Source organism: Saccoglossus kowalevskii, chromosome 14, assembly GCF_978046115.1.
Source record: "Saccoglossus kowalevskii chromosome 14, keSacKowa6.1, whole genome shotgun sequence".
Taxonomy (NCBI): Eukaryota; Metazoa; Hemichordata; class Enteropneusta; family Harrimaniidae; genus Saccoglossus; species Saccoglossus kowalevskii.
Genome location: NC_140654.1, coordinates 18,886,327 through 18,958,415, shown reverse-complemented (window position 1 = coordinate 18,958,415; position 72,089 = coordinate 18,886,327). Strand labels below are relative to the sequence as shown.

The following is a 72,089-nucleotide window of genomic DNA, read 5'->3' as shown; positions in this document are numbered from 1 at the left end:
TTATTTACGGTAGTCACAACTTTACTCATTAGCATTGCGCGCCGACAATAACAGACTAATGGGAATGTAAATCAGAATTTAATTTTTGCCGACTCGAGGTCCTATATGCAGCGTTGTTGCATATTTACGGTGCGTAATTACACCATACAAAAAAACCATTTGGTGTATATTATAGTCGAGTCACGTGATTTATTGCCTACCGTTAAACCGCCTGTACAAACCACTTACAAACTGTCCGCAAAGAGTGTTATTGTTATTGGCCACGAACATGAGTCGAGACCTTGAATACGTCATGTTTGAATTTCGCACTATTTCGTGGAAAAGCCGTTAGGATCTGAGGAGGGTGGCACAAGCGATGAGAAATGAGGTGGGTGACAGAAACAGTGGGATCTGAGGTGGGTTACAGAACTGGTGGGATCTGAGGCAGATGGCAGAAACAGTAGGATCTGAAGTGGGTGACAGAAACAGTGGGATCTGAGGTGGGTTACAGAACCGGTAGGATCTGAAGTGGGTGACAGAAACAGTGGGATCTGAGGCGGATGGCAGAAACAGTGGAATCTAGGCGATGGCAGAAACAGTGGGATCTGAGGCATGTCACAGAACCGGTGGGATCTGGGGCAGATGGCAGAAACAGTGGGATCTGAAGAGGGTGACAGAATCAGTGGGATCTGAGGTGGGTGACGGAATCAGTGGGATCTGAGGTGGATGGCAGAGACAGTGGGATCTGAGTTGGTTACATAATCGGTGGGATCTGAGGCAAATGGCAGAAACAGTGGGATCTGAGGTGGATGGCAGAAACAGTGGTATCTGAGGTGGGTAACAGAACCGGTGGAATCTGAGGCAGATGGCAGAAACAGTGGAATCTGAGGTGGGTGACAAAATCAGTGGGATCTGAGGTGGATGGCAGAAGCAGTGGGATATGAGGTGGGTTACAGAACCGGCGGAATCTGAGGCAGATGGCAGAAACAATGGGATCTGAGGTGGGTGACAGAATCAGTGGGATCTGAGGTGGATGACGGAATCAGTGGGATCTGAGGTTGATGGCAGAAACAGTGGGATCTGAGGTGGGTTACAGAACCGGTGGGATCTGAGGTACAGCAGATGGCAGAAACAGTGGGATCTGAAGTGGGTGACAGAATCAGTGGGATCTGAGGCAGATGGCAGAAACAGTGGGATCTGAGGCGGATGGCAGAAACAGTGGAATCTAGGCGATGGTAGAACCGGTGGAATCTGAGGCGATTATAGAACCGATGTGAGCTGAGTCGGGTGGCAGAACCATCGGGACATGAGTCTGGTGGCAGAACCCGTGGGATCTGAGGTTGGTGACAAACCGGTGGGATCTGAGGTTGGTGACAAACCGGTGGGATCTTAGCCGAATGGCAGAACCGATGGGATCTGAGGCGGCTGGCAGAACCGGTGGGATATGAGGCGGGTGGCAGAATCGATGGGTTCTAGGGCGAAGGTAGAACAAGTGGGTTCAGAGGCGGATGGCAGAACCAGTGATATCTATGCAATGGTAGAACCAATATGAGCTGAGTCGGATTGCAGAACCGGTGGGATCTGAGGCGAATGGCAGAACCAATGGGATCTGAGGCGATGGTAGAACCAATGGGATCTGAAGCGATGGCAGAACCAATGGGATCTGAAGCAGATGACAGAACCAGTGGAATCTAAGCGATGGTAGAACCGATGGAAGCTGAGTCGGATGGCAGAACCGGTGGGATCTGAGGCAAAGGTAGAACCGGTGGGATCTGAGGTGATGGCAGAACCAGTGGGATCTGAAGCAGATGACAGAACCAGTGGAATCTAAGCGATGGTAGAACCGATGGAAGCTGAGTCGGATGGCTGAACCGGTGGGATCTGAAGCAGATGGCGTACGTGTATGATACGTCTAATCGAGTAGTATACTTACAACAATTGACACTTATAGCGGCGTGGTCACTGTAGATCTGACATTATATATTATTTTATTTTCCGCCACAAGTCAAATTCAAACACAATTACAGCAACGTCATTTATATTCCTGGCTACTCAAGTTTTAATATAGTGTTTTACTTCGTAATAGTGAGTAAGTGCAAAGAATTATTAAAATATCACTTCGCAACGCTTACGGGTTATTTTATTGTCATGCCATTTTAGCTGTCAATTCAACGAGACTGGGTATATTTAATCTCGAAGTCGTGTATAATTCTATCGTGTGTATTTATCGAATCCGCCGCAATGCCATAATCAGAGTATTTCCGTAAGCTGAATCCCTGATACCGAACTCGTGCCAGAGCATTTCACATAAACGAAGAGTTCCGTCACTGTTGGCTCGTCGTTTAAATAAGTGTGACGTTTCAATAGGGTACGGTGCGACAATAGATGCGCGCGCACGTCGTGTACATTACGTGTATAATTGAAACGTATCAAAGTTCAAGGTAGTTCAAGTTGTTCAAAGGTGCGCAATATTTGGAGCATAATTATCACGCGCCAATCAAGATTAATACAAGAAAAAAGAAACACCGGTCAATGTCAGCGTTGGTAACGGGTTGGTTGCTACGCACTACGTTTAACCCTGGGGCATGGACCTCGTTATGGTAATCTTACTCATAAAATAGTACATGATGCCTGGTCGATATCACTATGTCTAGGATCTCATTAATATCTCACGCACGCAAATGGAATGCAACGTTGGGGGAGCCATTAAAGATTACATTGAATCGTATCAAATCGGAAATATGTATACATTTCAATTGTACGTGATCTGTGTTTTATGCTGGAAGATTACTTGACGATCAAAAATGTTTTATTGTAGATTAAAGAATTGTGCAAACATTGTGTAATGTGAAAAGTATTAAAAGTCGCCTGTAAGTCGCGGAGATATTCGGGACAATCGAACCCCTAGTCCCGTAAAAGAGGCAATGGGACATTTTAGGACTTCGGTAGTTCTTATGCACAATATGATTATGATAATGGACTGATTATGTGTCAACACGAAATATTGACAATATTCTTTAGTTTATAAAAAAAGGCGAATCTTCAGAAAAATCTCAAATTTTGTATGTTTTTTTTTTCAAATCACTATACTAGTATCTAGTTCATGACATTGTTGATGTTAATAAACACGTTATATACATGTATTTGTTTACGCACACTGATGATGCATTTGCTATACTACACCGGCCTGTATGGTGAAACAACATTCAATTGTTGAATAAATACAACACCAATTTGTATATTTTTAAGTTTTGTTGAAGAATAATTAATCGTTTATTCCGGTATTAAGTATCGCATGAATACAAATAATTACCATTGAATGCGTATTCTTTTGAGTTGGATGAATAATTACAAAATGAATTACAAAAAAAAAATGTAATCAACACATTAGCTATTGTTAATAATAAGTGTGTGTTTCGTTTTGTTCATGATGAGTTGATTTTTTCTGTTATTATTATTTAAGTTACCCAGATGGTTTTTCCACTTTTTTCTGCAGGGCGGGAAGGTAAACTGAAGACTTTAATTTCATTTGCGTGACATAGTAAGTTTTTCAACAATATTTCCACCGGGGATCACCTTTTCCAAACATTTTAATTGTTGTGTTTCCTTCCTCACCCCCCATCAGAAATAATGACAGTCCCTTAACTAAGTATACAGTTTCACCTCATTTTGCGTCATTCGATTCAGGTCGACATCCGGGTATTATTAATACGGGGATGACTGATTTTTATATTCATGATTAATAAGAACAATATTACATTTTACATTATAACCAGGGTGTATAGTAGGGGATTATGTCTATACCACATGGAGCATGGAGGAAGTAGCATAGATGCTTTTATAGCGATTGACACAAATTTTAAAATAAATGTTAGTTCAATTTTCCATTGTTTTGTTATATGTGATTTCCCAACGGACAATAAATCAGCTTATTGCGTCAGTTCCAATTAATGTATTCTGTTCAATAATAACTTATTCTATCGTCTTCGACTCTGTTTGAGTGATTATGTAAAAAATACGACACAAAACCATAAATAATAAAGGGACGAATGAACATTTGCATGTCACGTGATACATACTATAAAACATATCTTATAACGTTCATGATGAAGGGAATTCAAAATTTGTATCGAATCACGTGATATGACGTCACGTTATACAGTACGACGTTCCTTCAAATAACTATATGGAAGACTGCCGTAAATGGAAACCATTCATCAGCTGAACACGAAGAGTGTTCTACTCACCTTGAAATAAAAGACATGTTTTTGTACTGCGTTGATAGAAGGAATCGCGTAGTTCGGACTATTCGTTAACCTTGTAGTAGTGACGTATCAGTGGACGGATCAAATTATTGTAGTCAACATCATGATTAGAATTCAAGGGAATACCGACGTTGCCGGAAAATACAATGAGTGGATTATGATAAAACTGTGTATCCCAATATTAGACGCAATAGTCTTTTATTTAATCCATTTACCATGTCGTGGTTTATCTCCCGCCACGACAAAATATTTTCAGCGACTGGGTTTCTCGTTCTCCGTATTTGTTAAATTTCTATATACTATTCGAGAGCATTCTGGATTGATTCTAGTATCGGGTCGCAATTAAAACAAAGGCACGTTCGAATCCAACGTTTTCGTTTATCTGTATGTTTTCATATATTTGACGTGTATTCGGCAAAGAGAACAAAGCGGCGGCCCGGAGTACTCAGTACGCGTGGTAATGGCGGATGTCATTGATTTGAATCTCAATCAAAATGGTGTGAAATTGCCTTTCTTAGAAAATGTTTTCGAATTGTTTTCGTTTGTTCGGGCGTTAAACGATACAAGAATTGAAGAGTTTAATGTGCTCTGCACACGACGTCACCAATCAAACTACCCATCGCATTATTGTGACCATTACTGGCTTAAAATTACCAGCGTGGATACACAAACAGATAAACACTATCGGCACTGGGCTGTACATAATCCATCCCAGAATGTACAGTATTTGACATAAGCCTGTGGTTATATATTTACTGTAGATCGTCATATATTGTGCCTTCCCGATTTCAGCTTTCTTAGCGTCTACATTCACCCGACCGTTTTTATTCCATTCGAGAAAGGTAAATATTTAAATACATGTGCGAGAAATATTACTTTTATATTAGAAACCATTATGAAAACCGCTGATTAGCTACTATCACCTAATTACGCTCATTATGCCTGCCAAGGTCATTGCCACTCATTTCAACTGTATTATTATCTTTAACGCGACTACAGGCGATTCTCTGTATACATAATGTCAATTCTAAATCAGTGAATACACTGAACTAGATATTTTTCAAGCCGTTATCGCAGACGGTGCGCTTGACTGGAAGGATGGTATTTTAAGATAAAAACAATTTAACTCACCGCTCCAAAGGGTAGGCGTTGTATTATCGTAATTTCCACGGGCGCTTTAAACAATACCCACAACGGTTTTCTTCAGTCGCTTACCACCCCCACGTCGTCTTAGTAGACATTGTTTGAATCATGACATCTGCGCATTTCTACTGCGACTCTACATCCTTCTTGTCAGTTTCTGCATATTAATATGTTCAGCTCTCCATGGCAACGTAGAAACCATATCGCTAGTTTGAGGGCGATAATACCTCAATCTTACGTTGACGCAGTACCTACAGAACGATTGAATGTGACAGAAAATACAGCAATAGGCGACCGAGATAGGCGACCGCTGCAAATTCGCGGAGACATCCACGATGGAAGAGGTGATTCGCGTTCGTGTCAGTATGCAATATATACTTCCCACAATGCACTCAGTTTCTAAGTTTAAGCGATCACTAGCGAAAGCGAGTTTCGTCACGTAAATAAGTAAATATCTCTCACCCATGTCTATGTAATCTCCGAGGCGATAACCGCACACATCATAAAACTAGATTAATACATCAATCTTATCATCGTTGTGTGGGGATTCCGAGATCAGGTTTTCATAATCAGACACTAAATCTTTCTGTAAGGATGTAAAAAAATGAGCTGAACTGAACACACTTATGAACTACGTACACATAATCCGAGCTGAAAAATGGTTATTGTTGTGTTAGTTTGCCGAAAACTACAATGCTTACTAGAAACATAGCTTTGAGTGATCTGCGGTTTTATTAAAGAGGCAAAGTGAATTTATTTTAATTATTTTTAGCATGTTTAAATAATTTTGTTCGATAATATATTTTGACAATTTTGATAATAGGATATAATTTATTGTAAAATAAAAGAATTTCTTGGTAACAAAACGTTATTCGCTAGACAAATAATGAAAACTCTAATTATCTGCACGTACTGGTAAAACCACGCCGAGTAATCGCGGTAAATCTGCTCAACCATTGTCAATAGACCCGTAAAACAAAACGTCGTGCACTGTAGACGTCCTTGGAAATCTATTTATTCGTGCCTGAGATTCGCCCGGAATTATAGATTTTTTTAAAATTAATTTTTGGCGCATTTTATCAAATAAAATGACCGCCAGTCAACAATCTTGATTTGGACCGTGATAGCTAATAGCATGTGTGAAATTCGAACATGATCGGTTCAACCATGTCTGAGATTTTGGTATGGGCACATTGCATGTGCACAGACGGACGCACGGACTAACCGACACCCCATTTTCGAAAACGGAGACAACAAGAAAACAACTTTCATTTTGATGTATTTAGCTAATGTTAAAGTGGGTTGGCCATCATTTTATGTTGTTCAGAGCATCATAATATTTGGTTGCTCGGGGAAACATGTTTGGTTGCAAGTACTGTCAGTAGTGGAAACATCTAATATGTAAGATAAATGCATATTTACGAATGGATTTTTCATCCATTTTTCCGCCAAAATATATTTTGTATATATAGGTAAAAATCTAAAAGGCAATGACAATTATTACTGGGTATACAATAAACGCATTACTGTAAATTATATCTATGATAGTGAAGTTTACGAAATTCGTTCATTACAGCCTGAGCAACGTACATAGATATAGGGATTAGACTAATGTTCGATATATTTTTATTTTAGTTGAAAATAAAATATTGTTATTGTGTTAAAATAAGTCATCTTGGTGGACCCGCATAGGGATAATGGAAAACTTAATAGTAGCACGAATGATAAATACACAAGTTTAATGTGGCGACACATATACGTGTATAATTGTATATATATTTAAATATGAATACGAATACTGAGTATACCTGAACATGATAAGGGGTACACTATACAAGGGACCAAGAAGCCACGTGAATGTTTTCATTTTGAAACTGTCGTCGAGTGGATTCCAGTTTCACTGAATGAGTATCCAATGAAAAATGGCATTCGCTTTCTAAGTGCAATTGACAATTCAAAAATACGCCATGATGATTTGACCGTCACTTGACTTATGACGGCTTTCTGCGTAGTATTCACGTACGGCCTTGTTCGTACAGTGGTTCCAGAAAAACAGTTTCAAAAAATTCACGTAAAACAGTTATAGATATGAAAACTTTTGCTGACCAATCAGAACGATCGATCAGAGACCATGTATCCAACGAGTCCCAATGTCATCGTAATCTGTGGGAAGTCATTAATCAGAATCATTGCTTTCCTATCTCCATTTTCAAACTATCATCACCAGATTGACACGAGTCTTGTCCGTCATGTTTCTACCTGAAATGTCTACAATATAGATTGCGATGTTATATACTAAAGCAGGAGAGTCGTCACCTGCGCTTGCGTCAGATGGCCATAGCGTGTCATTGTTTACAAACAAGCGTCTACCCATGAGCCTTTGCGTTTTTAGCGTGTGTCGCTTGCATTGGGGCTCAATTCCCGGGCGTTCGCAGGTGACGATCCTCCCGCTTTAATTAAGCAAGTCGGAAATATTTCAGAGCCAACTAAGAGAGGGAAGAGACGAGGGGTTGGGGAGCCACCACGCACGATTAGCGAAGGTTGTTGTAGATAAGAACATGCAACCATTGCTATAGTGAAGGGAAAGGACACGTGATATGACTGAAAGATCAGATGACCATGTATGGTCATGTGACCTCATTATTATGCATAACTGTAATATCTCATGCACTGTTGCAGACAGGGACTTGAAACCAGTGCTATAATGAAGGCAATTGACAAGATATGTGACTGACGCTGCTATTCAGCTATTTTGCACGACTTTTCACATTTATGTCATACCCTCGACCATTGCCAGGTAGGTTACACACACATGCGCAAATAGAATTACATCGCGTCTGTCGGTAATTCGGGAATTAAACACAACCAAGGCCACTATTTCAATTATCTATTAGTCAAGAAAGTTTTCTACACGTAACCACAGTCCTGGGTTCCCTTAGTTGTGACAGATGTGTTTAAATAACCTTCCTACAACATCATAGGCTCACTAATAGTATTCTGCTGATGCCTCCGTCATTATTAGCCGGAGCTCACAGCTATATCCAGGCCATATTCAACAGATCTCCTAACTACTTACCTGCTTAAGGCTAAATGTTATTACATTGTACAGAGACACTAGCTACCCATGCATAGGGATGGCTCGGAGAGTCTACATAATTTTTTCTATTACTCACCTGACAACTGGGAAATAGCCAACACCTGGTCTCCCTATACTTTGTCCCCAGCTGTCAATATCATGGGTGGGAATGATCTGTCATGGATAGCGGAGTTTCACTAGGTTTCACCGGTAATGTTGCAGCCTTTAATTTTAATGTATTTTCATCCTAAGTCTCTCCTAGGAAAATAATGTTGATTTGGCGTTTTGGATGTCTGATAACCATTATAATTATATATATGTGGTTGACAATGTTTGGCAGATTGCTAATAGAATAGGCAATTTTTTGCTATTACTTGTAGATGAGCCCTGTTTTTGAAGGTTACATTTTATGATGGTACCTTACCAGTCACATCCTGCAAAATAGCATCTGTTATTTCGACATTTTCAACTTTTTGCAACGATATATGCACGCATCCTTCATTTGAATGAACCGTCATATACGCCATGTTTGAGCCATCTCTGTGAGGCATCATATCTATTTGAAATATTCACAGTGATTGGAAGACTGCCAACTTCTAACTGATGATATGGACACAATATAACTACGGGTAAAGAAGAAGACAACAGGCGTGTTAATTTTGTCAAGTGGTAATTTATTAATTATGTACGGTGGAAAACAAGTGTACATATTACACACATATTTTAAGATCAAAATAGATGTATCCAACTTAAAGACGCCATGTCTTAGAGTGATTAAACATAAAGCCGTTTAATTTATAGTCTGGGCTTTACTGTGTCTTGTATAAACAATCTCTAATTTAATCTAATGTGATTTGAATTCTGTATTAACTACATTTGATTTAATATATCATAATGGATTGAAAAGAGAATTCTTTGGCAAAAACGCATAATACGCACCTGTGGCATGAGCTTTCCGAATACATTTCTGAATAAATCACTTTATTTTGACATCTAACACTATGGGTTTGGATAAAATGTAAAAAAATTAAAACATTTTTGATATCGGAACAAGAACACAAGAACAATAACAAATAATAATCTCAAAATGTATTGATGATTCGATTACAAAATTGTGTTGAAATACTAGTACCTTCCATTTTGGGAGATCACATGAATGTTTCAAGTAGGTTTTACAATCTACACACCTTTATCAAGCATTATAAGAGTTACGTAATTTGTTTACCTTAATATGCAAATTAGGCATGGAATGATTTTAACTATTGTGTTTTCATTACAAGCAACCTAGAATACCAATGATACTTGGATGTGGATCTTCCAGTTATTGGCCAAATTGATCGCTTAGTAACAATAACTTTCCTAGCCAATATTATCAATCCTTACACTTTAGGCCAGACTTTTTTTATTCCTTGTTTCTCGAGTTTTCATAAGTAAATTTTTTTGAGGAGGGCCGAAAAAAATAAAATTAATTCTTTTTTTCCATTAGATTTGTGTGATTCTCAATGAATTATAAGTGAGATCATTGATCGGAGAGAAGAAATGAAATAAATTGTTATTCCATGTATAACCTTGTTGGCAATGTCGCCAATTGTGGCACAATTTTCAGCATTAATGACGGATTTCTCGGTTTTTGACGTCAGAGTTACATGGCGTGTCACCACAAACCACGCCGCCGTCAACCAGCGCGCATAAAGTATAGATCTGCGCGAGACCTCGGTACTTTGATCATGATACTCCCATGAAAATGCAACTTAGATTTGTTAGGCGACGGGCGGTAAAAAAATGAAGATAACAATATTTTTTTTAGCAATTATTTATTTCAATTTTGGCTGGAATTCGAATGTAATGTTACTTATTTTATTTACATTGCTACAGTAATACATGTACTAACAAACAGGGGGAAATTAGTAGTCCCCGAAATCCCAATGTTCGTATTTATTTATTTATTTATTTATTTATTTATTTATTTATTTATTTATTTATTTATTTATTTATTTATTTATTTATTTATTTATTTATTTATTTATTTATTTATTTATTTATTTATTTATTTATTTATTTAGCACTTCTTCTCTCATAAAAACAATGATTTTTTTTAAATATTCGCTGAACATTTTTTTTTTCAAAATTCTGATTGTTTATTTAGTAGTCCCTTTGAGATCCAATAAAATTCATACTATAACAAATGAATGACAAAAAAAACAGAGTATCTGGAAGGAATATGTAATATACACACAGTCTGAGTAAGCATGTGTAAAATTGTGTTTAATAACAAAGCCTTGTTGTAAACTGAACCACGTGTAAATAATTCAATAATACCAGAGTTCTTTTTGACACCGATACGTCACTATACACTGGATATATTGAATAATTTACCACGCACACCCGTGTTACTAAATGTATGAGGTCATGACGGTAATTCCATTCGAAAACTTCTCGCTGTTAATGCTAGAAAATATACCCTCTTTTTTCTTATTTCTTATTGCACTCAAAATTGAAATAGTATCCTCTGATCTATACTTTTTTTTCTAAATTGGCGTAAAATTTTACAAGATGGAACAAGTTAAGAAATAAATGTATGTTAGTTATTGGTGACATTTTAACGGTTTTTTTGTTTTATTTTATCAATAAGGGGACCATGGTATGTAATCACATTTCTTTTATTTCTTACCGTTCTCTAGGATTTTGTTAAAGATAGAAGACGAATACAAATATGGGTTTATTTGAAACGTCGTGTTAATGACCATGTTTTACCCTAAACTATAAATGTTGCTATTGCAGCTCACAGAACAGTATTTGGTCGATGAAAAAGAAACACTAATACGCATGTGCACTGTGAGAACGATTTCACACTCTGATGGTTACTACCCGCATTTACATATTTCATCTTGTTGTACAGCCTTGCTCTCGGCAACCACTATCGAGATTATGCCAGTGAATTTTTACTCATAAATATTATTCGAAACATCAACTAAGTGAAACCAGTATTCGAGGTCTTTGCAGGCACCCGGCAACAACCAACAATTGACCTGAAATATGTCAAGCTAATAAAATGGAAATAAGCATTTATCCTGAAGTCATGACGAAGTTTATTTAAATTATTAAATAACATGACAACGAAAGACTTAACCTGGATTTGAGCATAGGTATATTTTATTCAGTTGACATGTTGTTGCAATGTTACGTTTATTATTTAACTAACAGTGAATGTCTATTCTTAATCACACACGAATTCATTAACCACTCGCAGTAGAAACATTTGTTTAAGGTTTGCAAAATTGAATTTTCCGACCAATCAAAACGTTGATTTGTCGTCCATAGCTTGTACGAAGTTTATTATGCGGTCAAAATGTTCGCATTTCTGGTGTTGAGCCCACCCGAAACTATAACATAATAATCAAATGCTGCATTCCCAAACCGCAAATATTATAACACCTGTTTGCTTTCATTTGGCGCAGCGCTGAATATGTGAGCAACCAGCAGCATTAAAATCCACATGTTCTCATACATTTTGCAGCTTCAAATAAATTGGATAAAATCACCAAATACAGAGAATGGCGTATTTTCAATCCGATTGGTGGCACCAACATATCATTTACATATGTTCCATTTAAAGTTTAACATTTTGACGATTTACTTTACAAACTTTAAACTAAATAAATAAAGTCTGACTACGAGAACTCGTCAGGGACATAAAGTCCGAATCCAGATTGCTAAATTAAATTGTTTTGTACAATCATCACTTCACATCACAGTATTGTAACAGACTTGAACAACAAATCTGAAACCCATGTCTACGTTATTTGTATTTTTGTGGTGTTTTGATGAGTAAGGCGATTGTCGAATGATTTGAATGCACACTAATTACGTCATCAGTGAAGATGGATGTACGTGACCAAATAATCGAAGAGGGGGTTCAAACCACAAGCAATAGCTTTTTAGATTATAAATATCGGAATATTCATTTCCTGATAGGTTATTCGAACCCCGTTCTACGCCCTCTATTCTGCACAATACATTGAGCCACGTGGCGGGCAATATAAACATTGCGTCATTAATCACATAGCGTAGGAAGTACTGTAGAATACTTTATTTTCGCTTGGAATTTATTTTCGCTACTTTTGCTGTAGGGATGCTTCAGTGAAAATAAAATCCAGCGAGTATACTTTTTTTCCTATATTTCACATTCAACCCATCAAAAATCAGTGAAAGTAAATTCCATACAAAACACCTAAACAGTCTTTTCAGCGAAAATTAATTCCAGCTAAAATAAAGTCTTCTACAATATTATTTGTAAGATAGATTTGCAAACATAATGTGTGTGTATGATACAATATTGCATATTTAAATCTTGGACGCAAAATATTATTTCATAAAGTTACAGCAACTTTATCATTAAAAATCGACAAGTTAACGCAACACTCACTTCTGTGCGAAGGAAAACAATATTTTGATGAAGCTTGAAGCGGGGGAGTCGTCACCTGCGCATGCGTCAGATAGCCAGATAGTGTCTACTCATGAGCCTTTGCGTTTTTAGCGTGTGTTGTTATCGTCACTTGGAAATCAATTCCCGCACGTGCGCAGGTGAAGACCCTCCCGCTTTAAATATATTCCCTGGCTCTTGTGGGACTTTGGTAGTAAGGTTCAGGAAACAGTAGTGTTTTTGTTTTCAGTCAGAATTTTACACAGGTAATACACACAAGACCAGAAGCAAACAAATTTATTGTTGCTACGAGACAGCAACAACTCATAGCTTCATCTCCAAGACAATCAGCAGTTGGGCAAAGAACGTGATTTCTCAAGCGCACAAGTTACGCCCGAGTTACATTACGTGTGGGGATTTGCTTACTCAGTCAAGTCGGTTGATGACGCTCTAGCTGCAGGATTTTGGTGGAGGCCCGATATCTTCATTGGACATTATTTATTATTATACTTATTTCTTGATGTTAATGGTTTAAATAAAATCTCATTTGAAGTGTTAAAAAACTGTTCTAATTGTTAGTCAACACACTATAAATATAATTCATATTCACAATGTTTCTGTGATATTTCGCTTCCTGTGGTGTTCATCCCTCTGACTTTTCTGCCCAAGAAGTGGGTCCCCTTACTTTTCAGATATCTGTTACAGTGTTACAGTCGAAGTTGAAGGATTCATCTGTATTCCCCATCTTATGTTAGGTAAGACTCACCACCACTTGAAGGCTGAACTAACCCCTGTGTGTTCCCTGTTGGGATCAGATTACAACCTAAGTCGGACACTCAACCTAAGTTGGGCACTGCTTAGAGCACCTGGTCCAACTTAGATGAAGTCATTCTAATAAAAAGCTCATCAGAGCTCTGAGTTGCACAGTTGATCTGGAGCGTAACCAGATCTCTAATATTTATGCATGTGCCAAATGTGTCATGTGTCAAGTGCCAAATCCATCCTCTAAAATCTGAGTGGAGATTAAGAATTATTATATATTTGCATTTAATATAAATCTATAGCTGTTCTCCATATTAACAAATTGTCAAGTAATGGGCCGTCATTTCTTTCAGCCTACTGTGCACCCACTTTTGCTGTACTCCGTTTAGGGGAAACGGCAAATTGAACTGATATCTTTCATCATGAAGCATGGGTATCGAAGGATTTCAGATTGAATCTGTGCATGCATATATGAGCGCCTGAGATCAAGCAATGCCAGATATTCCCCTTGGTGTGCACAGCGACAAACAGGAGCCAGATTTGCCATCCTGAAATTGGTATGTATTGGTATGCATACCCCGCCATCTTTTTTTGTCCAATAATAATGAAGCGGGAAGGGGGGGGGGATGAGAAAGAAAGAAGAAGAATACCACTGTGACTGCACCCTTTGTATACAAGCCTGTCACTTCATGTAGTATCACACAAATCTTTCTGCAAGGTCACTGACACCAGTGATATCTATGATCACGTGACTCATCACCAATATAACTGAATTCTGAACTTGGCTGCAGCACGCAGTAGTTAACGTATGTTCTACTGGCGGCCTGGCATCGGACCGAGGCCAACTAAGCATCTCTAAATCACCAATACCATCCCGATGACTCTTACAGTCTCTTGGTAGAATCCCTTCTCTGTCGCCTGACCCAACATCTAGCTAAAAGTCTGAGGAAAATCCAAGTAGAGCGGCTCGCACAAGTTCGACGACCCCCTCCTCTCTATCAGTATCAATAGTGCCAGGACCAAATTTAAATTCTGATTTGTGATGTTGCGTAGAAGGATTAGCACTCATTTGAGTTGTCGCTACTATTGGGGTTTGATTCAAATTTTGATATCTTGAACACTGGGTTTCTTTCGTAAATGTTTGAAATATAGGGCAAAAAGACATGCATGTTACGGGGCTTTAACATCATCACTCAATTCAATTTGTAATGAACGGAAATGAAATCAAGATGGCGACTCAAGCCAGTTACTGTTATCGGAATTTCAAGACAAACCTTTTCTAGTGAAAGACGTAATCTAAAAACAATACCTGTCAACCGCCGACAGAGTAGAGGTAACCTGATTCTCGGAGGACATCTTTTAAACAATTCAAGTTTGTATGCAGGTAGTTTACTCGTTTGAAAAAAATGAACCAGGGGTAACAGGGCCCCCAGCTAGCCGATTTTATTGTTGCGAAACATTAAATAATTAACAAATTCATCTGTGTTTTATTCCTGTTTTACTACCTCCGGTATCTGGGTATATATCTCCATATATAACCCCATGCTTGGTCGTTTGGTTTCATGTAGGTAAGTTATCATAATAATATCACAATGCCCATACAGAACGCATGATCCAATTTGAAATTAAATCCCTCAAACTACAAGGGAATAGCGTTTTCCAGTTGCTATAGCAAACTATTTACAAGTACCCTAAATACAAGAGTAACCACTGTCATTGAAAATATATGACATTGTGTCACACCAAGAATTTGGTTTCAGAAAAAGGTTGTCGCACAACTGACCTATTCATATTGAAAACAATTATTTATGCCTGTTTTGTAGACCTGAAAAAGGCTTTTGATAGCGTTTGAGATGACAGTCTATTCTGGAAACTTAACATTATTAAAAGTATGTATAGTAATATAAAATAAAAATGAAAGATTCACTAACCAATTAATTTAATTCAACACTGGGTGTTAAGCAAGGGTGTAATCTGAGTCCTTGACATTTTTATTAATGACATATCTAATACCCTGGACTATGAATCATGTAATCCACCTAATTTAAATAACACACCAATCCGCTGTCTAATGTTTCAGATGATATTGTTATTTTTTTCTAAATCTAAAAGAGGTCTTCAGAAAGCCCTTGATAATGTCTCAAAATACACACAGAAATGGAAACTCGCTGTGAACACAGAAAAAAACAAAATTGTGGTTTTTAATAGAAATAATAAACTCTATGATAGTGAATTATTTATTTTTGAATGAAATGAGATTAAAATCGCGAGAAATTATAATTATTTAGGTATTATTCTCAGCCCTAATAGAAAATTTAAAGCTGCTATGAAACATCTGAAATACAAAGGAATGAAAGCATTATTCTCTTTGAAAGCCAAATTAGGTCATAATGAAAGTCTCAGTCCCTCACTATTGTTATTATTGTTTAATAAACTAATAAGACCAATTCTTATATATGGATGTGAAGTCTAGACTGAAGAAAGTTCATTCAACTCTACTATAGGAGATATACATCTCAACTTCTGTCGCTTCGTCCGAGACGTTTAAAAAACGCTCCGAAATTGGGAATTTATAGTGAGTTAGTTATCCTATCAATTCATTTATTTATTAAAAAAACATTTGATAAAATATTCAAACCTAAGAATGTAGCAAGTAAGTGGTACAATGAACTTGACTCAGTACTGAAATCAACAAATACAAAGCTATAAGATATTGACAATAATGAACTAAAATCATCAAAAATGTCACGGATATATGATAAAATAGAAAATGTATTTAATATAAAGCATTGGATTACCTCAATTAATGATGATAACATACAAAACAAACTGAGGACATACAACAAATTTAAAACAAATTTTATCTTGGGAAACTGAAAAGTCTTCTAACTAAATTAAGAGCAATCACAGTCTAGAAATTGAAACAGAATCAAAAGTAGTGATAGAATCTGTAAATTGTGTAAGAAAAATTATATTAAAGATGAAGATCACTTCCTTATAATATGCCCAGTATATAATAAAGAGAGGATCATTTTACACAAAGAAGCTGAAAAAATTATCGCTGACTTTACAAGTCTGACACCTGAAAATAAATTAATGTCGAATAATAACTTAACAATTCCTTTGGCACAACATCTAACTAACTCTTAGCCATTGTAATTTGATTATTTTTTTTTGCAACCTTTAACCTTCTCTACCCGGTTGTTATGAGTTAATAAATAAATTAAATTAAAAACAACATAAGCAGATTAGCATTAGCCAGTGTTTTATATGCATATTAGTAACGCCCTACAGTTTTGGTTCATGCATATGTAGATTAGTTATTCGCACCTTTTAGTGTCGTGTATATCTCTAAAGTTTTTGGAATGAATGCATTTGGTATTGGGAATTAGTATATATAACCTTTATTCTGAGGATTTAGTTGGAAAGAAAAGCTATGCAAATGAAGACACATCAAATGCATTCGTCTTCATGTGAGTATACCATAGCTCTGAAAAGAGCTTCTCGTGTTTATGCAAATGAATACCATTCCACTGGCAATAATCGCGACAATTTTGTCTCATATGTCAAAAGTAATAATTCGCACCTTTGTTAGTGTCAGGCATTTCTGGACTTGGCCAGATGTCAATATTTGGTATTTTGGAAGTAAATAAGAGTTCCTTCTCAACTGTAAGCAGTCAGTACCTATACTGTCCTAGTTTATGAAGGACTCGGTTGCATAATAATAATATAGGTCCCGACAATGCGCTGAATAGTCTTTTGTTTTTATGCAAATGTACCATTCCACCACTGACAGCAACTTGAATGAGACGAAGATGGAAGCGTTTGTATTTATTCCGCGTTTAACTCGGATTGTCGTGGTAAAAGTCGCCAATCACACCTCATAGCCGTACTGCCCAAGGCCTCGTGGCGTTTACGATGCTTCCCGTAAGTGTGGATGTTACGCCAGAAACTATTTTCAGCCATAAGAATCTAAGTCATATGACATATGCCCAAGAGCTGTTACACCTGAAACAGCGCTGCTACTCGGGTGATTAACTTTACAAAAATCATATTTGTGTCATGAATTAGTTTTCGCGTATCTGTTGTCCGACTTATTTAGCTGATTACTAGTGAATGGCTATGTTATATCTGTCATCATTTAGGCTCATGCGAGGTCCTGGACGGAACTTGACTGAGTGATTGATTTGGAACTAATTACGATATAACCGTTGCCATCCGGACTACTATTTCTGACAGTTGGGTATTCGCAGTTAGTAATATAGTGAACGATTAATCAAAAGATATGACGTGTTCAGTACTTAGTGTGATTGGCTATGTGCAAATTTAATGTGTGGAGGTTACGCCCTATGTCTTTAAACTGCTTTGTAATTGGTCAGGTTTTGATAAGTAATAAACAGTCTAAGTCCTTGGTCACAGAGAGAGAGAGCGAGCTCCAGGAGGCGAGAGAGTCTTGGGGAGTGCTGGGGAGAGACCCCGACGAGGCAGTTCGCCTTGAGGCGTTCTCGATGTGGCTTAAGATTAGTTATTGAAGCTTAAGTGACTTTCCCGGTCCGGTACCTCAAGCAGACGAGATATAGAGACAGACAAGAATTTCCCCTGAAACGTGTTGGAGAACCCCGAACCCGACAGAAGAGAATTTCCCCCTTGATATTTGTATGAAATACCAGTTGTATCGCACTCAGACAGAAGTTTTGTGCAACAAATAAGAATTACCGTAAATACAACATTAAATATGTAAGCAGAGAACCAAATATACCTTCTAAACAGCAAGCATGCTTAGAAACGACATGTAATTTACATAAATTTGAAATAGGGACCATTTAAAATTACTTCAGAATTTCAAATAAACATTTTAAACGAGAAACCTCGTGTCTAATACAGATCTGCAATGTGACCAAGGGTTTAAACTACCATTAAGTTAGAAGCCTATTCATAATTTCTGACAAAATTGGTCATAAATCGCATAACAATGTTCATTTGTTTATTATGTATATTCATGAAGCTAATGTCCCATGGTATAATTAAATAGCATTATCTTGAAAAAAAAGAAAAATTGCATTTTTTGACAATTTTTAAAACCCAGACAAAAAGTACTCCGTCATTAACAATATATGATTTTTTTCAGCATACGTCTCCCGGCTAGATTTTGAGATCTTGCATAATATCTCTGCTGTGGTAAAAGTGTTATAATAGTGTCAAAATGGTGACTTTCCACTAAAATACAGCCATCAATTTCTTGAAAAAAAGGCTGGTGACCCCAACTTTTTTTTAGGTCAATATCCTTATATTGCCTTGGAGTACAATTTATGGCAAAATGAATAATGTTAGAATTTCATGTAAATTAACAATGTACTTTACATGCGTTGTATACGCGCTGTGAGTCCCACATCGAACAGGACGTGGCGCGACGACCACCGCCATTTTAAGCAGAGAAACACATTTAATTGTAACGATAACCGAGTTGCTGTCTGTGACTTATCCCAGATCACCTATGCAACAAGTTTAATTTCAATCTGAGAAATGCTTTTTGATGTATCAACAAATTGTCGAATTTAATAAATTGTCATCTCTTAACTTAATCGCATCAGCGATTTACCGCAGAGCTTCAAATTACTACGTTCTATTTTATGTTATTCAAGATATCAGTGGAATAAATGGGAAGTGGCTAATTTATGTAAATTGGGTAATTTATATGCATAATTTCAAGCATAAATTAAGCATCATTAAAATCTGTAAGGTTTTTTTTATTATTATATTTGTGGGAAAGCTAATTATAGACTAATTTATTTTAACTAGATAATAAGTATAGGTGCACAGCAAGACCGGATCTGAGTAGCATGTATAAATTATGTTGCGTTAACACACCGAATACTATTTTTCAATATCAAACATTTCTTTGCATATCTACAATGAATTTAATATGCTGGCATAATTAATGAGGTAACATGACCATATATGGTCATCTGATATGTTAGTTATGTTTCTTGTCCTATGAACAGTGGTTGAATATCCCTATACGAGATCTCGCAGTTAAACACATTGAAACCACCAAACACCAAAAGACCATCAGATGTCAGTAATATTTCTTGTTCAATGCCTCATTTATTGTATTAGCTGCACATGCACAAAAATACCTGCACCGCAACAAATTGGGTACATTTTACCAGATTTGAATATTTCATATGTCTTATTTTTATAAAATTCATTTTATGAGAAGACCATAACAGGAGATGTTCCAAATAACAAAAACTATATTTCAGTCATAGAAGTCTAAGTTATACGACACATGATCTAGCGCTACCGCTCACAATTTGTAAACGGCAAGAACACTACCTCATAATAAAGCCGATTATTGTTGTAAAATCAACGGAAATGCTCTATTCCCCATGTCGTGGTGTACGCAAACGCTAGGGACAGTGAATAAGGAGGCAACATTTATTGACAGTAAACGATCGAACTTTGTAAACATAAATTGCCTTTCATCCACACTATACCAAAGGTTGTGTGCTTTAATTGTTCCTCAATAACATATCACAGTTAACATGCCATATATATTCAAATATAGTTACCTTATTTATTTACACCACATGCTTCAGTCGACATTGTACCACTCTTGGTCACGGGACACGTTGTTTTGGCCGCATGTTTATTCTGTGACTCAAAACTTAGTTTTTCGATTTGTATTCATCAGTTTCTTATCTGAAGATAAGTTACCGCAACATATTAATTTGAACATTTGTTAGTGTTATGCATTTCTGGACTTGCAGCATGGCCAGGTGTCAATATTTGGTATGGAGGTACATTGTAAATAAAAGGTCTCTCTCAACTGTTAGCAGTACTTATAAAGTCCTAGTCTATGAGGGACTCATAATGATATAGATGTCAACTGTTCAAGAATACTTTCGTTGTCACGTGACGTGCACGACAATGCGCCGAATTGTCATTTGTTTTGTACCATTCCACTGACAGCGATGAGGCGAAGACTGAAGTTTATATTCATTTCGCGTTTTTGTCGTGGTCAGAGTCGCCAATCACACCTCATAGCCGTACTGCCCAAGGCCTCTCGACTTTTACAAGATGCTTCCCATAAGTGTGGATGTTACGCCTGAAACTATTTTCAGCCGTAAGAATCTAAGTCATCATACGACATATGCCCCAGAGCATAAATTGAGAGTTGGGTATACAACACTTCGTCTCCTCTGCTGTTCACACCATTAATAAATCATTGGACCATATTTTTAATGCTGTACATTACCTTAATAAAATTCACACCTGTTATGTAGATGACCTGGCATTATTTAGCTAGACATAAATTATTAAATAAACTGTTTCCCTCATGAAAACATGGGCACAGGAAATTTTGCATCACTCCTGAAAATAACTTTCATATCTCAAGTATCCGGAGGCCATGATGCCTTCCAGTTTTCTAATCAAACATTCAAAGTCATCACTCTTCCAGTCGGAAAATACAGTTAACTTGTAATGCAGACCTTAATTGTTCTAGTCTGATGTCAATAAAACAGGGAGCACACATGGTGTTGCATCTTGTATTAGAACAGCAGTTATTTTTTTTCTGTCTATAGTAGCATTGCAAGCAGAATTGCAGCACTGCAGTTTTAAAAGCTGGTATAGCCAAAACATCAAGCACCATTTTTTGATTGTAATTTTTAGTATCTTCGGGGGGACATTGACACCCCTTGGCGTGAAAACAAAGGCCAAAAACTCGCAGAAAACTGTACTTTGGAATGGTTGTCGAGACTCCCCTGAACAGTGCAACAATATTACCCCTACGCGTGTAACATGTATAAATTTGGTTGTTCGGGATTACTTCAAAGTTGAATTTGTGTTGTGTTCTCGAATTTACACCATCTCGACCCGCGCTCCACAACAGCGCGCACAGAGCCCATAGAAATGCATGTACAGTGGTGAGGATACAAATTATCACATTTTTTCATTAACAATACTTGCACTACATCAAATCAGGTACAATTTATCAGATTTGAAAATTTCATTTTCGGAGAGCAGTGTTAATGGGCAACAATAAACAAGGTAATAATGAGGCAGTTATAACAGTGATCAGGGAAAATTTCTTAACAAGGGTTGGAAAAGAAATAGTTGTAAAGGGGCAAGGTGAATATAAATAGCCAAGGTCCCGTGTTCATAAGGACTTTGCTGTGAAAAGTATGGCTTATATAGCATTGCCTCAATCTTAATGGTGACATGCAAACTAGCTGTGTATTGACAAGTAAAAACTAAGAATCGCAATTTCCCACGCTTTTATTGCCATGAGGAATAATACAGAAACAAACAAGTTTGAAAAGCTTTGAGCTTCTGTTAGTTTCTTAACAAGTCATTTCAGTTTGACTATACAATCTTTCTTCCCAACATTTTGCAGAAGCAAGCACTAATCGGCAGCAGCGGCGGCATTATCACACCAAAACCCTTCGGCATTTGGTGCTTCACATATACCACACCCACCACTGCAAAAGTAGCAGACATTCAAGTGCAGATATTGGTCACTCACTGCAGCACCAAATATACCCAATACTAATATGTACGACTAATAGATTTTGCTAACAATTGACAAGCATTATATACTAAGAACCATTCTACAGTAAAACCACAAGAAAGATGCCTTTTCTTTTCTTGGTTGGAATTTAATATTAACAAAAAAAAAATATTCAGGCTGACAAGTACAGTACCACTTTTTCTCCAGACAGTATAAAAACAAGAAAATAATATTAAAGAATACAACAGCAGCCAACATATCTGAAGGAGAAATGGAATTGTGTTGTTTCCTTTTAAACCCTAAATCTGGCAAATTTTTATAAAACATGCATTAATAAACTTCTTAGGAGAACATAGAAATACTACAACTCAAAAATTCATTTCTGTATCAAATAATAATCGGAAATGTTATTTTATATTTAAGCGTTGGGTAAAAGAGTTGAGATTCTTTGCAGTGTGGGGGTAATAGAAAGCTCTATATACTCTACAAACAACTAACACATAGCGAATTGACATCTTTCAACACGTATGGAGCAAATGTTAATTCACCAGACTGGGTCCTAAACACATGGCTATAGCTTGAAAGCAGCACCACAGCAATGACCCAATTATGGTCAGAGATGTTACCCAATTTTGGTCAATACAGTCATTATTTGGTAGTGCCAGCCAGTCTACATGACAACTACAATACATATAGACCAAGGTCAACGCCCAACCACACACGTTGGCCACTGCAGAGACAGAGCACACCTGCATCTCAGCCACTGTTTAGATGGTGCGTGCGTGCATGCATTCATACTCATCACTGTCTGTTAGTGTTTCACATTGACAAATATGATTGAAACAATTAGAAAAGCCTAGGATATCCTCCAGTTTTGCCATAAATCACTATAAATTTTGACAATTGCTGTAAACTCCATTCCAACATAATAGGTCACCCATTTTCCACAAAATTTGGCTGATACTCCATTTAAATTTTATAATTTTAAACTACATAGCATTGAAATGCAATTTGTTCACTAATATAGCATTATTGTTTTTTAAAAAAATCCTCACTTTTCTAGTATTCTGAAGGATAAAAGCCAGATTAGTTACAGACTATGCACTAGAAATACAAGTCATTTGATTCATTACACTCGTTACAGAACAAAAAAAGAATAAGACCAAGCCATAACAGGAAACCACTTACGAGACTAAATAGAATGAGTAAACTCTACAGACCCATTGGGGGGTATACACAGGATACAGGAGATCTTCGCTCTTGCTGATTTTTTTTTTTCACTTTTTTTTTTTCAAAGGTTTATTTTTTCTTAATTTGAAAGATTTGTGTAATTTTCTTGTTTTCCAATAGGGATTAAACACTGATAGTTCCCGATGTAATGTTGAAATGAAAGATACTGGATACTAATCGCAAGTCTCTATCTAGTTACCACCATCTTCACCACCTTCATCCCCTTCTCCTGAATCAGACGTCCATAACTGCAAGTAAATATAGTTGAGTACAAGTTGAGTCACAAGCCACCATACAAAACATTGGTTCAAAAAAATTAAGCAATAACATCAAGGGTTTGGGTTGTGCACTCTGCATACAGACACAAGACAAGTTTTAAGTTCTGCCCTTGCGTTGTAAATTTGTGTGCTCTGGTGGTAAAACTTCAAATTTAGTCTTCGTAGGGTGGTAAACGTTTGGTAAGCTCATCGAAAACGGGGAAACCAAATAAATTGCATTAGCTAGAAATCAACCCCTATTGTTGCACAGAAATTGATGGCACTGTAACTTAAAACTTGTCTTTTGATATAGCTGACAGATATTTTGCCTGTGATTGTATGAATTTTTATTTACACAAACAATTTCTACATGGCCCTGCAATGGAATCTTCAACATTGTTCTCAAAAAGATGAATTTTTGGCTGTAAGAATAGAAGACTGCAACAGTATTGTCACATAAATTTATCACAAGACGTACTATCGAGCTGTAAACTAATATGATTACTTACAGTCAAATTATCTCTGAGCAACTGCATGATAAGGGTGCTGTCTTTGTATGATTCTTCGTTCAACGTGTCCAATTGAGCAATTGCTTCATCAAACGCCTAGGAAGAGTACAAATAGATGAACAGAAATAGGGTGTTAATTCACCTCTAACTGCCAATTCTTTTTTTACATTGCACCATGTGTTATACTTCATTGATAAAATGGGTCTACAGAAATGGGCTCCAAACTGATCCACCTCAACTTGACAAAGACCTTTGAACCCATTGAAAAACAAAAATAAATCTGCATACATTTTCTCCTAAAATTGAAGTGTAGGCAATTGGAAATTCTTTCTGATTTAAAATAAATACATACAATTGTGTCAACATTTTAGCAGCAAAACAAAGGCATTGAAGGGTTAACTTAACAATACTATACACATTTTCCAAAATGTGCACTTGTCAGAGTACTGAATTGAAACAGTTTTAATATACCTAAAATAATTTTGTATGAATTAGCATGTGTTGAATGTACATAGAGAAAAATTATACATCTTGATAAGTAATGCTTGCCATGTAAAAATTGCACTCTAAACTGATCCCAGCACACAGTAGCAAGAATTGACACTTATTTGCACTCAACCTGCATCTCAGTAAACATTAATAAAATAATAAATGCTCAATTCTCAAGTCAATGCACGGTCAGAAAATCAAAATTTGTTCAATACTAATTTTATTAAGAACACAAATTGGTTACACTTACCTGCTTCGCAAGTTTACATGCTTGATCAGGTTCATTTTTAATTTCATAATAAAATACTGAGAAATTTAGTGCCAAACCTAGACGAATTGGATGTGTCGGCTCCATATCGTTTTGACTAATGTCAAACGCATCTTTATAGGCTGTTTGAGAATTGTCTACAATCTCTGTAATGAAAAGGACACAATAAATATTAGATACAATGTATTCTGACTAAACTAAGTCTACCAGTTATCTTGATTATAAGTAAGAATTTTACTGTTCATTTGAATACAAATCTGATATAATTAGGAAACAAACTGATGCCCAAATGCAAATCATTACAATGTCTTCTTCACATCAGATATTTTTAGTTTGAACAGAGTTTGCTAAGCACTTTGAGATAATGCTCTTCACAACAAATTTGTTAGGTCAAATACAGCCTCTGGTTGGGCATTTTGTATATAAACAGAAGAATACATCTAGACCATATGTATAGCAAGTTAATTGTTTTTGGAAAAAATCAGTCAATGAACTTCTGATAAAACGAGACTGATGAACGAATGGAATCCAATGGTCAATTATATAGATGAACATTTGCCAGTCATATTCTGATTCCCCCCAGTGTAACACATTCCGCAACAGTTTTTGTTCTGATTGGAGCTGAAAACAAAAATCGAAAAATCAAATAAAGCACAATTCTGATTTTAGAAGCCAAATAATTACAAAAATCATCTTGCAAAGAAGAGATTTTTTTGGAAGAGATTACTTAGTATTCATAATACTTTAACCCTATTACAAGGGAGATCATTTAAAATCATGATTTTCTCATCACAATTTCACCTGGTTGATCTTTGCTTGTACCGCATTGGTTTTCAATCTGGCTCTCAAATTCCGTTATTATTATAGGCGATAGTTGCTTTTGCTTCCCAAAACTTGTGCAATTTTTTAGGTTTTATTGACAGAGGTATATACATACAGGTACATTGTCCAGAAACATATTTCATAGTGTTATTAGTTAAAGAATAATCTAGTACATTTAATTCATGTACCACGTTACTAAATTAGACAACTTAATGATTTCCCGTATGGCATTTCTGGGCACTATCGGCTACAAATCACTTGATTGGCAATTCTTTAAGGACATTGGTCCTAATGTGAAATTTGTTTTAGTAAACAGTTTCCCACCACACAATGCACTCCCATAGTGTTTAGCAAAATTACAAGTATTGATCTATTTGCCATGTGCACTAAAATACTGACTATGACTTTCTCTTTATTTAACATGTTCCAATCACACCAGAAATTATCTAGTTAGACCTTGATGGTGTCTCTTTTGTTCATGTTGATCTGCACAATAATCAAAGTTCTTTGTTAATGTGGCATCATTTTCTCACACATGACTGGTTAGACGACTATAACAGTTCTAAACTTGCTACCCATGAAAAAAACGTGCACACAAACACATAAAGATATAGTTGGGGAATCCTCGGAAATTGGTGTGAATCAAATAAATAAAACAATAGGTACAAATGAGTTGTACATGTTTATAGAAGTTGATTACAAAAAAAATTGTGTGACATCCTACAAATAAATGCATGCAATTTAGAATCATTAGAGACCTTATTGACAAAATGCTTTTAAAGACGAATCGAAATGCAGAATGAACTGAAAAAATGCGAGATTTTGAACTATTTAGTAAATTTAAAGTATTATTTACATAGTAAACAGTTCCAATCTTACAAAATGGCTATGTATACGGAGGAGGGTTTACTGATTCATAAACATTGTTTTTCTTCAGTGATTCAAGATAATGTAAAGATAAGCATTATATATGCCGTTCTACAATCTTGTGAAATGTGCTTTTGGGTTAGAAATATTAAGGAAAATAAACAGTTACAACTTACTTTCTCTGTCATCCTGTGAAGCCACTTCAGCTAAATACCGATAGTAATCTCCTTTCATCTTTAAATAAAAAACTTTACTCTCTGACTTTGATGCCTTTGGAATAAGAAATTTCTTGAGCAAATTCTGAAAATAAGAAAAACAACTTCATTAAAACATGAGCAGCCAAGTCAGTATCACTTGTGTTTTGCCTTTCAGCGTAATGTAACATCAATGAGAAATGAGTATTATTAATTAACAGATAACTGGGGGTTTTGCTCTGCAAATTAAAAAAATATTTGTAAATTACAGATCACTTTACCCTGGTTATAATTTATGGTAGGCAGAGAAGGCACTGTAACTACAAGATTATTTTATTATGCACTGGAATAAATAATTTATTATCGAATCAAAATTAATAAATACGACTGAGTTTACATAAGTAGTTGGAATATGACTAAATATTTAGCGTAATATAATTATTATTGACCTAAAATGCGAGAAAGGCTAGACAGCTACTCTCAAGCACAGAATACTCCTAACTGCACTGTATTAATATAAAGGAAACTCTTTTAATGTTGTAGGGACAGGTGCAAAAACTATTCATCATTAGGTAGCAATTTGTAAATGCGATCAACAGATATAAATGGACATAATAGTTATACGAAATCGTGGGTCAATCAGAAAGATTGAAAGTCAACTATTTTAATGACTTTAAATCATGCACAAGTGACATTCAAAAAAACAAAAATCTATAATAAAGAAATGCAATTAATTTTCATGCTAGAAGGCATCCGACTGCTGATTCTCCAGTGGACACAAAGAGAAGGTCATATTATAAAATCCTGTGTATTATTACAGGTTAATGCATTCATGAATATTAATACAATTATGGAGACTTAAAATAGCTTTGATTCAACGCTAATAATAAGACTTTGAATGGTAATCTATATACTAGACAAAAATCAAATCAACATACTGTAAAATACTTTATTTTCACTATTTTCGCTGAAGGAATAATTCAGCGAAAATAAAATCCAGTGTACCCTTTTTTCCTATATTTTACACTGAACTCATCAAAAAACAGTGCAAATAAATTCCATACAAAACATCCAAAAAGCCTTGTCAGCGAAAATTAATTCACGGCTAAAATAAAATATTTCACAGTAACTGATTATGAAAACATGCAAGGATATTTGATAATGATTATAAATTTAAATTTATTCTAGTCAGCTTTGCATAGTAAATTACATCAAGACACCTATAGTCAAACGCATTAATTGACAAAATTATGAATGGAAATTTTTTTTGCACAACATCTATTTGTCAAGGTTGGCTGTATAAAAAAAACACTGATGTTGATTAAATAAAGCAAGCAAGCAAGCAAACTGTATGATAAGTAGGTTGCCATGTTTCATTTACAATCACTCAAACCAGGAAATGCATTTAGGAAAAAAATTGTTTACATAAATCATTAAACAATTTTGGGCAAGAAATTAGTATGTTCACATCTTTTCTATAGTATAGAGAGAAAAAATAATTTGAATGATAAAAAAAATACATCCTTCACATGATTGCATGCAGCATAGCTAACATGTTTTTTCTTCCATATATAGAACATTGAACTGTTCATCTATCTGCAAGGTCAGGACAGGGTTAATGTAATCTCCTGTAGGAGTGGGCAGTTTTACTTCCCGTTTACAAGATTATTTACTTGTTTACAGGATTATTTATCTACAAGTCATGAGTAATACTTTACCAATCTAATTAGTTCACACAATCAAACCTTATCCTAGTATAATATAAAACGAACATGACACATACTAACTGTTGGGTGGGGCATGTACGAACACATGACATGGTAGTTAAATCCATGTCAATGATCTGTAGTTGCACATTTACCCTGCCCGGACTCACCGACAACTTTCCTGTTTTGCTCTAAATTTCAACAACTTAACAAATCGACATTTTGGCTACGTCATCGCAAAACATAATACAACGAAATACAGCAATAATTTATTCAGTAGTTCGATGTCACGCAAAATGTGCATTGAGAACACATACAAGACAGTCACGTAGTCGTGGCTTAGAAAGCCTTTCTTAACTAATAGCAACAATAAAACGATTACAAATAACGACAGGTCTAGACAAGTCAGATGAAGACCAAGGTCGACAAAAAATCATCTCTGGAAAACGATTGACAATCCATCAAAAAATTATCGTGTCATGAAATCAGTCAGCGATTATCATGCAGACAGTGTAGTAAAAAATATAAAATGGCAGCCATGTACAATAAATACACCTACCAGAACATCACCGCAGATATCTCTCAGTTCCTTCTCGATTTTTTGACGATATTCCTTGGCCATTTCTTGCTTTTTCGTAATTTTATCCTGGGAAACAGATTGCTCGGTCTTCTGTTCGATGCTGGAGATCACCCTCCACGAAGAACGCCTTGCTCCGACCACATTTTTGTAGGCCACTGACAGCAAGTTGCGCTCCTCATTGCTGAGCTCTGCGCCGTCTTCTGTCACCTTCTTCATAGACGCTGCCATGTCATCGTAACGTTCGGCCTGTTCAGCCAATTTGGCTTTTTGCACCAGCTCGTCTTTTGATGACATCGCTAAATACGGGAAAGGCTGCTAAAATTCAAGGGAAAAATATGAAAATAGCTAGTTGTATAGAACCTCTCCCGAGCCAATTTCTAGTTGAACGGGCTTCGAGGGTCGAGAAATGGCGGACACTCTCAGACACAGCACAATATAACGAAATGATCAATATTAATCCACTCTGTTGTATATTTGTAGGCCAACACCAAATACTGGAAAATAACACCTTTACATATATGTGACAATATCAATACTTTGGAAAAATACTAACCTTAACTAAATATCAACCTGAATGTGTGAAAAAATACAATATTAGGACTATATTGCCTCAGCGTAGTAAAATATAAGTGGTACGGTTACTTGGATTCCACAGTTCAGCGAACGGGGTTTCATGGATTGAAGAGAAGGGCGAGGTGACGTCATGGTTACTAGGATCTGCGATTGGAGAGAAATGACGTCACCGCGTGATATTATTCCCACGGTTTTTAAGATTCTTTAATCAATAATATTATACTACAATGTAATGAGACACATACATTGCAAAATATTTAAAATCAAGCCAGATAATAACATTGTTTTAATTCTATAAATTTAACCCGTTTTAGATTTGCATGAATGCGCATGTCCAACATTTGTTGGAGGAAATATTTTTACCAACAACTGGTTATACACGTGCTTCCGGTCTATCGTCACTGTCAACAAAATTTGGACAAAATGCCGAAATCGAAGAGAGATAGACGTGGTTAGTATACTTGAAACAAAAACAAATATGTAATTTATTACATTTTCATATTACATTTCCTTACATATAGTTTTACATTTTGTTTTAGTTGCGCTCACGAACACTCGAAAGAAAGGACTGGAGCTCAAGCAAAAGTTGATTGAAGAGGTAAGATCCCGGAAGAAACATTCTAGTGGGATAACGGGAGGGGATTCTCGTTTATCATTTATACTCTTTCTGTGATCAGACAGTAAATTTTCAATGATCTGCATAATTTATTTTGAATTCTTGCCATGTAAAGTTTGGTAATAGCTAGTACATGTACTTGTTATATGATTAATCATGTTGGCGGGGGCGGGCACTACATGTACATGTATATAGAAATTACGTTTTTGTCATTGAAATGGGTCCCGTGTTTCAATGATTTAGGGATATGTGCGAGTCTTATTTACTGTCTAAATGGGTATAAATTAAAGAGGGTATAAATATCTGGCAGTTTGTAGCTGTATTTGAATAAATTTGCAAGAATTGAAATCCAGCATAAATATTGTTAGCTGTGGAATCATAGCCCTATGTTGCCGACCGCATTATTTACGTGACTGACTCTGGCCGGCCCATAGGGCTATGGGGCCTTGTGCGACTGAATACCGGTTAAAATCCACATGCCAAATTTGGTCGTCGCGAAAATCACATTTTAAGACCTTCGAAAGTACTCACTATGTTTATTTACTTCCAAACAATGACCAGAACCTATTTGCGCTGTGAAATGATGACGGTGGTCATAAAAAATTGACTTTATTTACCGTACACCGAGTCGCAGAAAAATAACAAGACGAAAGACGCCATTTTGTATTCCAGAGTTTATAGCAAATTACGCGAGACCTATAATTTTGTACCACGTGACCGAAATCAGTAGATAAATTGCGTTTATGCAACCTGTTTCTATTATTAAACAAAAATCATAAAATTATAAATACTGTATGTGATTGCTTTATTGGAACAATTAGAATAACGGGAAGAGTGAGTTTTATTCTTCCACCACTGTATCAAATGACCGCCAAACGAGATTACATTTATTCTGTGCTAGGGAGTGTGGGATGTCAATGGCTGCCGTTTTTCTCGTAATTTGCTTGGTTTCCGCGGTAATTGTAAAATATCACAAATTATTGCTTATTTATAAACACAAATTGCAAACAAAAGTTTGTATGTTATTCATCCAGCAATTAATTCACAATAAAGGTACGTCACACCATAGTAATCGAAAGCAAAAGCGATTTAATTTACGTATGCCAGATTTCTGTTTTTAAACTGTGATAGATCCCGTAGCTCTATGTTCGACGTACAACTACAAAATTAAAAAAAAGACGTCCAAATGAAATTGTTAGGGCGAAATTCGATTGTAGGTCGCACCAAAGAGCTACGGAACCGCAGCTAAAATATAGTGGCCCCTCGCTAAGTTGCGGGTGTTGGGATCCAAGCAAAAACCGTGACTTATCGAGGGTCGCGACTTAACGAGGGGCCTCGTGAAAGAGGGGGATCGTGCATTGGAAACGTATAAAAGCACATTCACCAATGGGTTTATTTATAGTGTGTCGTTTTTTTTAAAACCACATCACGATCACAATTAATAAATACACAAGTGAAAGTTTCTAACATATTTACAAATTGTATGTTGTATCATCACGTGTGTCAGGCAGTATTCGAATAAGAATCGATCATGATTACTGTGGAATACTTTATTTTCGCTGGAATTTATTTTCGCTGAAAAAGCTTTTTGGACGTTTTGTATGGAATTTATTTTCACTGATTTTTGATGAGTTTAATGTGAAATATAGGAAAAAAAGTATATTCGCTGGATTTTATTTTCACGGAGTCATCCCTTCAGCGAAAATAGCGAAAATAAATTCCAAGCGAAAATAAAGTATTTCACAGTATGTTTGCTGTAAACATTGCAGTGATGCGGTGTTTATTTTGTTTGTATCCGATATTATGTGGGTAGTTTGCTGTTGCTTGCAACTTCAACAGTAACAGCTTCCAAAATAAACTAGTTCCATTGCAATTATATACTTGTTCGTCGGAATAACTACCTTCATAGTTTTTCGAGAAAAGTTCTGACAGCGTCAGAACCACCCCGAACTGGCCTCAAATTCAAAGTCGTCACATCTGAGTTGCTTGGTGAGGATGCATGCTTTGCAGACCATTCATAAAGAAACCATTCTTACACAGCTTTATCGATCATGTCATCGTTGTCTGATAATTTCACACATTTTCTGTTCAGTCCCGCAAATTTCCTCTGCTTTTCTACATTTTTTACCCACCCACGAATAGTGGGCTCACCGACTGCTAGATCATGTGCAACCCTTGACTTTGTTTCACCTTTTCTTGATCGATCGTTGCGAATTTATGGCGTATGGACAGACTGGATAGCTTTCGCTTAGACATGCTGCTTAGTTGAGAAATAGAGATCAGAATTGTGAATTCAACTCATTGTAGATACTTTGATAGAGGTATACCAAAGGGGGAACCGGCCGAGAAGGATGTATGGTCGCTACTCGACCCCCTTGTTGACACCTTGAGTTAGGCTGTCGTCAACCATTGTACATGTATCTCAGTAATTGACGGACAGTAGGTGTTGTCTTTTTAACGGTTAGTTAAATACACTATGCAACGAAACATTAGTCTTTGTCCTTCAAAACTGATGTCAAAACACAATAGACGTTTTGGGAGCCATCCAAGTACCCTTGGCCGAATCGCGACTTACCAAGGCATGACTTAGCAATCACAATTAAAGCAGTTTTTTTAATTGCATAATAGAGCTCCTTATTTAGTTACATATTTGCATTGAAAACTGTTGTTTATTTTATTGATATGCCCAATGTATAGTATTGCATAGTACAACCTGTGCCATTACATGTCTTGTCGGCTAGGCAATAATGACGTTATGGAAGGTGAATAAAGGCTCAAACAAATAAAAAAAAAAACCTTTGTGATACGCAATGTTGTCGGTCAACAATCATTTCATTGCGGGAATATAGTTCAGGGAACATAACATTTTTTTGTGGGATCTTTCAATCATTTCAATCATTATTTTGAGACACATTTATACTTTTAAAATTGTCGAGAACGCCGTATATTAAATTCAAAAAGCATTTGAATATTCAAAGCATATTGTCGTGGAATTATTTGTTGACGAATGAATCTCGCTTTTATCATGACCAGCCATGTCCGTCACATCCGCCAATAAACTAATCTAGGGCAGTACCCACAGCTTGGTTCGTATTGTCATCGACAATCGGTGAAAACCATCCATTTTCCCTTCTCGTAACTGACCTAGTTCACCTCTGTTTCTGCTGAAAAAATAAGAAGCGAGCAAGTTTACAAGCCTAGTAATCATGAACGTCTTTTGTTTTGCGCACATACACTAGGGAAGGTATTGGAATGTTTACACATAGTCCCTCTCTATTCGTACACACCTCAGCTCGTGCCATCCGCACTCGCTTGAGCCAGACCACTTTGTGGACCGACTCCCCTGAAGTGACCGGACAAACAGCTCATAGCATATCATTTCTTATTAGCGCCATAATATCACTTCCATCATCAACTCTGTAATTACCGTCGTTTCCAGAGTATAGGCCCCTTCCCGAGTATAAGCCCACCCCTCTGTTTTTAAATCTTTAACAAGTTGAGGGCATTCCTGAGTATAGGCCCAGGATGTTTTACCAGGCGTTGACGACATTTATTAAAATATGCATGTAAAAAGTGTATTGCATGAAAATCAACAGCTTTTTGGGTAAAAAAAAATCAGTTTTTTGTCGAAATCAGTGTTAACAGATTTTAAACATCAATATAATTCACTTCCAAATTGCGTTGACAAAATTTCTTCGTCAATAATCTGAAAATTCGTTTGTACGACACATCATTTTCATTGGTTAACGAATCTTGCTTTTCCGTAGCTTTTACACGGAAATCACACTGACATCGCTTCGAACTTGTAAATTAACATCCAAATTGTATCAAAATGTATTTTCAGCGTTTAATGAAGTCAGTGCTATTGAGCTAAGTTTTCTGTCACTATTACATGTAAATTTTCTTTAAATTTAGAATATGACAGAAAACCTACAAATTTTTGCCATACCCCCAGTAATTTAAGGTAGAATGCTACTAGTCAGTATTTTACATTGTTAGTTCTCGTTCGGACGCAGTTCAAAAACGGGGACTTATGTTTTACCTCCGTGCGTGCGTCCAGACCTGTATCTTAGAAATGCCTGGACCAATCACAATCAAACTTCACACATACATCATACATGATATTATACATATGCACGTAAATTTGTTTCACGATCTGATTCAAGATGGCCGAATGGCGGTCATTTTTGTGCTAAAAATCATCAAAATCAAGCATTTTTCAACTGTTTACAGATGGATTTTGTTCAAAATTGGTATATATGTTAGACATTATAGGACCTTGATGCACATTTTGTTTTTCAGATAAGATTCAAAATGGCCGACTGAATGTGGTTCTAGTGCCTTATCTCTGACTTGCTGTGACTGATTATGTTCAAATTTTAAATATTCATTATACATGTATACAAAATGGCTGATTTTGTTTTAATTAATGCTCTTCCAGAGAATATCTCTCAATACTCGTTTGACGATCAAATACAAATGTCAATCATTTTAATGTTAAACAATCATCATAATCCTGACATGGTTATATTCCAGCTATATTACTATAAACAAAACTATATATCTTAAATTCGATAACTAACGGGAACTGTGCCATGCATGGCTTGTTTTATCGTATAATCTCTAATACAAGAGTCATTTTTCGAACATTTCAATCTCTTCCTGATGCCTAAATTAGAGTCTGATTGAGGTTTTTCTTAGTCATTGACGCCTGTTCAAGAGTTTAATGTTTATTCTATGCTCAGTTTATTATCTTTTGAAAACAACTAATTTTCTTGATTTAAAAAAAAAAATCATGCAGTTTTCCTAATGAATCGAAGCCAAAAGATCGCACTACAACATCGCCAATCCGTGTTGCGTTTGCCATGAAGTCGCTTCATATTTAAATGAGCTATGGTAATTCAAACATGTTGGCACCATCCAGCATTTTGATTGCTTAATTAGCAACTTGATCTATCAGGTCAAAGAACACAGTTTCAGGCCACGCATGTGCATGGAAAAACATGGCGAATATCGTATCACATTGAGCATATACATGCGACTCAAATTATTCGCTTTATACAGTAAAACTAAGTTAAATTTTATTAGCATTTCAAAACAATTCACAAAATTTGTGAATTTATCACAACTGAGTAATACTGTAAAGGGGGTAATTATTCACTGGGTTTTAATTTTGCTTATTTCGCTGACTGGAAAATGCGCTAAATTATAACCCAGTGAATATGTAAAATTTAAAATAAAACACATTATCTAAATGATAAAATCGTGAATTTAAAACCCACTGAATATGCCTGAAATGGTAAATCAGTGAAATTTAAACCCAGTGAAAATTAGTCACTTTACAGTAATCAACAATTGCAACACTTCGGAAACAAGTAAGTTGTGAAACACAGCATGACTGGGTTGCGCTACTGTACCGTGATAATTTGCTACTAAGCAATGCATTCATGTTTGTTTTTATTCAAAACTTCTTTTAAAATATACTTTTCGTTAACAACAAAATTAAAAAAAATAATGCATATTAGTCTTTTTTGTTACCATGTGATTGACTGTCAAAACCAAATTAAGGCCTTTCACTCTTCCCTGACGCCTAAATTAGAGTAACATATATATATTACAATAGTTTACGTCTAAATCTGTCTATAATTATTAGTTTTAGTATTAGTCAAGTATGTGAAATTTGTTGGTTCACTGTCAATCTGTTTTTTTGTTGAGAAAAACAGTAAGATCCACATGAAATGTCATTTTAGCAGCGGTTTCCATGGACCACAATGAAAACACATTTCTTTGTTAAAAATCCATAAAACATTGTACTAGTAAATTTTTAGCTCCGCTGTCGACAAAGTCGACACAGCGGAGCTGTCCATATTACTGATTGTCCATCGTCATCGTCAACTTTACAATTTCAACTTCTTCTTCGATACCACAAGTCAGAATGTTTTCAAATTTGATATGCAAGTACCTTGGATGGTTCTTTCTCAGATTTGTTCATTTCATGTCAAAATCTCAAATTCTCTATTTTTGGTGAATATTTTTGTCATTTTCGCAAGTCCGATTATTTTGATATTACATATATAGGTACTACGTATATGTGGACCTCTCTCAGATTTGTTCATTTCATGATGATATCTTTAATTCTCTAATTTTGGTGAATATTTTTGTTATTTTTGGTAAAAAGCGATATTTTTGACTTCTTGTTAAAAACCACAAGTCCGATTGCTTTGATATTACATATATAGGTACTACATGTGGACCTCTCTCAGATTTGTTCATTTCGTGATGATATCTTCAATTCTCTAATTTTGATGAAAAGTGATATTTTTGAAGTCCGATTGCTTCGATACTATACATAGTTCTGTTCTTTAATTGCAATGTGCATTGCTAACAGCGGAGCTATCTCAGCCGACAGGCTGCTTGTTTAATACTTCTGGACATTGGAAAGTACATATGTATCTTGTAAAACAAGATATTTTTTTCCTAGCGTGTGTCACTGAGCACAATTTTGAGATAATTATAATATATATACATGTCAACCGTAAAGTACCCTAAAATAGAGAAAGCATACAATTGTCACTGTATTGATGTTTTTTTTCGAACTGAGTACTGTGACCCCATATTTCTCCATCCTTGTAACGTACACAGATACTACCTAGCTGCCAGTCCCGATTGGCACTCAAAATTAGCGACCAGCACAGAAATGCTTCAGACTAAGACAATTGCCCTATTATAATTGGCAATCGCCTGCATGCATACTGTCAGTCATGGATTAGAATTTGTAAACAATGGACCTAGTCACACATGCAAGTACTGTAAAGTCTGTATTAGAAGCCGCATCCCTAATAGAAGTCGCACCCATTTTTTTTGAACAGTTGAGAACCAAAAATCCATGATTTCTCATATGTGTAGATGCTCTAGTAGAAGCCACATCTCCTCTGTTGCATTGTACCATTTTAATAGAATCCGCGGCAGATTTTACAGTAGTACATGTAGCTTATAAACAATAATAATAATAATAACTTTATTGCATCCTTAGTAATACAAACTTTCTATCAGTTACCGTAAAATCTGTATTAGAAGCGGCATCCCTAATAGAAGTCGCACCCATTTTTTTTGAATAATTGAGAACCAAAAATTCACCATTTCTCATATGTGTAGATGCTCTAATAGAAGCCGCATTCTCTGTGCTGTATTGTACCATTTTAATAGAAGCTGCAGTCTCTAATACAGATTTTACTGTAATAGCAATAAAGATTAGTTACAACTACCGGTACTACTATAAAAAGAAAGAAAGTAGGTAATGGGATAAAGCAAGTGTTGCATACTGGATGGTATTTTCATTTCTTGATTGAAATGCGTTATGAATATATTACCTATATTTTTTATTATCTTTTAAAGTCATCAAGAAATTAAATTTCTGGAGATCATCCTGTGTATCTTGTATGATTTGTTGGCGTATCATAACAAAGTGCAGTTCATCCTCTATTTCATTCTGTGTACATAGTCTGCAAATTCTATTTTTAGTACGATGCTTATTTTTTGTGTCTCATTTCTTCCCTATTCTATTGCTAAATTGTGATTACTAGTTCTAAATTTTGTTGTTGAAATTTTTTGTTTCAAGCTCAACACATCCAAGTATTTTTCAAAATTATAAAAATCTTTGAATTTTTTTGTTATATCTTCAGAAATTCATGTATTTTTGTTTGATAACTTTGCCAATTTGCAATTTATATCTATTCGTAACTAATTATTCTCTTGTTCCATTGAAAAATTTGTTGTTTTATCATTTTTTGTATTGAAGAAAACCATTATAAATTGGATTTCTTTTGTTCAAGATGTGGCTGTTTTGTGATATTGTCTAGTAATTTACTGAAAACGAGGCCAGTATTTTATTAAATGAATCTTAACATCTACTAAAATTGGGAATTTTCCAACTTCGATTCTGCATGCAATATTTGTCACAAACCTGATCAATCTACTATTTTTGACTCCCATGTGCGAAGCACAAAATGGGAGTCTTTGCAGTTAGTGTGTGTGTGTGTGTGGGTGTGGGTGTGGGGGTGTGGGTGGGGGTGTGTGGGTGTGGGTGTGTGTGTATGTGTGTCCGACTGTTCCACTGCTATCTCAAGAACCATACATCGGTTTTTGATGAAACTTGGTGCATAGATGCTCTGGGCCAATGCGCAGATTTGATTAGGTTTTGGTAAAAATCCATGCTCGTTAATTACCTAATTTGCATGATAATTAGCTAATTTTGAGCTGTTCTATGACTGTTCCACTGATACCTAAAGAACCACTCATTGGATTTTGATGAAACTTGGTACATAGATGCTCTGAACATGTGCGCAGATTTGATTAGTTTTTGGTAAAAATCCGTGCATATTAATTACCTAATTTGCATGATAATTAGCTGATTTTTAGCTGTTCCATGATTGTTCCACTGATATCTAAACAACCACACATTGGATTTTGATGAAACTTTGTACATACATGCTCTGAACTAATGCTAGGTTTTGATTAGTTTTTTGTAATACTGTGGAATACTTTATTTTCGCTGGAATTAATTTTCGCTGAAAAGGCTTTTTGGGCGTTTTGCTTGGAATTTATTTTCACTGATTTTTTCATGAGTTTAATGTGAAATATAGGAAAAAAAGTATATTCACTGGATTTTATTTTCACGGAATCATCCCTTCAGCGAAAATAGCGAAAATAAATTCCAAGCGAAAATAAAGTATTCTACAGTAATCCGTGGATACTAATTACCTAATTTGCATAATGATTAGTCAGTTTTTGGTTTTTCCACTGATATCTCAAGTACTAATCATCACATTTCAATGAAACTTGGTACATAGATGTCATATGACACTGTACAGACCTGATAGTTTTTATGGTAATATCAGTACATATTAATTACCTAATTTGCATAATTAATTTTCAGCATTTGATATAAGTACTAATCATCACATTTCAATGAAACTTGGTACATAGATGTCATATGACACTGCACAGACCTGATAGTTTTTATGGTAATATCAGTACATGTAATTACCTAATTTGCATAATTAATTAATTTTCAGCTTTTGATATAAGTAGTAAGCATTACATTTCAATGAAACTTGGTACTTACAAACTCAAGGACTATGCAGAGATTGATTGTTTCTGATAAATATTTGTGCATATTAATCACCTAATTTGCATAATTAACCAACTTTCACACTGATATCTCGGGTACTAAACATCACACACATATCAATGAATGTACATGGATGCTGTAGGACAATAGACAGACCTGGATAATTGTGGGTTAAAACCTGTACATATTAATTACCTAATTTGCATAATTAACCAATTTTAAGCTTTCACACTGATATCTAAAGTACTAATTATTCCATTTCAATGAAACTTAGTACAAAGATGCTCTAGGACAATGTACAAACCTAATTAGTTTGGGGTAAAAATCTGTTCATATTAATTCCCTAATAAGCATAATTATTCATAATTTTTTGGTTCTAATCACATTTCAATTAAACTTGGAAACATAGATTTTCTGTTACATTACGCAGACCTCATTAGTTTTACACTCAAATCTGTTCATATTAATTTTCTGATTTGCATAATTAGTTTTCAGCTAAGTAATTTCGAATTATATTTAATGTGTCTCCAATACTCTCAGCACATGGGAGTTCTTTCTAAGCTTTCTTTGATTTTCTGTTATCGTTTTGTCCTATTTGTTGTAATCTTAATTTTTGGTTATGTACAATAATAATTTGTACAATAATATTGGCTGAATACACCTTTTAAAAAGATGAATGATTTGACCACATTCCTTTAAAAAATATGGATGAAAGTTCAACAAATTGTTCTACAGTGTGCTAGTAAACACTTTGACGATACACAAAATTATGGAAATTGAAAGCTAAAATTGTCCCCGCTCAGATATACATGTATCATGGTCAAAGCAGAGGTCACGATCTGTTTACGCTATTTACGCAAGTGAGTAAAAAATACAATTACAACTGTTATAATTGTGAATGATGTCAAAACTCTTTTTTTTTTTCAACGCTTGTTTTACCTTTCAAAAATTGTTACTGGTAATTACCTTTTTCAAAAAACATCCTGTAGTTTTGAACTGAAATCCAACAGATTGTGCTACAACATCGTATTTTTTTTGAGCAAAGCAATCTTTATAATAACAACCTTGCGGCACTCTGATTGGTTAATGGCATTATTGTCCAATCGAGTCAAAGGACACATGATTGTCAACTAATGCATCACAACCATCATAGCGGGTCTGTGTTTTTTTTACGAAGCAATCAAGTTATCAAAAAGATTCATTCACAATAAAACTCAAACTTTACTTGTCTTGTATTTCATAACAGAACAAAGAAGTAACCTATTTTGTATGGTATCTCGACTGAGTAAGAGGAATGACAGGTGTATAACCTTGAGAAATAAGTTATGTAACGTTTTGGAAGCTGATTGTACAAGTAAATTACAGCAATCCACCAAATGCCTAATTACATATACTTTTTTTTGAAGGAGTGTTTTTGTGTATCTTGAAACTCGTGAACATATTTCTGGCTGAAACATTTCAAACATGTTTTATTTGACCCTTACCAATAGACATTACAACAATAATACATTTCTATCAGTGTTTAGTCACAGCATTTGCATTTTAAAAATGTTTTGAATTGTTTTATTTATATTTAAATTCCAACTATTTTAAATTCTTCATGGAATTTTTGTTTCATTTAATAATGTCCAATTTTGATTTTGTAGTTTGTTCAAATTTATTTTGGGGAGTAATGCTTGGAATTCTTGTCTGATATCATGCAGACAAATTCAAGGACACTACATTTATTACATAAAAAAAATCAACAGGTACTTGTTGAATCGTTTAATCATAACCATAATGGTCTCATTGTGAAATTTATTTTTCATGCCTAAAAAATTAACAAACATTTTTGCTTTAATAAAAATACATGGACACCAACTGCATTTCGACCTCATGGTACTGATCATTTAAACTACCGTAATTGTAATCTAGTGACCTCATTAATTATGAAACAGATGTCTGATAGTTTGCGGCTTTAATATCTTTTTCTTAATGATTTAGCTATATTGTGTACTTGACAGTTTTCAGTACTATATTCTCCAGCATAAATATTGGATTATTTGTAAGCATAAGATTGGAATGTGAATTTCGTTCATTATTGGATTACTGTGTGATGAATCTATCTTCAGGGCCTACCTGTGATTCAGAGTCTCATATTGACTACGGTATGTCCCAGACATGTTTAGTAGTACAGGGTTTCAGCCAGAGCGCGCCATTGCGGGATTACTGCGAAATTTCGAACATTGTCTCGTTTTTTTTGACTCCCATGTGCGAAGCACAAAATGGGAGTCTTTGCAGTTAGTGTGTCTGTATGTGTGTCTGTATGTGTGTATGTGTGTGTGTATGTGTATGTGTGTATGTGTGTCCGACTGTTCCACTGCTATCTCAAGAACCATACATCGGTTTTTGATGAAACTTGGTGCATAGATGCTCTGGGCCAATGCGCAGATTTGATTAGGTTTTGGTAAAAATCCATGCTCGTTAATTACCTAATTTGCATGATAATTAGCTAATTTTTAGCTGTTCTATGACTTTTCCACTGATATCTAACGAACCACTCATTGGATTTTGATGAAACTTGGTACATAGATGCTCTGAACATATGCGCAGATTTGATTAATTTTTGGTAAAAATCCGTGCATATTAATTACCTAATTTGCATGATAATTAGCTATTTTTTAGTGGTTCCATTACTGTTCCACTGATATCTAAACAACCACTCATTGGATTTTGATGAAACTTGGTGCATAGATGCTCTGAACTAATGCTAGGTTTTGATTAGTTTTTGGTAATAATCCGTGGATACTAATTACCTAATTTGCATAATGATTAGTCAATTTTCGGTTTTTCCACTGATATCTCAAGTACTAATCATCACATTTCAATGAAACTTGGTACATAGATGTCATACGACACTGCACAGACCTGATAGTTTTTATGGTAATATCAGTACATATTAATTACCTAATTTGCATAATTAATTAATTTTCAGCATTTGATATAAGTAGTTAGCATTACATTTCAATGAAACTTGGTACTTACATACTCAAGGACTATGCAGAGATTGATTGTTTTTGATAAATATTTGTGCATATTAATCACCTAATTTGCATAATTAGTTAATTTTCAGCTTTTCCATGGGTATCTCAAGTACTAATCATCGCATTTCAATGAAACTTGGTACATAGATCCTTTAGGACTATGCAGAGACCTGATTAGTTTTAGGGTAAATAATTGTGCATATTAATTACCTAATTTGCATAATTAATTTTCAGCTTTTCTACTGATATCTAAAGTACTAATCATCACATTTCAATGAATCTAGAATTATGCAGACCCAATTAGTTTCCGGTAAATATTTGTGCATATTAATCACCTAATTTGCATAATTAACCAACTTTCACACTGATATCTCAGGTACTATACATCACATATCAATGAATGTACATGGATGCTGTAGGACAATAGACAGACCTGAATAATTGTGGGTTACAATCTGTACATATTAATTACCTAATTTGCATAATTAACCAATTTTAAGCTTTCACACTGATATCTAAAGTACCGTAAAAACTCCAAAATTTCGACCGGTTTTAAATAATTGGTGTTAGAAATGTGACGTGTTTTTAGAGTCAAAATTAAGGTGCATTTTCGGACGGTCGAATTTTTCAGAATAGAAATCAGCAAATGAAAAAATGGGGATGATAGACAGTGTGCTTCATTAGTTTTTAAAAAATGCAATGTCCGTCAATTGACGTAAACTTCCTCATGTTTCACGGTAAAAGCAAAGGTCGTGGCCGAGTTGTAACTCAAAATCTAAACAAAGTCATCAATCAGTGAGTATTATGACAAGCAAAACAAAACATCAAGACGCGGAGAAGAGGTCAGCACAAAACTAATAGGTCAAAAGACAAAGCTGTCTCGCACTACCTAGGAAAACTTGCGAATGTTCGAAGTACAGGTACCCATTGGACAAAAGATACATGGAAGTTTAGCAAACTATCTCCCCGACCCAGTGCAATGTATCCGGTTAGAATCAAAGCTCACGTGTCCCTTATTTGAGGGACCAAATTCTGCCGTAAATTCGCCCTTGGATTAAAAAATAAAATGGGATTTAAGAAAATAAAATGGGACTTTTAAGGTGTATTTTGGCGTCATTTTTCGGACATTTCAATCAATCCTGCCGGCTAAAATAGAGTAAGTTTTACCGTAGTCATTGACGTCTGTCTATTCAAGAGTACACGTGTATGATTTTTATCGTGACTAGCGTGAGCGGGTAAGCTTCCTTTCGAGAATGAGCTGTTATCACTGTGAACAATGTTAAATTATTCTTCAGATGACCAGTTTATTTTTTAAAAACAACTAATTTTTTTATTTAAAAAAAATTATGCCGTTTTCGCATCAAAATCCAAGCCAAAATATCGTACTACAACATCAATCTCTTCCGCATTGCGTTCAATAACATTAACATATTTAAATAAGCTATGGTAATTTGAACACGTTGGCATCATCCAGCTTTTTGATTGGTTAATTAGCGATTTGACCTATTTGACCTAAGAGAACATGGCGGATATCCTACAGCATCAAACGTTTATAAGAGACCGGAATCATTCGCTTACGATGAAATTAAGTTGACTTTTATTTGTATTTCATAACCATTCAACAAATTTATTTTGTGTACATTATTATAATTACTACTGAGTACAGTAATAATCAACAATTCAGAAACGCAGCATGCCGAGATTTTTGTGTTCGTTTTTATTTGAAACTTCGTTTATTTAGAATATATTTTCGTTACCAATAAAATAAAAATCTCTCAGTCAATCAGAAACCCGGATTCATGCCTTCGAGGAAGGTCCCGTTTGAACGCTCACATCGTTTTTTTTTTCGTTTGGGGGAAAACTAAAACTGGTTGCAATTTTTGAATAAGAATGAGTCGGCAATTTTTAGTGGAGTCGAAAATTTGGAGGTAAATAAAACACCGAAACCCGGCAAATAAATAGACGGACGAATTTTTAGAGGGGTCGAAATTTTGGAGTTTTCACGGTACTAATTATTCCATTTCAATGAAACTTAGTACAAAGAAGCTCTAGGACAATGTACAAACCTAATTAGTTTGGGGTAAAAATCTGTTCATATTAATTCCCTAATGAGCATAATTATTCATAATTTTTTGGTTCTAATCACATTTCAATTAAACTTGGAAACATAGATTTTCTGTTACATTACGCAGACCTCATTAGTTTTACACTCAAATCTGTTCATATTAATTTTCTGATTTGCATAATTAGTTTTCAGCTAAGTAATTTCGAATTATATTTAATGTGTCTCCAATACTCTCAGCACATGGGAGTTCTTTCTAAGCTTTCTTTGATTTATAATTGAGGGCCAATATGGGCGCATGATTTACACAGAAACTGACGCAGAAAAAATCACTTGTGCGCCCTATACAAATTTGCCGGTTAAGAACATAGACAAGGTCTTTGACTATGCAAACAACACCGAATAAACAGCCAGGTAGATACTACTCAAATCAAATAAACACGTACTACATGCGTGACTCAAACCAGCACTTGCGTAATGCACCTAATTGCCTAGCTTCACGTCACTACGCGTCTTTCTCTCGGCCACCGGGCATCCCCCAAAACAGATTGTTACGAGCTTATTACGTACAGAGAGCTTTAATCCCATTCACGCGATTTACGCCACACAGCATAGCCATATTATGGCAAAGGCAACTTGAAACCAATAAACGGCAAGGTGTCATTTGCATACTTTATTTTCTATGACAGCAACAACTTACAATTTGAGTTTACAATGATTTCTCAGCGTTTATCCACTGGTATATGTCGTACCATTACTTTCAGCTTTCACCAGACGTGAAGGCCTTTGCCGCAATTTGGCTAAGCTGTGTGACTCGGAACGCGTAGATGTGTTTCCTGCTATCTGCACGTAATAAGTTTCGCTTATTAAGTTTCTTTTTTGGGGGAGTGGCCAAGGCGAAGACGTGTAGTGATGTGAATCTAGGCGATTATGTGCCGTATACGAGCGCCGGTTCGAGTCACGCATGCATTACGTGATTAATTTGATTTGACGTAGTATCTACGGTACCTTGTCGTTTATTCGCTTATTTGCATAATTGTCAACAGAAACTATGAATTTACGCGCACCTCTCTTGCAATAATTTGTTGCGATAAGCGTGGGAAAATACACCCGCCAGGTACGCGCTGTTGATATCATCGTACAAAATAAAATAAAAACGAAATCGCGCAACCGACTGGAAGTCGATTGGCTTCACGTGATGTCCTTGATATCGGCAGAGGGTTCCCCTATCGAGCAGTTTTCATTTAACGACGCACTTAAGGAATGACGACAGTCAAAACAACGCTGTATTTTCCAAAATTAGATGCGTGACTGGCATATCAATTACAATGTAAAATAAAGGCAGTTGACATTTCCTCATCAAAATATTGCAACAAAAATGTTCATTTCTGGGGTCAGATCAAGTGTTATGTAAACAATTGTTGCTAAGTAGGTCATTTTGTATATAAACATTCATACAGTGACTGTAACAGAAAAGACATTTTTTATGTGTTTTATAATAATAAAAACAACTTACCTGATCTCAGTACTGATAGTTTATTGTACAATTATTATTTTTTTTTCCATTTATTTTTGTTACATGTGCAATTGAAATCAGTGTAACAGTAAAGTAAAACCCCAAACAGTTGTACCACAGCAGAACAGTGATTCAAAAAAATATAGGACACCAAATATTCTTACAGGTCTATTCAGCAAAACTTGTGATCTGATTTTGTTAAATTTTACAAACTCAAAAGCATCACGATATGTTGTATTGTTACAATGCAATTAATTGTAACACCAGTTATTTATCTTTGTCAAGCTTTGTTATGATTTATTTCTATGTACATGTACATGTTGATAAATAAAGGCTATGGTTGATTTACTAGTTACATGTGCAATTTAGTTCATTTTGTTACTGTCCCCAAAAAATTATAATTGTTCCACAAAATTAAAGCTGGTGGGCCACCATTTCCCCATTGTCAAAAATCCTGGCTGCAACCCTGTAGTACTTACTTGTCAGTTATACAACCCAGTACACGTCAGAATAGTAGAAAAAAAACTGAAAGTCAGTTATACGTGCCAGGAGAACCACAGAACCCAAATAATTTGTCGGCCGTCCACAGAAGTGATACTATTTTACTTTGCATAGAAATGAACACTAAATACAGCTACCCCGGCCAGCAATTGGAACCAAAATTTGAGACGTGACTTACTCCTGTGATGAAAAATCAGTGATACCTGTAATAACCACAGTCCTGCGTAATAACCAAGGGGTGAAAGACTATATACCTTGGTGATAGCTATGTAATTGCGACCCAATCGATATTTGCAAGACTCAGGAGGGGGGGGGTGGGGTGGTGATCATGGTGACCAGTGAGAACCAAATAGACACAAACCGCTGTGAATTTTTATAAAGGACATGGATTCATTGTTATTACGAACTGCCAGGGAACAATTCCATGTGATGTAATTCACTCTGGCATAAAAAAAGTCAAGGATAATTAATAATGACGACAAAGGTCAAAAACAGTGTTTACTAATTACTTTTTTAAAAGTTTTTTTTAAATTTCCTTCGCGATAGCCAAGTGAAATGGGACAATCCAGGGATGGCAGCGACGACCAACAAATCGTAATTGAGAAAACATAAGCTTACGAAGCATAAAAAAGTGTTTCAAATCGCAGCATAAAGTATGGGACTGAACCATTGTTTACCCTTGAGGGGAACGGTAATTACTTGCTTTTGAGGGTGTCATAATAAGTGAGGGTGAAAAGTGTGTTTATGCTATGAAAAAGTGAAGATCTTACTGTACTTTGTTTATCTTAGTAGAAAGTCGTATTTTTTTTGATTGCCTTTGACTTTCAGGTTTATTTGCTACAAGTTATAGTGCATATACATGTACCTAAGCAGCCGTCCCTCAGCAAATGATTTAGCCCAGCCATTTTCTATGTCAAAATTATGAAACTATCCGTTTTTACGCAATCTGGGAAGTCTGAATTACTAAACGAAGCTGAAATACCCAAGAACCAACACATACCAAAAGTAAATATTCAGAGTATATTTTAAATGTAACCAAACAGGAAGTGAGAATTTGTTACTACTATTATAATATCTTAGTGAGGTAGTAAAAAAAGGTAATTACTTGTGTGCTCAAGCTCATTAATATTCATTATTACTAATTAATATTCATTATTACTAATTAATATTCATTATTACTAATTAATATTCAGCACTCCCATTGGGCTGACAATATTTTCACCTTGTGTAGTGTTCTACCTTAAAGTGGAGGGTCATCACCTGCGCACGCACGGGAATCGAGTCCCAAGCGACGATAACAACACATGCTAAAAACGCAAAGACTTGTGGCTAGATGCTTGTTTGTAAACAATGACACACTATGGCCGGCTGACGCATGCGCAGGTCTCCTGCTCTCCTACTTTAACTTATTCTGTGTCGTAATTGCCATGAAGTAAATGTACTGGTAATTGATGATAAATGCTCTTTTTTTTTTTTTCCCTAGGTTCAAAATAGTGTAGACAGCTACGCCAGAATATTTTTATTTTCAGTACAGAATATGAGAAATAATAAACTCAAAGATGTACGGAATGAATGGAAACATAGTAGGTGAGGACCACTGAACATTGTATTATTCAACCAACACTCTTCATATAGGGTCAAGTCTCCTAAAAAAAACATTTTCACACAAAATATGAACATCGGCTTAATTTGTAGGTAAAAAACATACTTGATAAGTTTTGTATGTACCAAATGTTAGAACTACTATTATCATACATCTGTCATCGTAATTTTGCGGTATTTTGCAGGGTATTTTCAGGGTATTTTGCGAATTCCAAATATGGAATGATTACACATGCAAGCGTCCTCTAATAATAAAAACAAACATGGCTGCCACCAGGGTTTGACTGAACTCGCACAAAGAAGTTTGCTGATTCTGCTCTAAACTTTTTGGATTTTGGCGTTCTCATGATGTATCCTTGGAAGGAAAAGATGTACATGTATAGTAATAAGGTTATTATGAGAATACAGTACAGTCAGAGTATCGACCGCAGCGCAGCGCAGCGGCGTACTGTCTGAGTGCATACTTTGAGGTATCCTCGTATTAACCTCATAATATATGTTGATTTGTACACATGAGAAATATGGTAACAGGATTTGTATTTGTACCAAATGTTCTACAGATCAAGGACAGACAGACTGGGTAACTTTCATTTAGACAAGCTGCTTGGTTGGAAACCACAGATCTGAATGGTGGATTGTTCACATTGCGATGGGTTTTATAGGGGTTTTAGCAAAGCAGTAGTGACTGAGAAATGCGAATTTGACTCCATGCATGAATTAACTGAATCTTAATTTAGCTAAAGTGTCAACAATCTCATTGTGAGAATATACTTTATTTTAAATTAGTGACATCTTGAATTAGCGAAATTACAGATTAGCTTAATTAGCTAAAATAACATGCTAGCTAAAAAGACAGGTTTTACAATATTCTCGGCGAGGACATCTTTTCACCGCCTGTCAATCGTCACTGTGAAAGCAAAGGCCAAAAATCTCTCAGTAAACTGTACTTTGGGATAGTCCTGAACAGTGAAACATGATTACCCAAATATGTAGAACATGTATAAATTTGAGTGCTCAGGATTATTTCAAAGTTGAGCTTGTACTGTTTCGTTGGCTTTAACTATTTTCACCAGGTCTTCAACCGATGTTCCACAGCAGCTTGCGCAGTGCCCATAGAAATACATGGTACAGTTAGTAGTGTGCATCTTAGCAATGTACATTGTTCTGTGTTTAGCAACATTGTATCAGCCATCAAAGTTTAATTTTTTTTTCTATGGCAACCAATTTGAAATTTTTTGTGGTCAACTAGAAAAATTAGTAGTACAAAGTACAAAATTGCTAGTCGTCAGATTTGATTGTTAAACAAATAAATTAAAGAACACCAAATATGTTTAAATTTAGCTATTTCAGATGGGATGTCCTTTGTAATATTATGGTTGACACTGATTCACTGACAATATCAGATCCACTTTCAATCCCATTCTGCTGCAAAGTGCTGTAAAAGCAGGGTTCTCCCCAGAAAAAATGCATAGCGCCGGGGCTAATTTGCATAATAATTTGCATATCATTTACATATCTTTCCTTCATGATTAACAGAACTTATTTACAATTATGAATATTAGTGAGCTCAGTCACAGGGCAAATATTTTTTTTAATGGAATCAACACATTATGTTTCACAATTTAGAAGAGTTTGAAACATTCTCGAAATACAAATGCTACAGATTAAAAACAAACACAAATACATTATTGTTGCAATTTAATTGTTTTGTAAAACGTTGAAGGAAACGCATTCAAAACGTTAAGCCAGATTTATGTTCACGAATCTCATAATTTTATTCACTCCAAAAACATTCTCCTTCAAAAAATCGATCACGTAATTAATTGACGTATTGTTGTAATTTATTATTCGTACCATCAACTTCTAAAACGTTTACAATTACAGTAATGAGCGAACAAATAAAGCTTCAAAACGATCATCAAAGTTACGACGTGACATAACTTACTTGGCCATGTTATACACCAGTTATAGCAATAATTCCTCAACAAATTTTACTTCTTTTTTTTTTATATGAAATGTAAGTAAAATCCGACTTATTTTTATCGGGAGCGATTATTTTTGATCACTTGATCGCTTCGGTAAAAAAAAAACAGACCCGCCATGATGTTTGTGAAACATTAGCATGTGTCCTTTGACCCGATGGGTCAAGAATTCCATTAACCAATCAAAATGCCGCATGGTAATGCCGGTAGAACCCGAAGTTTTCCGAATGGTAGTGATCATAAAAATTACATTGCGGAAGTAAAGCGATGTCGTAGCACGATGTGTTGGCATCAATTTCAATTGAAAACTGCATGACAGCTTTCGAAAGAGGTGATTTGCAATTTTTAAAAGGTAAATTAGGTCTTGAAAGAAGAGTTTTTACATGATTCGCAATGATAACAGTTCAAATGTATTTTACTAAATCACGCAATAAACACGTTGTTTTTTTCTTGAGTAGCGTGAACTGATCGTGAACTCCGATTTGACCATGTTATATCGAGGTGGAATTGATTTTGAAATAATTTTAGCTTTCAATCTAAAGACTGTGTCTATCGCAGAAAGTATTTACTTACAAACAAAGAGGTGCTAATTCCACAAATTTGACTAGCCGCTACGTATCGTGCGACTAGGTCTATTGTTTATAAATTATAATCCACGACTGGCAGGATGCGTGTCGGTCGGTACGTAATTATACCAACAATCAGACAATAGTCCTCGTCGGAAGCATTTCCGTGGTGGTCACTAATTTTGAGTGACGGTCGGGGCCGACCGGCGTGGCGAACAAAGCTTTTTCACATCTGATATTAGCATGTCAAATATGAAATCAAGCGCCGAGGTGGGAACACATAGCGCCGAGGTCCCAAGTGAAGCGCCGAGATTCACAGGTATAGCGCCGCGGACCTCGGCGCTAAAAAGCCCTGGGGAGAACCCTGAAAAGGGTTAATTTTGCTTATTTCGCTGACTGGAAAATGCGCTAAATTAAAACCCAGTGAATATGTAAAATTTAGCATAGAATACATTATCTAAATGATAAAATCGTGAATTTAAAACCCAATTTAACCGTGAATTTAAACCCAGTGAAAATTAGTCATTTTACAGCACATGGTTTATCACTCGGACTTTCCAAATATGGAGCAAATATTTATACACAATAATAAGAATTAAATACAGCAAATAGTGAAATTCATAGAAGTGTGCTACCAAGAGTTGGCAAGCTGTATAATCTGTTTTATTTTACAGTGAATTTGTCGCCAGGTTGAAATTGGAGTTACTAAAATTCAATAGCCATGGTGACCAAAATGGTCGCAATCTAGAGGCCAGAAAATGTAGACTTGTAGAGCTCTTGCATCCCATGTAAACAACAAAAAGTGTTGAAATGTGACGTCAATGACCTTTAGCGTGTCAATGGTTGTGACGTACTGTGAAATACTTTATTTTCGCTTGGAATTAATTTTCACTATTTTTGCTGAAGGAACGAGTTCAGTGAAAATAAAATCCAGCAAATACACTTTTCCTCTACATTTTACATTCAATTTGTCATTGAAAATAAATTCTATACAAAATGCACAAAAGCTTTTGTCAGCGAAAACAAATTCCAGCTAAAATAAAGTATTTTCCAGTAGAGGAAAATGTTACTGTTTGAATGAATGCTGAATGAGTGTTGATAATCAGCTTTTTACAGAATGACAAATGTTGTTTTCGATGCTAGATGTATAATATTTTTCATATTTCACTTTTTCAGGTTTTTTTTAGGTAAAAATAAAGTTATGTCACTTGCATTTGGTAGAAGACCAGAAAATGAGTACAGGGAAAATTTGCATAGGCTGAGTAAAAGATTGGCGGGAAATGTAGGAATTTTATTTACAAATAAAACCAAAGATGAAACGATAAAGTAAGTGCACAGTTTCGTGTAGGTAATTGTACTGTTCTACGACTGTAATGTTGTGACTTGTAACCTTTGAACTGTGACCTAGAGTTGAGTTGACCTGACATGACCTGACTTGACCTGACCTGACTTGACTTGACTTGACTTGACCTGACCCGACCTGACCCGACCTGACTTGTAATTAATTATTCGGGCATGCTCAGTTGCACTTAGAAACCAGGAGTTGAGTCATTAATTTTGGTTAAATAAATAAACCAGTCTTTTTCTCAAGAAAACATAATAATTCTCTAAGAAATTACTGTAATTGCAAGTTTGTGTTTATTATGATTGTAAACGAGGGCCACTTGTTATAAGATGCAAACCTCAACTGTGGTACTTGGTCATGCGCACAAGATGATAAATTGCAATTACTGACGTATACCAGAAAGTAAATGATAAAATTGAAAGATTCAATAAGAAAATTATCTTACACACTACACAGCAAAGAACTAAAGTTAGTTTACATAGAAAATACAGAAGATGTGCTTGTCATTTGATCAATAATAATTCAATGCATATCAGGTGGCATTGAAAAGACCATTCTAATGTATTTTACCAGAGGTACATTACTTGGGGTTTGCAACGTGCATAGTTCTGTTTGGTGACATCATGTCAAGATCCCATGTCAAGATCCCATGATGCTACGACCTACTGACATGACATAGGCGGTTTGTAATAAAACAATAAAACATGTATTACCAGATTCATAATGAAAAAATGTATTACATCGAAAATGTACTGAAAATATAGTTATCGTAAAACGGCATCGTGAGCAGCTATTTTGATCCACCTGGACATCCCAGTATCCTAGTTACCTCGGGCATGCGCATTCGCATTTTTTTGAGTAGGAACGCTTATGTGAGAGCGAGATTGAAACAGGATCTTGGTATCATGTCACCGTAGTTGCAAACTGACATATGAATGCAACATAAACAGACTAGTCAGACTTTTTATCATGTCATTGTTTCTCCATTCAAAACTAAATGTGTAGAATTTTTCACTAAAATTTCCTCTATTTTTTCTCTGAATTCAGATGGTTTGAGGGTTACTCTTTTGCAGACCACCCACGGTCTGGGAATAAAGCAGCGTACACAGTCACGCTTGACGAAGGTCCATTAGAACAGTTTCCTCATTCTATGGAGCCACATTTGCGACAACTTGGACTTCCTACTACTCTCAAAAAAGGTAAATGATTCATTAAGGGGATGTCACATGACATAGGAAACCACCTGACTGATAATATATGCTTCTAATTAGTTCCCGTTCGGACGCTGTCCGAAAACGGGCACTTATGTTTTGACCTCCGTGCGTCCGTGCGTTCCAATCACAATCAAACTTCACACATACATCATACATGATATTATACATATGCTCATCAATTTGTTTCACAATCTGTTTCAAGATGGCCGAATGGCGGCCATTTTTGTTCTAAAAATCATCAAAATCAAGTATTTCTTGGCTGTTTACAGAGTGGTTTTGTTCAAACTTGGTATATACATTGGACATTATAGGACCTTGATGCACATCTTTTTGTTTTCAGATAAGATTAAGAACGTTGTGTCGTCACCGGAAGCGCTGTCCCAGCACAAACCTGTGTCATATGACGCCTTACTAGCCGGTTTTGGCTAAAATAGCGCTCCACTGTCTCTTTACACTAGTGTTTATACACGGAACTTGATAATTTTTTTCCCAATTTAAGTTGCTTTTTAATCGCGTATATTTTAGTGAAATATTGTTTATTGAGTGAAATATTAATGTCATAAATAATTAAATCGTGGAAATAACAGAAACTAACACATGATAACAATAATAAAATTTGTGTTTGAAGTTCGAAAGTACTTGCGTAATTTCCGGTTTCAACTAGTTCGAAAATAGAACATCCTTGAACGCGATACAATTACGCGTAGAACTCCTTCTGAACCAGACAGTAGCAGCCGTAAACTCATTGCAAATTTGTGCAATTTGGGTCCAGTTTGACCATACAATATTTCTAATTTTCATTTATCATTATTTAATACGTGCCAATTGACGATTGACTTCAAAACGTTCGAAGTTTCGAACAAACTCCCGACACACCTTGCGCGATATGCGTCAGATCAGTGTAGAAGACGCCGACCTGCAGCATCAATGGATTAAGAATGGCCGACTTGCGCCCATTTCGTTTTAATGAATGTGGTTCTAGTGCCATACCTCAGGCTTGCTTTGACTGATTATGTCATAGATATACAGATTTATTGGTTTGATGATTCTATTAAAAATGGCCGAAAGGTGGCCATTTTTGTGCTAAAAAATCATCAAAATCAAGCACTTCCCAGCTGTTTACAGATGGATTTTGTTCAAACCTAGTATATACGTTGGACATTATAGGACCTTCATGCACATCATTTTGTTTTTCAGATACATGTAAGACTCAAAATGGCCGACTGGCAGCCATTTTGTTTTAATGAATGTGGTTCTAGTGCTATATCTCTGACTTGCTTACACTGATTATGTTCAAATATTCATTATAAATCATGTCATAGATGTACAAATACATTGGTTTGACGATCCTATTGAAAATGGCCGAATGGTGGCCATTTTTGTGCTAAAAAAATCACCAAATATCAAGCATTTATAGATGGATTTGGTTCAAACTTGGTACATACATCAGACATTATGGATGCACGTCATTTTATTTTTCAGATCGGATTTGAAATGGCCGACTGGTGGCCATTTTGTATTAATGAATGAAGCTCTAGTGCCATATCTCTGACATGCTTTGACTGATTATGTTCAAATTTTATATATTTATTATACATGTATTCAAAATGGCTGATTTTGTTTTAATTAAATCCTGTTCCAGAGCAATATCTCTCAATACTCATTTGACGATCAAATCATTTTAATGTTAATCAATCATCATAATCATATTCCTGACATGTTTATATTCCAGCTATATTACTATAAACAAAACTATATATCTTAAATTTGATAACTAACTGGGACTGTGCCATGCATGGCTTGTTTTCTTCTGCTTTGATCATATCATCACTGGTTTCTCAGGGTTGACTGGGCGAATAGATGATTTATGTCGCTGGATGCAGCGAGAATATTACCTATGAATATGACTTCTAAATATTTTCTCTGACCAATCAGAAACCGTTACCAGAACGAGGCTGCCTAACAATTTCAGGGCGCCAACTTTAATACTGTTCGGTGGCGTTCTTGTTTTGGAATCTTCAAGAGCTCAATAGTGTAGTTTTTGTATTGTTCCAAACTTTCGATCAGTTGATAATAAATGGTGTTAGTCTACAAATTGGACCTGCTCGGCGACGCCTGATAAAATACAGCTCAGTTGTCAAGCCACAATTTTCTGTTCAGTACGATATCTTTGTGTATTGTGTGAAAGGCGCAGACCGAATGCCTGCCGCAGAAAACGAATGATTTGATCTTGAATTTGAATTTCTTATTCATAGCTCAATGTCAAAATGTTGATTTTTGAGAGGGGAATATTGTAAAATACCGCCTGATTGGTCTTCATCTACATCACATGCACTACATGCTATTTGCAGATCAAAACAAACATTGTTCAATCATAAATGACAGGCATGACACATAGTCTTTGCAATAGTTATAACTTCACTATAAACCCTCAGTGTCTCTTTAAGCTTTATTAGTCCCCTTTCGGACGCAGTCTGAAAACGGAGACTTATGTTTTGACCTCCATGTGTCTGTGCGTGCATGTGTGCATCTGTGCGTGTGTCCGAACCTGTATCTTAGAAATGCCTAGACCAATCACAATTAAACTTCACACATACAAACTGTACATCATACATGATATTATACATATGATTCAAGATGGCCGAATGGCGGCCATTTTTGTGCTAAAAAATCCTAAAAATCAAGCATTTCTCGGCTGTTTACAGATAAATTTTGTTCAAACTTGGTATATACATTAGACATTACGGGTTCCTGATGCACGTCATTTTATTTTTCAGTTTGGATTCAAAATGGCTGACTGACAGCCATTTTGTCTTAATGATTGGGCTTCTAGAGCATATCTCTTAAATGCTTTGACTGATTGTATATTCAAATTTTATATATTCGTTATACATCATGTTATATATATATACATGTATTCAAAATGGTTGATTTTAAATGCTGTTCAGAGCAATATCTCTCAATATGGACAAGTTCTTGTTTGACGATCATATACAAATGTCAATCATTTTAATGTTAAAAAATCATATTCCTGACATGGTTATATTCCAGCTATATTACTATAAATAAAACTATATATCTTAAAATTGATAACTAATGGGGACTGTACCATGCATGGCTTGTTTCAGTAATGAATGTCTATCGTTGATGAGATATCATTTAAAATGTTTTTAATACACTGGAGTAGAAGCTGCAAAGCATACTTATAAGATTTAGGTTTGATTGAAATGCGTCTAAACATTCATTAGTAATTCAGGAAGATCCTCCATTTTAATCTGGGTCATCACCATAGCAACAGGTGAACTTTGAATATAGTAACTGATACTATACCTCATTAGGCTAAGGGAAGGGGGTCACAGATAGATTATACTTATTTGAGATTATCTTTCCAAACATGGCCTAAAGACTGGAGTAGCATTTACTTTGATATCAATCTTGTTGCCTTGATGCAATATTAAGTTATTAATCACAGACTGTCTGGACACTTTCATGCAAGTAGTTATGGTAAAGCAGACTTGGTTTTTTTTTTCGTCAACGCTAAATTGAAAATGCTCATCTGTAAATGTCAGTAATAATCACATTCAGACAAACTAAATGTGTGTTCATTTAATCAGTTTGCGTGTTACAAATCCTTCTTTGGTGTTTCATTTTAAACAAAATGGCGCGGCGCCCATGAATCGTGATATTTGTGATGATAAAATTGCAAAAGTTTTCGGTGTTGGTGCCCTCAAGCCTCATCAGGTACAGGCAATCGACGCAGTTTTGTGTGGGAAAGATCTCTTCATAGCGACAAAAACAGGAAGTGGAATTTTGTTTTATAATTTGGTACGTCCAAGCTGATTGGGGGCCTTGTTTTGAGGCGCATCCTACCAGATCTCACTGCTTAAGATACGCAATTAGCCTATGCGATCCTGCACGGTATCGTGTAGAAGCCTATAGATCGAAGATACGGGACCGTGCGATTCAGACAATGCTTCCAAACATGTGACATGTTTTGGAGACTGGTTTGTGCATGTACTTGAATTAGCATATTGAGAATAAAACATCAAGAGAGACAGTGACTTTTTCACTACAAATTCCAAAAGATTAGACAAAAAAAAAAAAAATTTGTTGATTAAAAATATAAAATTGTGTTTGTTGGCTCCAGAATTAAGGTTCATTTTTTAGAAATATTGAAGAATTTAAGAAAAAGTGCAGAAAAATTTGGGTGACAAAGTCTGGTGGTGAAAAGGTTTATGTCTAGAAATGTAATTTGTTTGTACAAAAAATAAAAAAAAAAATGTATAATTGTTGGTGGGTCTGATAGCATATTAAATTGGCATTATCATAGAGAGATGGTCACACTGTCTTCTCATGTAGTACCAAACTGAGTTTTCAATCAAACATTTTAAACGAATTGTCTGATTGTAGACATTGAGTTGTTACATAAAATAGACATTCAGTGTTCAATAATTTAGCATGGCGTGGACATTTCAAAAAAAGACTTCTGTGAACCCTTCCCCCATCACCAATGGCTGAGCTTTCTCTGACCCTTCACCAGTAACCAATCAGCTAATCTTTTAACCCATCACATGGCACGGTTTCAGCTAACCCGGCAACTGTCACCAAAGGCTTGGCTTCCTCTTACCCTTCACTATTAACCAATCAGCTGATCCTTCACCCATCACATGGCACGGTTCTAGCTAACCCGGCAACTGTCACCAAAGGCTTGGCTCCCTCTTACCCTTCACCAGTAACCAATCAGCTAATCTTTTACCCATTACATGGCACGGTTTCAGCTAACCCAGCAACTGTCACCAAAGGCTTGGCTTCCTCTTATACCCTTCACCATTAACCAATCAGCTGATCCTTCACCCATCACATGGCACGGTTCTAGCTAACCCGGCAACTGTCACCAAAGGCTTGGCTTCCTCTTACCCTTCACTATTAACCAATCAGCTGATCCTTCACCCATCACATGGCACGGTTCTAGCTAACCCGGCAACTGTCACCAAAGGCTTGGCTCCCTCTTACCCTTCACCAGTAACCAATCAGCTAATCTTTTACCCATCACATGGCACGGTTTCGGCTAACCCAGCAACTGTCACCAAAGGCTTGGCTTCCTCTTAACCTTCACCAGTAACTGGCTTGGATTTAGCCAAACCTTAATTCTTATAAAATAATCATCTAATAAAATAATCAGAAATTTTTACAAAACCTGTTTAGTAAGTCACTTAAGGTAGCGGGACTATTATTTGCATACTTGTTTTCATCTTCTAATTGTGACTAAATGACTACAAATAGACCCGGGAAAGTATATATTTTTAGAATCGCCAGACTTCAAGCTTTTCACAAGTGTATTTTGCATGCCCGTATCTGCATTCTATGACGCGTAACTCAATCAAAGGTGAAAAATTACTTTTTCTGTAAAAAAAAAAATTACGCATTTATGCTGGCGATAAGAAGTATTTTTTTCACTTTTCCTAGTTGTTCAATAGTCTGGTAAAATGAATGTGTCTGGTTAGTTTTATTCAAGCAACGCATTTTAAAAAATAGTGTCCTGAATTTCAATTACTGTTTTAGTCGCATTGCCCCCAACTCAAACCACAACTCGTTGGTAAATAATCGATGAAATAGTTTGTCTGGACACATTCAAGTTCCTCTCATTGTCACCTTAAAGCTGTGAAAATTTGGTGTTAATATGACGACAATAAGTATACGTTATTTTTTGTTAAAGACCTTGTATTTTGAAAAACATAAACTCGTAGAAAACGTCCATGAAGTAACAGCAAAGATTTTCAAGCTTGTTTATTGGCACAATCAATCTGTTTTCCCATCAAGGTCTGTTTTACCATGTGTAGGGACATCAAATGTGTAAGGCTATTGGAAACCAAAAAAATAAAGTAATGGGATAGCTATAATTGGATAAATTCGGCATATGAAAACACCAAAATCAATGATTTTTTTCAGTGGCTGTGTGACCTTGTATCTGACACATTCATATGCAAATGACTAATCTGTGAAACAAACAGGGGCGGAGACAAACCACTCAATTGTTTGGAAACACTCATTGTGTGTCAGATAGCTACTGATAACACATCTTAACATTGCTTTGTCTTGAGTTTATCTTTGAAACTTATAGGCACACAAATTAAACCTGTGTTGTTGATTTTGGAAAACACTACTGAGGCTGCCTTGCTTCCCTTCAGAAAATCTACATTTTAACCAACTTACATGACATTCTATGTTATATTGACTTTATCATATGAAAGTTTATGGTGCATTTCATCAATTAATAAATAAATGTGAAAATCGTAATTTTCAACACAAATAATAGTCTCGCTACCTTAAAGCAGTGCATATTGTTTTGCCATGAATCTGTAGTGTGTAATAGGGCTCTGCAAAATGTCATCCCTCCCACCATTCTCCAAGCTATGCCGGGTTGGTGTAGTAGTTGACGATAAAGAATCACCAAAGACAACATTTTTCACCACAATGCAAGGGATATGTTTATTTCAAACTTACTGTATGTAAAAACATTTCATCAAGTCAAAGTTCAGCAAATGTAATAAATAGCAATGGAATCATTGGCAAACACAAAAAAAGTAGATTTCTACTCAAGTGCAACGGCGTGAAGCAGTCGTACCTGCACTTTCTGTGGAATGTTCAACACGAGAAATTTTAAAATGCAATTAGTAATGTAAATTCAGGAAAAAATACACCAAAAAAATAAGTACTAAGTCTGCTTGTGTTTTGAATATCACCAAAGATCTTCTAGTGCTCTGTGTAAAATACTTTATTTTAGCTGGAATAAATTTTTGCTGAAAAGTGTTTTGAATGGAATTTATTTTCACTGATTTGTGACAAGTTGAATGTAAAATATAGGAAAAAAAGTATATTCGCTGGATTTTATTTTCGCTAAATCATTCCTAAAGCGAAAATAGCGAAAATAAAGTATTTTACAGTACAAGAATATTTGAATTTTCAAATTCAACTTTTCATTCTATGCTTGGAATTCACTAGCACGCTCGCAATAATTTGTTGTAATGTGGTTATATTGGTAATTTAATTTTGCAGGAATTGTAACATTATTATCTGAGCACACTGTTTGCAAAGCTGGACACAATCTAACACCAGAACAAGCACGGATATTGGTACGTATGGTTACTGTCATCGTACTTATCATGGTGACCTTATTTCGCACCATGTGTTGAAATTAAATACTGATAGATATTAATAATTAACGTACCAGTAATCTTAATTAACCGAATTTTGACTCGCGTGTATGAAGCACACAATGGGAGTCTTTGCGGTTAGTGTATCTGTGCGTGTGCGATCGTATATGTCTGTTTCACTGATATTTTGAGAAACTATTATCAAATTTAATAAGATTTGGTACATTGTTCCTCGGGGGATATATACATCTATGGTCATGTGACATTGGTGCCATTTTTCTGTATTGATTTATTTAATTTACTTAAATTTGTTTACATGTATGTTTTGAATCTACTAGAAATATAATCAACAACAACACTATTTGGTTGATAGTTGACATGCATTGACTTGACCTCTATCAGTTTTTTTTAATTCAGTGGCAAAATCTTCAATTCCCTTTTTTTTGCCAACATTTTAGTGAAATTTTTTGTCAAATCTACCAGCTCAATTACTTTGATACTTAGTACTGTGGAATACTTTATTTTCGTTGGAATTAATTTTCGCTGAAAAGGCTTTTTGGGCGTTTTGCTTGGAATTTATTTTCACTGATTTTTGATGAGTTTAATGTGAAATATAGGAAAAAAAGTATATTCACTGGATTTTATTTTCACGGAATCATCCCTTCAGCGAAAATAGCGAAAATAAATTCCAAGCGAAAATAAAGTATTTTACAGTATGTTGTTACTCTGAGTTTAGTTATTTTGTGGCAACATCGCCAATTCTCTATTTTTAGCCATTATTTTTGTAATTTTTGGTAAAAAATGCAATTTTTGACTTTCTTGAAAATACCAGCTTAATTACTTTGATACTTTGTTTGATTTGTAACAAGTTGATAATAATTACTACATTGGTTGTTATTTAGAACATACAAAATGTAGTTACAAAGACGTGAAGTGGAGCTATTCAATATCTCAAGAACCAATTATTAGATTTTAATGCTTTGTGATAATGCATAGACCTGATAAGGTTTCAGTGGAAGTCTGTGCATGTTACTAATATGTAATACTGTTACACACTTCCCTACTCTCAAATGAAATGCAATTTATTTTTTTTTGGCAAAAACCTTTGAGTGACAGGTCAATTAGGCTATTTTTAGTTGTTATACTGATATCTTTAAATTTCATTGGAACTTAGTTGCTCTGCTTAGGCTCTGCTGTAACAACTGATTAATTTTAGGATTGAAATAAATTTGTTATTTTAATTATCCAAATTTGCCTAAATTAGGTAATTTTTTGATATCTAAATAATCTTAGCATTTTAATTCTGATTCATGTACCTCAAATACTTTCAGCATACAGGAGCTTTTTCTGAGCTTCCTTTGTTATGTTATGCATGTTATTTTGCGTTCTAAGTTTGATCGAATGTCCAAAAACAAGTAATGCTGTTTGTTGTTAAATTTCTGATAAGTTTCTGATTAGTCTATGAATATGCATTTATGTATGTGTTGCCTACTAATTAAATGTTCTGTTATGTGTTTCTTTGCAACGGTTTGAAATGCACATCAGTTTGTTTCATTGATCCAATTCAAAATGGCTGATGGTCGGCCATGTTTTCAAAAATGCTGTTCTACACGCTGGTTGTCAAAATGCAACAAAATCAATTCAGTTCTCAGTCATTTATACACACTTAAAAGATTTCTCAACCGTTTTCTTTTACCCAGTGCTCAGACTACCAATACAACATACTGGCAATGCTTATTATTTAAAGTGTTAATCGACATAATTATATACATGTATTATATGTGTGCCCTGCTCAGTAGTATTGACATAGACGCCGTCAAAGTTTATCGAACACCAGATATTTTGCACGCTTTGTGCTTCCTTCTCGGAAATTGCTTATTTCTTCGTAAAACGAATCCGGACATTTTTAAAACAACGAGAGGTGCGTTATGGACATTTTGACCTGTGTAAGAATTTTAAGAATCGACCAACATTTAGGCGAGTTATGTAACTGAATGTCTTAGAATAGTTTTTGAATATATAATGAGCAACTTTGAAACAATATTTCTTGCTGTTTTGGATTTTGCAAGGGTCTATCGTTGCGGTTCTAGCGATCATACCACTTTGTGTGTTAACAGTTTTGTTTTTGTGTTCAGGGGTGCCAAAACATATACATATACATGATATCTCTCAGCCTATTGGCCTAAGCCGGTTATCGGTAAAAACTAGGGATTATTTTTGTCGTGTTTGACTTCATAGTACGTGTTATACACGTTCGGAACTATCGTCCTCAGATTTGCTAAATTCTTCTGTAAATGCCGTTTTCGTATTTTGGTGTGGTCATGGAGGTAATAAGAATTACCTATATCTCGCGATGTATTCGCGATAGATGATTGGAATATGAATAGATCTCACGTTATTTTAAGAGATCTATTGATAATCTCGTTCACTAGATATAGTAAGAACTGATAACCTAAACAAACGTGGCACGCATTACTTCTGTTGTATTAGTTGTCTGAGCCCAGTGTACGAGTAAATACATATTATGAACATGATCATGAACATGTGTGCCCATTCCTATATAATCTTGCTATGAAAGCATGCATCTCATATAATGACTTGTTGGCTTGCATTATTGTAAATGCACATTGCCATTTCCCAGCAAATTATTATAAATTTTTTTTTTTATATTTCTGATTCACAGAAACTTCTTGATCATAAGATGTCAAAATTCTCCATAAAATTGGAATGTATGTGGTCAAATGACGGGACTTTTGAAAACTTGAGTGTAAAAAATAAAAAGCCTGTAAAACATGAAAGTGATGGAGAAGAGGAGGTGGAAGATGAAGAGGAGGATGGCACAAATGATGATGATATGTCATAAACTGATTGAATAAATAAATCTTTAAAAAAAATATTATTTCTGTGTCTGTATGATTTTGTATGTGAAAAAAAAAAAAAAACACTGTTGTTCACGTTGTCATAATCACAACCGGGCTCTATTGAGATACATCGACCATCAAATATGTATAGTAGTAATGTGAGATTATTAAGTGTGGAAATACCCCAAAAATAGCTTCATGTTTGTTGAATCAACAAGATGATTTTTAGCCCACGAGAACGCTATGACCTTTGTTTGTCCCATTTTAATGTTCAATTTCATGCATTGAATAGAAAAATGGTCATTTGGCTCGGATGATCAATGCAGATTACGTTTGTATTTATATGCAGTGATCTGTTTAACATTGGTGTGCTTGAAAGTTATAATTTTATTAGCTCCACTGTCGACTTTGTCGAGCGGAGCTCATCATATGAGTGATTGTTAATGTTTTACTTTTTCGACTTCTTCTTCTTGGAAACTACAAGTCTGAATGCTGTGATAACTTAGTGTATATGTACCTTGGGTTGACCTCTCTTAGATTTGTTCATTTCATGATGATATCTTCAATTCTCTAATTTTGGTGAATAGTTTTGTCATTTTTGGTAAAAAGTGATATTTTCGACTTCTTGTTAAAAACCTCTCGTCCAATTGCTTTGATATTACATATATAGGTACCACATGTGGACCTCTCTCAGATTTGTTCATTTTATGATATCTTCAATTCTCTAATTTTGGTGAATATTTTTGTCATTTTTGGTAAAAAGTAATATTTTTGACTAATAAGTCTGATTGCATTGATACTATGCATATTCTTCATTTTTTAATGATATCTTCAGTTCCTTAATTAGTCGTCCGAACGGGGACTTACAATTCGGTTTCCGTCCATGTGTCCGTCCGGAGTCGTATCTCAGAATCCCTTGGACCGATTCCGTTCATTCTTTGCATGTGCCTAGTACTTTATCTGGGACATATGCACATGCAGTGGTTTAGCGATTCGATTCAAAATGGCCGACTGGCAGCCATCTTGTTTTTTGAAAATGTTGTATTTCGGACATGCTTTGTCAGTTTTCATTCAAATTTGGTACATAGATTATACATGTTAGTATACATGTCCATGACGAGTTATTTCACAATTGGATCAAAGATGGCCGACTGGCAGCCATCTTGTTTTTTGAAAATGTATTTTGGACATGCTTTGTCAGTTTTCATTCAAATTTAGTACATCGATCATACATGTTAGGATACTTGTCCCCGACCATCCGTGAGTTCCTGAGTCTGTCTGTCCGTTCGTGCGTGCGTGCATCAGTCTGTCAATAGTAATATTTCAGAATCCTGTGGACCTATTCGTTCATTCTTTGCATGTGCCTAGTACCTTATGTGGGACATATGCACATGCAGTGGTTTAGCGATTCGATTGAAAATGGCCGACTGGCAGCCATCTTGTTTTTTGAAAATGTTGTATTTTAGACATGCTTTGTCAGTTGTCATTCAAACTTGGTACATAGATTATACATGTTAGGTTACATGTCCAGTACAATTTATTTCGCAATTGGATCAAAGATGGTCAACTGGCAGGCATCTTGGTTTTTTTTTTTATGCGGTATCTTGGAAGTGCTCTGTCAGTTTTCATTCAAATTTGGCACATACATGTACTTTATACATGTTAGGATGCATGTCCATAACAATTTGTTTCAAAATCTGGTCAAGGATGGCCGATTGCCAGCCATCTGACATTTTGGCCTTGCTACTATATTTCCACAATTTATGTACCATTTTCATTTGTATTTGGCACATACATCATACATATCGGTGTATTTCATAATCAGATCAAAGATGGCTGAATAATTATTATATGAACAATCTAAACTGCCAGTTACGTCAATTAACTGTTGCAAATGCATTCCATAGATAATTTAATTCACCAAGTGTGATTGGCAAGCAAGGTACCGTACTTGTGTAAAGTACTTGAGTTGAAGATTTTTGCATTGTTTGTGGAACAATGGCAGTTTTATTGATTAATCATTGATTAATAAAAAAATATGCTTTGTTTGTAAAAACAATGGCACTTTTATTGGTTATTAAGAGATTGGAAGGATTAATAATTAATTTATGATTAATAATAATTGTGCATTGTCTACCATACCAGGGTGGGTGTTGTGCAACATTGGACCATGAAAGGTACTAACAGAAGTACCTTCCATGATTGGACTGAACTGATAACATTGTGGGCGATGATCTATAAATACAAATTACGTTACACATACCACACTGCTTTTGATACCAGGGTTGTTAGTATTCATCTAGAATACTCGCAACATGTCAAGTCAACCTGAATATTAAATGAATTGAACTTTGAAACACCTGATATCACTCTGTTATATATGCGTTGTTATAAAAATGGCATAGGGCGGTAGTCGTCTCGGCACGCACGCACGAGATGTATCTGTCTTGTATAAATAAAGATGGCGACTTTGACTGTAGCGCAGATCCAGTACAAACTTAGACGCTTTGATTCAGAATTTCTTTTTGGTGATTGGAAGGTATCGAAGGAGTCACTGGTGATAGTTAGTGCAAGTCGTGCCCAGGTCAAACCTCATACTCGTGATTTCCATTAGAAAAGCGCATTGGATTGTGGGAGAATCAATGTTTATCAACACAAATATTGCACATGCGCGGCGCGACAACCACTGCCCTTCAAATGATTTTAAATTTTCTGCTCAAGAACAATTTAGACCTATTGGTCTGCAATTTGACATGTGATAGGTCATGTGATTTGCCAGTTTTAGGAATATCAGTGTGTTATTTATCATACATGTATATAGGGAGCGGTTGTCAATGATGAGTAATTATTCTGGTAACTGTCACAAAAATCCAGCTATCACATGTGTTACATTTTCATAGTCTACCTCCATTGTTGACTTTTGAGTGATTGTCTCTTGGTGTTCGCATCAACTTTTTATCTTTTCGACTTCTTGAAAACTACAAGTTTGATTGTTGTGATACTTGGTATATATGTAGACCTCTCTTAGATTGGTTCATTTCGTGATGATATCTTTGATTCTCTAATTTTGATGATTATTTTTGATAAAAAGTGATATTTTTGACTTGTTAAAAACTGCAAGTCTGATTGAATTGATATCATACATATATGTACTACAGGTGGGCCCCTCAGATTTGTTGATTTTGTGATATCTTCAATTCTCTAATTAAAATGTGCATTGCTAACAGCGGGGCTTACAACGTGTACATGGGGACAGTCGCATAGACGTACACCTGACAATGTGTACTTGGGGACAGTCGCATAGACGTATGTCTTTATACAACGTGTACTTGGGGACAGTCGCATAGACGTATGACTTACAACGTGTATTTGGGGACAGTCGCATAGACGTATATCTTACAACGTGTACTTGGGGACAGTCGCATCGACGTATATCTTAGAACGTGTATTTGGGGACAGTCGCATAGACGTACATCTCACAACGTGTACTTGGGGACAGTCGCATAGACCTATATCTTACAATGTGTACTTGGGGACAGTCGCATAGATGTACATCTCACAACGTGTACTTAGAGACAGTCGCATAGATGTACATCTCACAACGTGTACTTGGAGACAGTCTCATAGACGTACATCTCACAACGTGTACTTGGGGACAGGCGCATATACGTATACAACGTGTACTTGGGGACAGTCGCATAGACGTACATCTTACAACGTGTATTTGGGGACAGTCGCATCGACGTATATCTTAGAACGTGTATTTGGGGACAGTCGCATAGACGTACATCTCACAACGTGTACTTGGGGACAGTCGCATAGACCTATATCTTACAATGTGTACTTGGGGACAGTCGCATAGATGTACATCTCACAATGTGTACTTAGAGACAGTGGCATAGATGTACATCTCACAACGTGTACTTGGAGACAGTCTCATAGACGTACATCTCACAACGTGTACTTGGGGACAGGCGCATATACGTATACAACGTGTACTTGGGGACAGTCGCATAGACGTACATCTTACAACGTGTATTTGGGGACAGTCGCATAGACGTACATCTCACAACGTGTATTTGGGGACAGTCGCATAGACGTACATCTCACAACGTGTACTTGGAGACAGTCGCATAGACGTACCTCTCACAACGTGTATTTGGGGACAGTCGCATAGACGTACATCTCACAACGTGTACTTGGGGACTGTCGCATGGACGTACGTCTCACAACGTGTACTTGGGGTCAGTCGCATAGACGTATGTCTCGCAACATGTACTTGGGGACAGTCGCATAGACGTACATCTCACAACGTGTACTTGGGGACAGTCTCATAGACGTACATCTCACAACGTGTACTTGGGGACAGGCGCATATACGTATACAACGTGTACTTGGGGACAGTCGCATAGACGTACATCTTACAACGTGTATTTGGGGACAGTCGCATAGACGTACATCTCACAACGTGTATTTGGGGACAGTCGCATAGACGTACATCTCACAACGTGTATTTGGGGACAGTCGCATAGACGTACATCTCACAACGTGTACTTGGAGACAGTCGCATAGACGTACCTCTCACAACGTGTATTTGGGGACAGTCGCATAGACGTACATCTCACAACGTGTACTTGGGGACTGTCGCATGGACGTACGTCTCACAACGTGTACTTGGGGTCAGTCGCATAGACGTATGTCTCGCAACGTGTACTTGGGGACAGTCGCATAGACGTACATCTCACAACGTGTACTTGGGGACAGTCGCATAGACGTACATCTCACAACGTGTACTTGGGGACAGTCGCATAGACGTACATCTCACAACGTGTACTTGGGGACAGTCGCATAGACGTACATCTCACAGCGTGTACTTGGAGACAGTCGCATAGACGTACATCTCACAACGTGTACTTGGGGACAGTCGCATAGATGTACATCTCACAAAGTGTACTTTGGGACAGTCGCATAGACGTATACAACGTGTACTTTGTGACAGTCGCATAGACGTATACCACGTGTACTTTGGGACAGTCGCATAGACGCATGTCTCGCAATGTGTACTTGGGGACAGTCGCATAGACGTATACAACGTGTACTTGGGGACAGTCGCATAGACGTACATCTCACGTGTACTTTGGGACAGTTGCATAGATGTACATCTCACAAAGTGTACTTTAGGACAGTCGTATAGAATGTGTACTTTGGGACAGTCGCATAGACGTACATCTCACAACGTGTACTTGGGGACAGTCGCATAGACGTATACAACGTGTATTTGGGGACAGTCGCATAGACGTACATCTCACAACGTGTACTTAGGGACAGGTGCATAGACGTATATCTTACAACGTGTACTTAGTGACAGGCGCATAGACGTATACTAGTATCTTACAACGTGTACTTAGGGACAGGTGCATAGACGTATATCTTACAACGTGTACTTAGGGACAGTCGCATAGACGTACATCTCACAGCGTGTACTTGGGGACAGTCGCATAGATGTACATCTCACAAAGTGTACTTTGGGACAGTCGCATAGACGTATACAACATGTACTTTGTGTCAGTCGCATAGACGTATACCACGTGTACTTTGGGACAGTCGCATAGACGTGTGTCTCACAACGTTTACTTTGGGACAGTCGCATAGATGTACATCTCACAAAGTGTAATTGGGACAGTCGCATAGACGTATATCTTACAACGTGTACTTGGGGACAGTCGCATAGATGTACATCTCACAACATGTACTTGGGGACAGTCGCATAGACTTATGTCTCGCAACGTGTACTTGGGGACAGTCGCATAGACGCACATCTCACAGCGTGTACTTGGAGACAGTCACATAGAGGTACATCTCACAATGTGTACTTAGGGACAGGTGCATAGACGTATATCTTACAACGTGTACTTAGGGACAGGCGCATAGACGTATATCTTACAACGTGTACTTAGGGACAGGCGCATAGACGTATGTCTTACAACGTGTACTTGGAGACAGTCGCATAGACGTACATCTCACAACGTGTACTTGGGGACAGTCGCAAAGACTTATGTCTCGCAACGTGTACTTGGGGACAGTCGCATAGACGCACATCTCACAGCGTGTACTTGGAGACAGTCACATAGAGGTACATCTCACAACGTGTACTTAGGGACAGGTGCATAGACGTATATCTTACAACGTGTACTTAGGGACAGGCGCATAGACCTATATCTTACAATGTGTACTTGGGGACAGTCGCATAGATGTACATCTCACAATGTGTACTTAGAGACAGTCGCATAGATGTACATCTCACAACGTGTACTTGGAGACAGTCTCATAGACGTACATCTTACAACGTGTATTTGGGGACAGTCGCATAGACGTACATCTCACAACGTGTATTTGGGGACAGTCGCATAGACGTACATCTCACAACGTGTACTTGGAGACAGTCGCATAGACGTACCTCTCACAACGTGTATTTGGGGACAGTCGCATAGACGTACATCTCACAACGTGTACTTGGGGACTGTCGCATGGACGTACGTCTCACAACGTGTACTTGGGGTCAGTCGCATAGATGTACATCTCACAACGTGTACTTGGGGACAGTCGCATAGACGTACATCTCACAACGTGTACTTGGGGACAGTCGCATAGACGTACATCTCACAACGTGTACTTGGGGACAGTCGCATAGACGTACATCTCACAACGTGTACTTGGGGACAGTCGCATAGACGTACATCTCACAGCGTGTACTTGGAGACAGTCGCATAGACGTACATCTCACAACGTGTACTTGGGGACAGTCGCATAGATGTACATCTCACAAAGTGTACTTTGGGACAGTCGCATAGACGTATACAACGTGTACTTTGTGACAGTCGCATAGACGTATACCACGTGTACTTTCGGACAGTCGCATAGACGCATGTCTCGCAATGTGTACTTGGGGACAGTCGCATAGACGTATACAACGTGTACTTGGGGACAGTCGCATAGACGTACATCTCACGTGTACTTTGGTACAGTTGCATAGATGTACATCTCACAAAGTGTACTTTAGGACAGTCGTATAGAACGTGTACTTTGGGACAGTCGCATAGACGTACATCTCACAACGTGTACTTGGGGACAGTCGCATAGACGTATACAACGTGTATTTGGGGACAGTCGCATAGACGTACATCTCACAACGTGTACTTAGGGACAGGTGCATAGACGTATATCTTACAACGTGTACTTAGTGACAGGCGCATAGACGTATATCTTACAACGTGTACTTAGGGACAGGCGCATAGACGTATGTCTTACAACGTGTACTTAGGGACAGTCGCATAGACGTACATCTCACAGCGTGTACTTGGAGACAGTCGCATAGACGTACATCTCACAACGTGTACTTAGGGACAGTCGCATAGATGTACATCTTACAACGTGTACTTGGGGACAGTCGCATAGATGTACATCTCACAAAGTGTACTTTGGGACAGTCGCATAGACGTATACAACATGTACTTTGTGTCAGTCGCATAGACGTATACCACGTGTACTTTGGGACAGTCGCATAGACGTGTGTCTCACAACGTTTACTTTGGGACAGTCGCATAGATATACATCTCACAAAGTGTAATTGGGACAGTCGCATAGACGTATATCTTACAACGTGTACTTGGGGACAGTCGCATAGACGTACATCTCACAACATGTACTTGGGGACAGTCGCATAGACTTATGTCTCGCAACGTGTACTTGGGGACAGTCGCATAGACGCACATCTCACAGCGTGTACTTGGAGACAGTCACATAGAGGTACATCTCACAACGTGTACTTAGGGACAGGTGCATAGACGTATATCTTACAACGTGTACTTAGGGACAGGCGCATAGACGTATATCTTACAACGTATACTTAGGGACAGGCGCATAGACGTATGTCTTACAACGTGTACTTGGAGACAGTCGCATAGACGTACATCTCACAACGTGTACTTGGGGACAGTCGCATAGACTTATGTCTCGCAACGTGTACTTGGGGACAGTCGCATAGACGCACATCTCACAGCGTGTACTTGGAGACAGTCACATAGAGGTACATCTCACAACGTGTACTTAGGGACAGGTGCATAGACGTATATCTTACAACGTGTACTTAGGGACAGGCGCATAGACGTATGTCTTACAACGTGTACTTGGAGACAGTTGCATAGACGTACATCTCACAACGTGTACTTGGGGACAGTCGCGTAGACGTACATCGTACAACGTGTACTTGGGGACAGTCGCATAGACGTACATCTCACAGCGTGTACTTGGAGACAGTCGCATAGATGTACATCTCACAAAGTGTACTTTGGGACAGTCGCATAGACGTATACAACGTGTACTTTGTGTCAGTCGCATAGACGTATACCACGTGTACTTTGGGACAGTCGCATAGACGTATGTCTCGCAATGTGTACTTGGGGACAGTCGCATAGACGTATGTCTCACAACGTTTACTTTGGGACAGTCGCATAGATGTACATCTCACAAAGTGTAATTGGGACAGTCGCATAGACGTATATCTTACAACGTGTACTTGGGGACAGTCGCATAGATGTACATCTCGCAACGTGTACTTGGGGACAGTCGCATAGACGTACATCTCACAGCGTGTACTTGGAGACAGTCGCATAGATGTACATCTCACAACGTGTACTTAGAGACAGTCTCATAGACGTACATCTCACAACGTGTACTTGGGGACAGGCGCATATACGTATACAACGTGTACTTGGGGACAGTCGCATAGACGTACATCTTACAACGTGTATTTGGGGACAGTCGCATCGACGTATATCTTAGAACGTGTATTTGGGGATAGTC

General features: G+C 36.4%; 2 protein-coding genes across 4 annotated transcripts; one reads left to right on the top strand and one right to left on the bottom strand.

The window, feature by feature from the left end:
- Nucleotides 1-23,011: 23,011 nt before the first annotated feature.
- Nucleotides 23,012-29,772, bottom strand: LOC100373095 (14-3-3 protein zeta/delta-like). Of its 3 annotated transcripts, none has more exons than XM_006811256.3 (6): nucleotides 29,636-29,772; nucleotides 29,062-29,397; nucleotides 26,779-26,902; nucleotides 24,896-25,059; nucleotides 24,157-24,252; nucleotides 23,012-23,638 (listed from the first exon to the last, which is right to left on the bottom strand). In XM_006811256.3, the coding sequence occupies exons 2-6, from the start codon at nucleotides 29,374-29,376 to the stop codon at nucleotides 23,582-23,584; spliced, it is 756 nt and encodes a 251-aa protein (XP_006811319.1). In that variant the 5' UTR covers nucleotides 29,377-29,397; nucleotides 29,636-29,772; the 3' UTR covers nucleotides 23,012-23,581. The 3 variants fall into 3 exon arrangements, with proteins under 3 accessions (XP_006811319.1, XP_002730565.1, XP_006811318.1); XM_002730519.4 differs by having other exon boundaries at nucleotides 29,062-29,394; nucleotides 29,636-29,751; XM_006811255.3 differs by lacking the exon at nucleotides 29,636-29,772 and having other exon boundaries at nucleotides 29,062-29,516.
- A 227-nt stretch (nucleotides 29,773-29,999) lies between these two features.
- On the top strand, nucleotides 30,000-63,302 carry LOC100373843 (mRNA turnover protein 4 homolog). The gene is made up of 7 exons (XM_085507679.1): nucleotides 30,000-30,106; nucleotides 30,195-30,253; nucleotides 47,987-48,090; nucleotides 51,830-51,979; nucleotides 53,046-53,197; nucleotides 60,269-60,345; nucleotides 63,050-63,302. The coding sequence occupies exons 1-7, from the start codon at nucleotides 30,079-30,081 to the stop codon at nucleotides 63,227-63,229; spliced, it is 750 nt and encodes a 249-aa protein (XP_085363805.1). The 5' UTR covers nucleotides 30,000-30,078; the 3' UTR covers nucleotides 63,230-63,302.
- Nucleotides 63,303-72,089: the final 8,787 nt, after the last annotated feature.

What these genes read in the sequence shown, in the direction of transcription:
- LOC100373095 (XM_006811256.3), bottom strand. Translation starts at nt 29,376, where the DNA reads ATGTCATCAAAAGACGAGCTGGTGCAAAAAGCCAAATTGGCTGAACAG. An exon ending in ATATCTGCGGTGATGTTCTG is followed by an intron (nt 26,903 to 29,061) that starts GTAGGTGTATTT and finishes TCTTATTTTCAG; the next exon opens with AATTTGCTCAAGAAATTTCT. An exon ending in TGCTCAGAGATAATTTGACT is followed by an intron (nt 23,639 to 24,156) that starts GTAAGTAATCAT and finishes ATTTACTTGCAG; the next exon opens with TTATGGACGTCTGATTCAGG.
- LOC100373843 (XM_085507679.1), top strand. Translation starts at nt 30,079, where the DNA reads ATGCCGAAATCGAAGAGAGATAGACGTG. An exon ending in AGCAAAAGTTGATTGAAGAG is followed by an intron (nt 30,254 to 47,986) that starts GTAAGATCCCGG and finishes TTTTTTCCCTAG; the next exon opens with GTTCAAAATAGTGTAGACAG. An exon ending in AATGAATGGAAACATAGTAG is followed by an intron (nt 48,091 to 51,829) that starts GTGAGGACCACT and finishes TCACTTTTTCAG; the next exon opens with GTTTTTTTTAGGTAAAAATA.